At 35.8% G+C, this 72089-nt stretch overlaps 1 long non-coding RNA gene across 3 annotated transcripts; it reads left to right on the top strand.

The window, feature by feature from the left end:
• Positions 1-15232: 15232 nt before the first annotated feature.
• Positions 15233-65684, top strand: LOC129033813 (uncharacterized). Of its 3 annotated transcripts, XR_008501675.1 has the most exons (6): positions 15243-15306; positions 17847-17993; positions 28303-28392; positions 57909-58147; positions 59071-59183; positions 65442-65684. It is a non-coding gene; the product is annotated as an uncharacterized LOC129033813 (long non-coding RNA). The 3 variants fall into 3 exon arrangements; XR_008501676.1 differs by lacking the exon at positions 28303-28392; XR_008501677.1 differs by lacking the exons at positions 28303-28392; positions 59071-59183 and having other exon boundaries at positions 15233-15306; positions 65442-65677.
• Positions 65685-72089: the final 6405 nt, after the last annotated feature.

The raw sequence follows: 72089 nt of genomic DNA, 5'->3' as shown, positions 1-72089 counted from the left end.
GAGGAAACTCATTTTTTTCCTTTGATCTCTAACATTATTATTTTACAAACTCAACAACATAAAAATAAATAGGAAGTTTTTTAATAGCAGCATCTAAATACAAGTTAATGATGTTTTTATTTAAAATCAATGTCAGTAACTGCTTAATTAAATTTGACATCTCTTTTTAAAGAGAACTGTTTGTTTGTTTACTTATTTAATGATTTACTTTGCTTTCAGAAATTGAGAAACACAAGGGCTTCAAACAATTTATTAACCTCATGAATTCAGCAAACTTAGGTACTAAAAGATAGTTGTAGAGTCTGGAAAGCTAAAGTCAAAATACTGGGGATAAATCCATGTTCCACCTTAATCTCTTGTCCTTCGTATAAATCACTTCCTTTTGTTATGCCTCAGGTTTCTCTTCTTTATAATGGGAATAATAACATTTACCTAAGAAAATTGCTGTGAGTATTGATAAATAATAATGTTTTGAAAAAACAAATTCTTTAGAAATACAGTAATTAACCTCTTTAGTAATAATTGTGTAAATGCTTATCTTGTTTTTTCCTGCAAATTATCTTGAATGGTATTATTTGGCGATAGCTCAGATCCTCAAGACTTAACAACTTTTCTAAGAGAAAATTCCACCACTACATTTAAAGATGTCACTCCCCTCATCTGTATTTTTTGAACTTTCGCATGCAGATTAAAAAGAAAAATAGGTAGGCCAGACGTGGTGGCTCATACCTGTAATCCCAGCACTTTGGGAGGCCGAGGTGGGCAGATCACAAGGTCAAGAGATAGAGACCATCCTGACCAACATGGTGAAACCACCTCTCTACTAAAAATACAAAAATTAGCTGGGCATGGTGGCATGCACCTGTAGTCCCAACTACTCGGGAGGCTGAGTCAGGAGAATCACTTGAACCCGGGAGGCGGAGCTTGCAGTGAGCTGAGATTGCGCCACTATGCACCAGCCTGATGACAGAGTGAGACTCCATCTCAAAAAAAAAAAAAATCAAAATATATAACTTATCATCTCTTTTCATTTAAATAAAGCCAAGGTCTAAACCTGTTATTTTTGTCTTCCAATCAGAAAAATCTACTTTAATGACTAAATTACAAACTAAGTTGAACAGTTTCATCTCTTCTTTATCAAAGACAAACCTGCACAATAAATTTATGTTCATTATTTCTTTGCTATTTGCTTTCTTCAAAAATTATGCTTTAAAAAATGTTAACACGCATAAATATAACTAACACTCTATTACATAAAATCTAAGATTTAAAATACTCTGGAGAATCCTCTTTATTTAATTCCCTCCTTCACACTAATGTCATATTCCATGTCAGCCAGGATGACTAGCCTGTCAATGTGCTTTATGCATTTGAGCTTCTGAATCAACCCACCTGTCATTTCTTATACCCAAGTGCCCTCCCCTCCTTTCTTAGCCTAATCATATCCATCAGCTAAAGGCACATCTGCTCCATAAAGCTCTCTAAGCACAATGCCATCTGACTCCAGACAAAAAATAGTGCCATTGCCACCATCTTTCCCAAGACAATGTATTTAAATTTTACACTTTGTATTTCACTCCAATATGAATCAGTTATTTTACATACTGACATGCATGCATAATCGATCAAATCACAACTATATTCTTTCAAGAAAACTATGAGTAAAATCACTGATTTGTTATTTTACTAAATCATCTTTTGCTTTGCTCCCTTTGAGTCTATAATTTCATCTGTGAAAAAGACACTTAGTAAATATTTACCTTTTCTTCCATTAACCCTCCCCACCTTTCATGAGTGAAAAGACAGAGTTTTCTTCCTCAGCCATTACAATAATTTAAAAAATATTGTTTTCCTTACATTTGCATAATTATGTTTAGATTTTACAAATGGCTGCTATGTGTATGTCTTCATCTCATGCCCATAAACTATGCTTTGGTGAGGATATTAGACCTCTTTTTAGAGATGAGGAAATTTAGGCTTAATTGGTCTCTGTGACCTGACTAAAATAACACAACTGCTAAGTGGTGGAACCAGGCATTTGGCCTAATATGTTTGGGAGATAGAATAGATTAATGGTTCGGAGAACGTTCTAAAATTAAGATGCCTGCGATAGAATCCTGGCTCTCTCACTGGCTGTATCACCTTGAACCGGCTGATTGGCTTTTTGTCTTCATCTGTAAAGAAATGATTCTAAAAGTACCCATCTCCTAGGATTGTTGTTTAGATTCAATCCATTAATATGTGTATGGCCCTTAAAGCTGGCCCTTACTAAGTACTCAGTAAAAGCCAGCTGCTAATAATAAGAGAAAGGGAAAAATTAGTGAAACTGAAGGAATAAGTCTTTCACACTAATTTGGTTGAACAAGCCTCATTCAACACAATAATATATTCAGAAGATGACAAGGAAGAAAACACAAAATAGGGGAAATCAACCAGGCAACCAGAAAAGCAATTTTATAGGAGTAGGTTAATTAACAGTATCTACATAATGCTCACCTACATGAACTGGGCACTAAAATTTATACTATGAATTGGGGCACAAGAGGTGCCAATAGAGCACCCTACTATCTACTCCAAGATAGCATAATTGCCCTGCTGAAATGGAGAAAGGCATGTAATGATCTGATGGCTTCTCTAAGCCTAAAATGGGAAAGTCCAGTTCAATTGTCTTTTAAATGCATTTCCTGAAATGTCCTCAAGCTCAGCTGAGACCTACTAAGTTCAACAGTTTTTGTCTCTTTCCATAGAAAAAAAACTGTAACCAACATGACCTGTAAAATTTATTGATAATTGGTCTTTCTATGCCATTAAACAGCCAAAGGCATGATTCTTTTAAAGGACACAGACAGAGAAGAAGAGTCTCAGATAATTCATAATATGGCAAAATTTTGGCTGTGCACTTAAATAAGAAATGCTTATTGTTTGTATAAAAATAATGTTCTTTAATCTGGAATCATTCACAATATCTAAAAAATTATGTGATAGACTCAGTGCATATCATCATGAATTGAACTCATAAAATAAATACGAAGGATTGACTTACAATAAAAATCTTTCTCAAATTATTGAGAAAATATTTCTCCTTAGCCAACAAAATTTCTATACTGGCTTTATTTTCAAAAGCTCCTGTCATTTAAAAATAAAACTTAAAATTCTTTTGGTGTATTTAAATGCAATAGTTTTAAGTCACTATGTTTTAAGTAGATAATTCTGAATTTCTATTGTGGGGAGGACTGTCATCATCATACAGGGATAATGAATTTATTGAATTTATCTGTATTTAGCAAGGTGTCTATCAATGGTAAGAATTAACAATCAAGCGATTAGGTATAAGCTGTAAGAACTATTATTCATTCATTTATTTTATTATACTTTCAAAATCCTATGCTTGTATCATTTTAGATAACCAGAAAATATATTTAGACTTTCTTAGTCAAGCTCACTGGTCACCTTATAAAGTTTTTGTACTTTTTTTTTGGCTTTTCATAATACTTCGCAGGAAAGAAAAGATGGACAAGCTTTCATCTTCTGAGAAATATTTGTCAAATTTATGTTAGTATATAATTCCAAAAAAAGTGTCTATTCACTAGAATTTGGCATTTCTTTTTATCTACAGTAAAAAACGAATAAATGACCATTATTTCATTTTTGCTTTGATTCCCACCATGTTCAACACAAAATTGAATATTCAAATATAATCGTCATTTCATTCAAGCTGTTGGAAGAATTATCTCTCTTTTTTCTCCTCCATTTAATTTTACAAGCACAAAGGCCTGTGTGTCCTTGTATTAAATAAGGGTTTGTTTCTAAAAGCAGTTGATTTATAAGTTACCTAAAATCATTTGTACAGTTGGCATGGTGAAAATTAAAATAAACAAATAAGTAAAGAGCAGTAAGGATAAATATAGTTCTGAGATCATACAGATTATAAACACCAAGAAAACAACAAAAATACACACATTTGTGACAAAAATAATTGGGAAAACTGTGAGAGATATTTAGAGATTACAAATATAAATGAACTAATGACTTAACTTTCCTAAAATTGCAAATATAAGTGAACTAATGACCTTTCTTACTCCCTTTCTCCTCCCTCCTTCTCGCTCTTCTTTCTTTCTCATTCTTTCTTTCTTTTTCTTTCTTCTTTCTTTCTTCTTTACTTTCCTTTCTTTTTCTCTTTCTTTCTTTCATTTTCTGTCTTCTTTCTTTTTTTCTCCTTCCTGTCCTTCCTTCCTTCTCTCCCTCCTTCCCTCCTTTCTCTTTCTCTTTTTCTTTCTCTCTCTTTCTTTCCTTCCTTCCTTCCTTTCTTCCTTTCTCTCTTCTTTCTTTCTCTTTCTTTTTCTGTCTTCTTTTTTTCTTCTCTTTCCCATCCTTCCTTCCTTCTTTCCTGTCTCCCTCCTTCCTTTCTTTCTTTTTCTGTCTTTCTCTTTCCTTCCTCTTTCTTTCTTTTTTCTTCTTTCTTTCTTTCTCTCTCTTTATCCCTCCCTCTCTTTCTTTCTTTTTTTTCTGTCTTCTTTCTTTTTCTTCTCCTTCCCTTCCTTCCCTCCCTTCCTTCTTTCTTACTTTACTTTTCTTTCTGTCTTTCTTTCTTTCTCTCCTTCCTTCCTTTCACTTTCTTTCTCTTTTTCTTCTCCTTCCCATCCTTCCCATCCTTCCTTCCTTCCCTCTGTCCCTCTCTCCTTTCTTTCTTTCTCTCTTTCTTTTTCTTTCTTTTTTGTCCTTCTCTCTCCTTCCTTTCTTTCTCTTTCTCTTTCTTTCTTTTTCTGTCTTCTTTTTCTTCTCCTTCCCTTCCTTCCTTCCCTCCCTCCCTCCCTCCCTCTTTTCTTTTCTTCTTTCTTTCTCTCCCTCTCTCTTTCCTTCCTACCTTCCTTCCTTCTTTCTTTCCTTCCCTCCCTCCCTCCCTCTCTCTCCCTTTGTTTCTCTCTCTCTCTCTCTCTCTTTTCTTTCTTTCTCTATTGCTTTCACTATATGGCCCAGTCTGGAGAGCAGTGGCATGATCACAGCTCATTGCAGCCTCAACCTCCCAAGGTTAAGCGACCATCTCAGCTCAGCCTCCCGAGTAGCTGGGACTACAGGCGTGTGCTATCATGCTCTGCTATTTTTAAAAAAATTTTTATAGAGGCCAGGTGTGGTGGCTCACGCCTGTAATCCCAGCACTTTGGGAGGCAGAGACGGGTGGATCATGAGGTGGAGATGGAGACCATCCTGGCCAATACGGGGAAACCCCGTCTCTACTAAAAATACAAAAATTAGCCAAGCGTGGTGGCATGTGCTTGTAGTCCCAGCTACTCAGGAGGCTGAGGCAGGAGAATGGCATGAACCTGGGAGGCAGTGAGCCGAGATCACACCACTGCACTCCAGCCTGGGCAACAGAGGGAGACTCCATCTAAAAAAAAAAAAAAAAAAAATTGTAGAAATGGAGTCTCACTATGTTGCCTACAGTAGTCTTAAACTCCTAGCCTTAAGTAATACTCCACCTCTACCTCACCAAGTACTGGGATTACAGGCCTGAGCCACTGCATCTGCCCTAACTTTTCTGAAATAGTAGTCATTGCCATGGAAATTTAGAAAAATAGTTGTAATGAGATTATTGTTTTTTTGCTTTATCCAAACATATATTTGAAGATTTTCAACATTTTCTGAGTGATTTTTTCTCTCCCGTCCTATACCCAATACTCACCATAAACAAAGAGTCAGTGACTAGCTGAAACAAGGTCTTTGTCTCAAAGATGGCACTCAGAAAAGTGAAAGGCCAAACTTTTTACTAGATGGATCCATTAATATATGATGCCTTATGATGGCCCATGTTATCATAGCTTTAAAACCAGTATCAATTAATTTAAAGAATCCAAAATAAATGCTGCTGTATTTTAGGGAGCCAAAGAATAGCTATAGCTAACTTTTACAACTTTATTCTTCCTACTCATAGATTAAAGTCACATTGTATTCAGCTTCAGAATAATAAATTACACGAATGAAAAGATGTGATTTATAGTATCATATTTTTAATATATATGTAGTATACCTTTATCAATCATCTAAATAAACCATATTATTAAAGAACTGTTTGAATGCAAACAAAGCATTTTGCTGTTCTGGTTTTTTATACCACAAAAAGTTTGTAAAATACCTCAACCATAAATACAGGCATAATATAGTACAACAGAGAGACTTTAAATATTGATTGTTTGATATTTGGAGGTATTTGCTTCATAATAATTGAATAATAACATACTAAAAACTCAGAAACAAAGGAAAGAGAACTCTAATGAATTTAAGAATAAATTGTACCAATCAGTGAAGCTCTTTGTAAGCTCTGCAGTTTTTTGTTTTGTTTTGTTTTGTTTTGTTTTTGAGATGGAGTCTCACTCTGTCGCCAGGCTGGAGTGCAGTGGCATGGTCTCAGCTCACTGCAACCTCCACCTCCCAGGTTCGAGCAATTCTCCTGCCTCAGCCTCTGGATTAGCTGGGACTACAGGCACGTGCCACAACGCGCAGCTAATTTTTTGTAATTTTGGTAGAGGCAGGGTTTCCCCATGTTGGCCAGGATGCTCTCAATCTCTTAACCTCGTGATCTGCCCGCCTCGGCCTCCCAAATTGCTGGGATTACAGGCTTGAGCCACTGCATCCGGCCAGCTCTGCAGTTTTTAATACGCTATGTCATTTAGCACAAGGAAGAGTAGACTATGACTTGTGGGCCAAATATGACTTACCTTGTGATATTGTAAATAAAGTTTTATTAGAACATAGATGTGCCAGTTTGTTGATGTTACTATCCATGGCTGCTTTCTCACTACAGTAGCAGAACTGGATAGCTGTGACAGACACAGAAGGCCCTCAGAGCCTAAACTATTTAATACCTTTCCCTTTACAGAAAATGTTTCTGACTCCTGATTTAGAGGATGTTGGGAATGGAGGCTTTATTTCTTGCAATGACAACTGCTTTGGGAATTTTTTTTTCTTGCCGGGCGCGGTGGTTCACACCTGTAATCCCAGCACTTTGGGAGGCCGAGGCGGGCAGATCTCGAGGTCAGAAGATCGAGACCATCCTGGCTTACACGGTGATACCCTGTCTCTACTAAAAACACAAACACAAAATCAGCCGAGCGTGATGGCAGGCGCCGGTAGTCCCAGCTACTCAGGAGGCTGAGGCAGGAGAATGGCGTGAACCCAGGAGGCGGAGCTTGCAGTGAGCCGAGATCGCGCCACTGCACTCCATCCTGGGCGACAGAATGAGACTCCGTCAGGAAAAAAAAAAAAAAAAATCCTTAAATGTCAATAATAGAGGAATTCAGTCATTGCCCTTCTATTTAGCAAACATCTTTTAAATGAGAAGACAAACTATTTCAGCTCCAGATAATAGGATGGTTTCTTGCCAGTTTTTATCATATACCTGGCACTACACAAGTAAGGTTATGTGGATTAATTCTCACAGCAATGCTTACAGACGGATAGTATTTTGTAGAATTATTGTATTGATGGCTCCAAATAATGGGCTCTTATCAGTCCTCTCCATGCTGTAACTTTGCAGTCTCCATTCACTTTGACTTTGGGCTAGTCTTATGAATTGCTTTGGCAAAGTAACATTGTGCCTATTCTGAGCCTAGGTCTCATGCTTTTTGAGACCTGCCACTGTCAGGAGGACAAACCCAGGCTAGTCTGAGAGACCATGTGCATCAGAACTGAATAACTCAACCAAAGCTATTCTATAACTGCTGGTTCTCAACTAATCTACCAGATGAGTATATTTGTCTGAATAAGCCAATTTGAGGTTAGTCAAGTCCAGCCTAAAACATCAGACCAACCCAGAGCACCCACAGAGGTGAAAAATAGTAAGTGATGATTGTTTTACACTGTCACACTTTTGGGTGGTTTGTTAAACACCAAAAGCTAACTAATACAATATTGTTTTATATTTCATTTTACAGGTAACTAAACTGAGGCAGCATTAGGTTAACTAATTTCATTGAGAATGCATAGCTAGTAAGTCGATTAGTAACTAATCACAATAATATCATAAATTAATATAAATATCATAAATTAATATAAATAAAATAAATTAATATAAATAAAATAATATAATAGAAGTGTATAAGAATAAACTTATTGTAACTAATAATACAAGATTAGTAACTAGAAATCAAACCATTACATTTAGGGTAAGAAGAACTACAACTTGAAGAGACCAGGTGTAAGGACTCCCTCTCCCCATTTCTTGCTTGTGAAATGTAGTTGGAGGAGAATAGAGAGCACCCTAGTACTGCCTCATTTGTGAGGTTCAGTAGTGCAGGGACTGGACAAATAATAGCATTGCCTGACTGAGAGGCTGACTGATAAAGCAATATGTTCAATCCTTGCCATGGTAATAAAACTCCTGAAATGGTCCATAAAGCTCAGTAGACAAGGAAGAAAAAAGTAAATGAGCTACATGGAGATGCAACAGACATCCAAGAGAGGAGCTGGAGCTCAGTAAATCAGAAGTGGACACTTGGTGCTAAGAAACTTGCACTGACCACAGTTTTCTAAACAGAAATTCCCTAGCAAATTTCACAATGTTTCAAGCAGAAGCACATACATTAATACACATGTGAAATAATAAGCTGGACACAGAGATTACAGAAAGATTTCCTTACTATTTTCTTTACAATGGCCAGGTCATATTTTCATTTCTTATACGAAATAATTGCTTTTGGAAGGGTAGGGGTTACAGTGGTAGAGAATATGAAGCTAGATCCAAACTGCAAGAAATGGTGAGTGGTAGGGGCAGGAAACAACTGAGGCCTGCCTCACAAAACTCCATGACAATTTTCCCAATCATAAACAAAACTATAGAGACATCTGTGGTCTACCTCCCAAGGAGAATCAAATAATTAATTTTGCACAGCATAATTAATTTCTTTGTGTGAATTTAACAGTTACAATCTAGATTTTGTTTCTTATGAAACACTGTCTTAGGAAAAAGTAATTTCTTTAATACCAAAAAACAAAATAAAACAAAACAAAAAACTGAAGGCACTTCAAATGACCATTGACTAACTATTCAATTAATAAAAAGTGTGATACTCATTTAATAGAGTAATAGTGTTCAACATTGAAAATAGAATTTACTGTGTCAATTAAAAGGATGTTATAAATTATATTAACGAAAAAAGTAAATAGCCAAATAATTGCATTATTCCATTTGCAAAAATGTTGACAAACACAAAACTAAGCACTATCTTGTTTAGGGATACACACATGCATAGTAAAACTACCAGAAAAAGTAATGGGGTGATAAACACAAAATTGAAAGTAGTAGCTACCTCTGAATGAGGAATAAAGGATTTGTTACTTAGCATGGGCACGTGGTGGCTTTCAAAAACATTGATGATGAGTTTCTATTGACAGGTAAGTAAAGCTATGCTCATTTTTTAATATTGCGTATACTTTATATAAGTTACATATAGTGTAGAATTGACACTTGTTAACTATAAGATAGTATCCTTTCAACAAGTTGATTAGTGCGTTTGTTTCCATAACAAATTTAAATTTTTTTTTCACAGTGCTTTCATATAAAATGGTGTCATTTACCTTCTTGTGTAAGTGTCAATAAAATTTGGTCTTCATCTATTTTGAGAAATTACCTATAAAAGCAATCTTTGGTCCACAATTACTAAACTGAAGGTATGTTAGTATGAAGTGTTCAGTGTCCCTTTTGTTGTATGTCAAGCACAACATAATAACTTAATTCTTTTTGAGATTGATTTTGAAAATAAAAGTGAATAAATGTAATTGCAACCTCCATCTTGCCAGTTATTATTCTTCTTCTAGAATAGAAAATTTCGGAAATTCACAGAGCACAGATTCTTTTGATCTATCTAAAACTCGTGCCCAAAGGGAAAATTTGATCCTAGTCAATGGGGAAGATATGCCAATAAAGCAGCTGTCAACAGGAGTTGTGGTCTCAGGAGAGGAGCACAGGTTTTATTTAGCTCTAGGAGATACACACCTTGAAATAAATCTATACTACATTCTTAAAAATTATTGTCCAGGACCATAGAGCAAATGAATGAGAAGCATTAGGTTAAGATTTTAGCATTCTTTGTACACTTATCACTACGTTACAGAATATGCTTTGCCTCCAACTCCCAAAATAGATGCCACCAAGAGAAGCTGATGTCCAATAGAATCTAATGTTCAGTGATAAAGTAGACTCGGAGTATGCATAACCGCATGCATTAAACTTGTGCTTATTGATTGATGCCTACTTCATGCTAAGCACTCTTCTAGGAGCAGAGGAACCGAAGTCCTGTCACTCAAGGAGCTTACATTCAATCATCTAACAAAACCCAAAGGCTTAACCAACAGCAGTACATCAAGCTTATCAGAGAAAAGAGAGATGTTTATGGGGTACTTAAATCTCGTAAGAAACCAATTATAATGTATCCAGTTTTGTACCATCTAAAAATTTTCCTAAAGATTACATAGGGGTGCTTATAAAAATGCACTTATAAAAATATTCAACTAAAAGGAGCAAAGAACATGTAACAGTTCTATAGCCAATTCAGTATGCATTAAAAAAAGAAAAAAAGGAAAACATTTCCAGTAAGCTAGACTTCATATCCTAATAAACCTAAGATAAGGGTCTCTTTGTCACCTTCAGAAAGAGTGCAAAGCTCTGTCTCCCCAGTAGTGAGTACTCCTGCTTTAAGAGGCACTGGGAGGTGACAGAAATAATTACATGAATAATGAAATTTGTGCTGGCTTCCAAGCTGCTGAGAACACGGGATGTTGAGTAAATTTTTATAGCTCCATGACAGATTTTTTTCCCCTTCTCTTTTCCTGTGCTTTTTTGGTTGTTACTATTTGTCTCTCGAAAGCATAGGAAAAAGAACACATGCACACACTCACACACATAGAGAAACTGTGCAAAAGTGCTGGCTTATTGGGAGACTAGAGTACAGATCTTGTTAGGCGCTGTAAGTTGAATCAGACTTCTTGACAAATCCAATATAAAAGCATCTTGACCTACAATGCAGTTTCTTTGTAATTTGTGATTGCTTTCTGGAATAGCTTAGAGAAGAAGAGGAAATCTGTCTGATTAAAAAAACTCAGTTGGGACAGGCTGAGGACCAAAACACAAGGGCCAAGATTCTGGGAGCTCCAAGCAGTCCACACTATCTGAAAACTCCCTCCAATTTTGATTTTGTAATCAGAAGGTGAAAACCAGAAAAAGGTATTTTTTAGGGCAGAAGAGTAGTTTATGATGTTTCTCTTTTGATGGATTACCTGCTATCTGGTACAGCGACTGAGAGAGACCACAAGGTTACAGGGAACATAAACTGAAGCAGAACACCAGCATTTCCAGAATTCTACACAGGTTCTGCAGCTTTGATACATGACTGCCCTGCCCAAGGCCATCAATTCTCTGTGCGGCACCATGCCGAGTGGAATATGCAATTTGTATGATTATAGTTATTGTGATTGCATCAAGCTGAACCACATTTTCAGCTCTGTGAACCAGAGGGAGGAGAGGCACCAGAGGGACTTGGATTCAGACTAACAAAGAAATGGGAAGGGCAGAGGGGAGAGATGTGGACATTTCTTTTACTCCCTTTTCTGCTTGTCACCTTTTGTTCAACCCTGGAATGCATGTCTCCGTTCTAATTAGACAGATTCTGATTCAATGGCAAGTAAGGCAAAAGTGTCTTCATTTTTATAAGCACCCCACGGTAATCTTTAGGAAAATTTTTAGATGGCACAAAACTGGATACATTATAATTGGTTCCTTATGAGATTTAAGTACCCCATAAACATCTCTCTTTTCTCTGATAAGCTTGATGTACTGCTATTGGTTAAGCCTTTGGGTTTTGTTAGATGATTGAATGTAAGCTCCTTGAGTGACAGGACTTTGGTTCCTCTGCCCCTAGAAGAGTGCTTAGCATGAAGTAGGCATCAATCAATAAATACAAGTTTAATGCATGAGGTTATGCATACTCCGAGTCTACTTTATCACTGAACATTAGATTCTATTGGACATCAGCTTCTCTTGGTGGCATCTATTTTGGGAGTTGGAGGCAAAGCATACTCTGTAATGTAGTGATAAGTGTATAAAGAATGCCAATACCTTAACCTAATGCTTCTCATTCATTTGCTCTATGGTCCTGGACAATAATTTTTAAGAATGTAGTATAGATTTATTTCAAGGTGTGTATCTCCTAGAGCTAAATAAAACCTGTGCTCCTCTCCTGAGACCACAACTCCTGTTGACAGCTGCTTTATTGGCATATCTTCCCCATTGACTAGGGTCAAATTTTCTCTTTGGGCATGAGCTCTAGATAGATCAAAAGAATCTGTGCTCTGTGAATTTCTGAGATTTCCTGTTCTATAAGAAGAATAACAACTGGTAAGATGGAGGTTGCAATTACATTTTGGAAAACAAATAAAAGTCTCTGAATTGATAAAAATCAAAGAACATTCCAAATAGTTCAACTTTTGACTAGTGCTGATTCAGTTTAAGCACTCTATCCTCAGTATGCGAATATTCTTTCCTGAGCCACTGACTCTAGCATGTCTTAACTTTTAAATTTTTATATATAATATTTAGGCAGCCACATTGAGGACTATATAGGGAGTATATAAATGTATCTATGTATCTGTATTTATACCTATCTTTCTATCTGTCCGTATATACATATAAACACACACATGTACAGACACCATAATGAAGATGTCAACAAACTCTGTGACTTTGAGACTATGTCAGTTGAAAACATTTATTATAAAAAATCTCCAAAAACTCAAATGAAACAAACCTCTGAAAGCATAATAACATTAGGTAACTTGATAATATACCATTTGAATTTATTTTTCTGGACCATTGAACAGAAGCTAGTTCATTTCAAAGATTAAATTTTCTTAATTAGATAGATGAAGTCAAAGGTCAAAATGTAGTTAGAGTATTGACATTATTAATATGCTAGATATTTGTACTATGAGCTTAAAGAAACATTCTCTACTTGGGAGGCGAAGGTAGGGAGACCCCTGAGGCTGAGAATTCAAGACCAGCCTGGGCAATATAGCCACACCCTCCTTCTGAAAAAAAGTTTTTTTTTCAATTAGCCAGGCATGGTGCCACATGCCTGTAGTTCCAACAGAAAGATCACTTGAACCCTGGAGTTTGAGTCTGCAGTGAGCTATGATCATGCCATAGTATTCCAGCCTGGGAAACAGTATGAGACTGCCTCTAAACTTTTTTTTTAATTTCCTTTAATTTTTAAAGAAACATCCAAATGATCACAGCATAGTCAATTACATCAAAATTGAAAGCTGTGTCCCCAGTGCCTAGAAGTGGTATAATGTAAATTTTAATTTGTTTCTTTTGTTAATATATCAAATTGCAAGTGATTCATAGATAACATTTTGAAAGAAGAGAGTAGGGTCTTGAACTTTCTTAAAAAGTGAATTTTAATTGACTCTATCATAGAGGCATCTTGGAGGGTAAATACTGTTTTGCCCCAGTTATAATTGTATTTGAATGAAATGCTGGAGAAAGCGTAGTGACATTATTCTTTCATTGGTTTTGTTTTTGCTTTTCGATATTTTGTTTATTTTACTAAATACGAGTTCCTAGAAAAGTACAAAAGTCGGTAATGGTTCTAATATTAGGAGACTTCAGTCTGCTCTTAGTTGAGATTATCTGAGACATATGTGCTTCTCTGTGCATGATCAAGACTAAGGAGTTATTTAATCCCCACCAAGTGTCAGACACTGCTCTAGGTTCTGGGACATAGCAACAAGCAAAGGGAAATTCCAGATGTCATGGAACTCACATTGTAATTGGAAATGATAGACAATAAATGGTTATGTAGTATTTCCAATGATGCCAAATGCTGTGGGAAAAAAAAAGCTAGGAAAAAATGGTTAAGGGATGGAGAGTGATGCAAAGGGTGCCATTTTATAAAGATTAGGCAGGAGCAACACTCAAATAAGGGACATTCCAACAAAGACTTGATTAAAGAGTGTGAGCAAGTAAATGTCTCCAGGAAGAGCTTCACAAGTAGAAGCTATGTAGGTGCAGAGGCAGTGAATGGAATCATACTTGGTTTCACCACCAAAGAGTCAGGGCTGATGGAGTGAACTTTGAGAAGGAAAGAATGGTGAGGTATAAAGTCTAACAAGTTAGCCAGAGGTCATATAATATGGGTTCCACACGACCATAGTATTCTGAGTGAGATGAAAAGTTGTTCGAGGTTTTTGAGCTTAAATGACATAGTCTGTTTCATTTCAACAGAATCGTCCTGGCTACTATGTGAACAAAAACTGTAGCAGGTAAGGAACAGAAGCCAAGAAGCCAGTATGGAGCCAAAGAGCAGGCCAAGTGAGGGATGATGACTCACTCACTGGCTAGCTGAGTAGTTCTTAGGTATGTAGAAATCTTCATTTCTTCTGAATGTTTTGACTTAGAAGCTTCCATCTGTGACATAAATGGATGATGACTCACTCACTGGCTAGCTCAGTAGTTCTTGGGTATGTAGAAATCTTCATTTCTTTTGAATGTTTTGACTTGCAAGCTTCCATCTGTGACATAAATGAAAGTCTCATTTGATTACTATCCAAAGCAACTATGAGCAAAGCTACCATCTCTGGCTTGAAGTTATCTCCAACTTATTGTCTATGATGAAGAACAGCATTACCAGAATGACAAAAAGCAAATTTTCGATTTTATTTTCATCTTTTAGCCTTATTGAATAGATGTTTATAGAGAAAGGGTATTAGCATTTAAATGATTTATATTAATGTCTATTATACCTACTTAAGTCCGTGATTGAATCTTATTCTTATCATGTAGAGAAAAGAGAGTAAAGATCTTAGATGATGGTCTTGGAATTGTTGAATCTTTTCTCTGCAGGAGGCAGTGTTTCTTGTATGTGAGGGTCAAGTGTGTCCTGGAAACAAATGCAAAAAGAAGACTTAACCTTCAAGAAAATTTATATCTAATTTTGTATCTCTCAGAGCAGCATTAAAAAAAATGAAAACAAAGAGTGGAAAAGGGGAGATTAGATAGCAGAATAGATTGTTGCATCCTGGATTTTCATTCTTTTCTTTTATCTCTGCAGCCTTGAGGATTTATTGGCACCCATTTCATTTGTCTTTCTCTGGGTTTAACATTGAGGTGATGAGACGGAATATTACCTTTGTGCTTCGGAACATCTATGAGTGACATGTAATAGTTGCCTGGGAAACTAGAGATGAAATTCTACAGGTCTTTGAAATGCTTTACATTTGAGAATGAAGCTCAGTTGAAGTTTGAACAGCATACTGACAGTGAGCGTTGATCCCACATGTTATCTGTTAAGATATTTGAGCTTCAGATAACAGAAAAACCCCCACTCAAAGTGGCTTAACTAATAAAAAAAATTATTATCCAATATAACTGGAAGTCCAGAGGCAGAGTGGGCTCCTGGTGTGTTGTAATGAGAGGCCCAATGTAATGAAGGACTCAGGTCCTTTCAATCTTTCTCCTCTGCTTTCCTCAGAATTAGCTGCCTCCTAAGCCTGGTTGTCCAGTGGTTTCAGGATGGCTGTCAGTGACTGTCACGGTGGCATTAATTCCTATTTGCTGCTGGCATAAAAGGAAAGCGGAAATTTTTCCTTCAAACATAGAAAATATTTCTTCTCTTCAATCTGATTGGGAAAACGTAATTCACATGTCCACCTCCAGACTAGGGAATGTCATTTGCTGACTGGCTTAAAATTAATCAAAATTCTTCTTGAGAGCTAGATATACTGTGAATCTCTGGATTAATGGGCCTCTCTCAGGAGGAAGAAAGAGGAAAATGGGCGTTAGGTGTCATCTATATCATACAATGGAGAGGCATGGGTTAACGGCAAACTGTATGCTGGAAAAAATGTTCAAAAAAAAATGAAATCTTCCTCCAAGTTTCATTATGCTATTCCTTGCCATCAAATCGTGGACCTGTGCTTTCCCCATTAAGGATAAAAATGGGAAAGAAAGGGAAGAAATTCTGGTGATTCCAACTTTTGTATTTTTTTTCACAGTATTTTGAGGCTCTCCATTAAGGCACTTAGAAATAGTAATTTTAAAACAAAAGTGATTCTATTGCCTTTGCTGAGCATCCAGAAGTTAAGATCAATGAATACTTGTGATGTTGTAACAATAATTTTTTCAATGCAGTTTCCTGTATTCTAAATTTCTTATTTAAAGGACTTAAAATGAATTATTTCCAGCATCTATATTAACTATACCTATAGATATAAATATTATAAGCAATTAAACAGGTCTTTTGAGACTTTTTAATTTCTTTCCAAAACTATAAAAAATTTTCTTTGTTAAAGATAATTTTAGCAGATGAAGGTCTGACACAGCAACAGTAGATCTATCTAATAAGCTCTTGCTCTGTTGCCATCTATATATGAAAAATGTATTCATTTTCTATTAATGCACCATAAATTACCACAGAATTGGTGGCTTAAAACAATGTTAATTTATTGTCTTACAGTTTCTTTATCTGAGCATGATATAATTGGGTTTTCTGTTCAGGGTTCCACAGGGTTGCAATCAAGACTGCAGCCAAGTGTCAGTCACACTGTCATTCTGCTCTGAGGCTGTGTCTTCCTCCAAGCTCATTAATGTTATTGGCAGAATTCAGTTTCTTGTAGTTGTGGGAAAATCCCCATTTTTTTTACTAAATGCTGACCAGAGACCACGCTTGGCTCCTAGAGGTCACCCTGAGCTCCTCAGTTGTGTTTGTTTACTTCCAGGACAGCAGCAGCCACTCTTTCTGATTTTGAATCTCTGACATTTTATGTCTTTGACCTCTTGACTCAGATCTAAGTGCTCCTATGATTAGATCAGGCTCATTGGATAATCTTCTTACCTTAAAGTCAATTGAATTGGGATCATAATTTGATGTGAAAAATCCATTCATAGTAGTATCTAGAATTTAATAACTGGGTAAAATGTGTGTATATCAGGAGGTTCCAACATATGAGAGCTGAGCTGACAATGAAGACATGCCATCTTTCAGGAAAGAGATTCAAATACCCTTAGCTCAGCTCTCATAATTTGGAAGCTAAATAACTCAAAAGGACCATATGTGTCTCTTCCTGCCTGCTCCCACTTTCTTCCCTTTGTCCTCTCCTCTCTTCTGTTGTCCTCTCCTCTCCTCTCCTCTCCTTTCTATCTCACTGAACATAAATCACTTAATTTCCTCCCCTACAGAAAAAACAAAATACGAACAAATAGCTGGAAGACAGGATGAGGTGGAAGAGTAAAATAATTAAAAAAAAAAAAAGTAATTCTAAAGAAAATGAGGAAGAATGAAATTGAGGAGTAGGTGCAGGAGGAAACACAAACAAACAATCAAACAAACAGAAGCATGCAGCCAGGAGAGAGAAGAGAATTTGAGATAAAATTAGAAAAAGAGAAAGCATCATGTGAAAAGCAAGGTAGAGAGGGCAAAGTTGAAAATAACAAAATGATGGCATTTGTGGCCATGGATTTGTAGTTGCTTTGAACAAAACACTCTGCTTCTTTTTCCTAAATACTTTCCCATTGTGAGAAAGGCCGATGGCAGCGCATATTTGTGTATATATCTTGATCTTGTTAACAGTATTTCTCAACACTCATGTTGTTATGGTCGAGCTTCTGCTTTGAAAAGCCAGGCAAAGCAGATAATATTACACTTAATAAAAACATATGAAAGCCAAAAACATAACCACAAACAAAAGAAATTAAAAATAACCCAAGGAAGTCTTACAGTCTCTTAGCAACAAATTATTTGGACCAGGAAGTAGGAACGTATGTAGCTCAGTGTGGTTTTTTCCTCTGTTTTCTTTTTCAGTATACCAACACGAATGAAAATAACTTAACAGCAATTTTATAAATTCACATCCCCCAGAGCACCACAGAGTAAAGAAATACTGCATATGGGTAACAACTGGTTCTTAGTTACTAAATCTGAAAGATCAAATAAAGTTAATCACATAAGGTAAGTTAAACTCAGATGTTTGGTAATACATATATACATAGAGAGAGAGAGAGAGAGAGAGAGATGTGTGTGTTTGTATAAAATACACGAGTATATATGTGTGTAAAATGCAGTCAGTCCAGATGTATTCCAAATAACTATCTTTTAAGCCTGCCATCTGCATCTTTTTTTTTTTTTTTAGACGGAGTCTCACTCTGTCGCCAGGCTGGAGTGTAGTGGCACGATCTTGGCTCACTGCAACCTCCGCCTCCTGAGTTCAAGTAATTCTCCTGCCTTAACCTCCCGAGTAGCTGGGACTACAGGTGCATGCCACCATGCCCCGCTAATTTTTGTATTTTTATTAGAAATGGAGTTTCACCATGTTGGCCAGGACAGTCTCAATCTCTTGATCATCTGCATCTCTTTTAAGATAAATTATGAACTATTGCAGATATATTATTTTCATTTTAAGAAGAAGGAGTAGATATATCCCAAATATAAGAGTGCATTTTGGCTTCTGAATTTTTGATATTCCTGAGCCTTTTAGGTTATTTGCTCCATAAACGGAAGGTCTGAGCAGAGATTGAGAGTTCCTTGAAACCAGGTGTCAGTAACAGACAAGACGAGAATATATGCCTGGCTGCTCTTAATGTCCTTTTATAAGGGAACATGCTCCTAATGTCTTTTATAAATTAATATAAAGAATAACCTTTATTTTCAACAAAACACTGTCAACCATGAGGTGCTTCTATTGACTCATTTTCATTGTCTTGTGGGAGTTTCTGAGAACACTGCAAGGAAACAAAAAGAATTGAGATGAAACATCTCTCTTCCTCTGCCAAAAAGCTTTAGGATATGGCAGAGGGATGATTCAGAATCCAACTTTCTTATTAATCTGATGCCCATTCTAATCAGAGGAATACTTGTTTGGACATTTATAAGACATCTCGCATAAGAATGAGCGGGAGTGTCTCTGAGAGTAGCGGCAGACATTTATTTGCGGGAGTGTTGATAACAGCTGCCAAATACAATGGTGATGTCAACATTAGTCTAACATGAAAGGCAGCCCCCATTATTGACCTCCCCAGGCTGTGCATCTACTTTTCCCTCTAGATTCTAGATCTGACTCCTTGCACACAAATTACCAGGCATGATTTTTCTCATCAAGTCTTTTTTTTTTTTTTTTTTTCAAAAATGCGGTGCTCCATTCAGCATGTCATTCAGCCTTAAGTGTTTGTAATAAAATTACCAGAAAGCAGAGACGCTTTGCAGCCACACATGTGACTTTTGAAATAAAATCAAAAAAGCCACCAATTTGTCAGATAGGGGAAAATGTGTCATATCATTTTGCAAATTATGACTACAAATATACTGAAGACAGTCTTGTCAAGCTGATGTGTTCCCTCTGTTACTTGAACTTTATCTTGGTTGAGGCTCAACTCTAATGAAGACAGGCATGGATGATACTGGTTTGAAAAGGTCACAGTTATACCAAAGTCTATATAAATAAGTTTGTCCTATTATGTCTCTACCACACAGCTGCTCTTGAGTTTTTCTGGGGGAATATACTAGGAGACCATAATCAAGGTACCAGTTTATTGACGGCTGTTCTTAATAAATACAACTCTTCAAGAAAATAAAGTAATTTAATGCACAATAATGTTGAATGTGTAAGTAGGATCAAAATTAGCTATTTCTAAATTGTTTAAAAACCAGAATTTCATTTCAGAGTAAGAATTATGATAAAGATAAAATAACAGTAATGCCATCACTATGGATCCTTAATCTACAGTTTGTGAATGTAAATTACTTGATCATGTTTCCAGACTAATTTTTGTAAAGAAAGGTTTTATGGGTGACATCTTCATTTGTTACCATATCTTCATTTGACAAGGCAAGCTGGTAAATTCATAGGTATGCATTAAACTGATTCTTTCATTACATCTGGAATGCAAGAGTAAATAAATAATTTATTAAATTAATTGAGTTCTTTTATTCAGATGTTTCCAAGGCGATTATCATGATACCTAAGTAATCAGACTCAATCTAAATAAATTAATTCAATAAAATATTGAATTGTGCCTTAATGGAATAATTTTATGAATACCATCAAGAATCAGTAGAAAATCTTCCAGAAATTTTAAAGAGCATCAGCAGGAGAAATGTGATCAATACAGGATGACTGACTAGAATTTAGCAAGTAAAGGAAATTATTTTACTGGTTAGTTGAGGAGTGGTGATATTGCTCCCTAGTTTACTGAGAAATTTAAGGCTTTACAAATAAAAATACTCATGTTCCATCTTTTTTATTTCCAAAATCGCTCCACAGCTTTTATCTCTCTTTTCCATTTTACTATTTCTCAGAAAGAAATATTCTTTTTATGGAGGAATTATATTTATTGAAAAAAAACAGTGTATAAGTGGACCTGCACAGTTCAAACCCGGGCCATTCAAGGGTCAACCATAATTCTCTCATTTAAAGTGCATTATTCAATGCTTTTTAGTATATTCACAAAATTGTGCAACCACCACCACAGTCAATTTTAGCACATTTTCACCTCCTTGCAAAATATTCTGTACCCATTTAGCAGTCATTCTCCATTCCCCCCTCTCGCAACCCCTGGCAGCCACTAATCTACTTCCTGTATCTATGGATTTATCTATTCTGTACAAGAAATATTTTAACCACTGTCAATCCTTCTGCTTATGCTCCAATCCTATGTATTGTTCTGTATTCTCTAGGGCTTTGATTTATCAAGTAAGTTCTTTAAATTCCTCCAGCCTTACACATGTACTCAGATGTCATGTTCATAGATGAATAATTTTCCATAGTATTTCTCTTTCCCTTCTTCCCTGATTATAGCTAACGTTATCTCTGCTATGTTGCCTTACTTAATGTGACAATTTTCTGATAGGATTTCTTCATTCTCTATCTTTTATAAAAACTAGTAATAACCTCTACTTACTTACCACTGCTTAACCTCTAAATCCGATGGGAAATGGTGACTTCTTCTGCCAAGGAAACGTTATGCATTACATGGTCTCTAATCCCATTGAACAAAAATTCTTAGCCCTACATTTATTTACCATTATCATCAAAGTCACCAATACGTCAGAAACCACAACTTCTATACTATATTTTACCAACTTTATAGATATGTACTCATTTAATTGTCAACAATTCTATGAAATAAGTATTTTATTTCCCACTGGTAAATGATGGAATGGCAACTCAAAGTTAGTTGCTCAAGGCCATCCTAACAGCCAAAAAAATGCAGCTTTCACAGTGGGGAGTGTAATGCATGATGTCTCCAGCTACTAGACTCTAAAATCCATCACCGTGTGTGCACCAAGGTCACAATTTCCATGGCTGCTCTTTGCCAATGACAGAGTGCAGCTGGGATACTAATGCAGGATCATCCTGGGAGACACAAGACTCCTCTGATGAAAGACTTTGGCTCAAGGGCACCCTGTCAAGTTTGTTGAAACTTACTGGAGCTACATGGCAGTCTAAAACCTTCTTTCCCTCCTTCTCTTTCTCCTTCACAGGGGTTAGACTTACATTACGGTCTGACAACTTTCTCAGTCTTCTCTGGCTCCCTCTCACTTTTTCTCATAGGCGTTTTCCCCAATCAATCTCTTGCACTTCCAATTACATCTTGTTATGTGCTTCTCAGAGGACTCAGACTAACACAGTCACACCACTATTTAAGAGGCTGGGCTAAAAGTTGTACTGTAGACTATTTATTTCCAAAGCTGGTATACTCGACTGCTAATGAGAATATGGTCATCATCCACATTCCCAAGCTTTTCATCCAGCTTTACTCTACCTCACTCTATCCAAACTAGGCCACTCTCCATTTCCACTCCACTGCCTTCCATTTTTTAGTGACTTCTAATCTCCCTGTCAACATTTGAGTCACTCATGAAGGCTGATATAAAATACTGCCTATCTTTTGAGCTATTTTTTTAAACCATTTGACCCAACTTGAACTCTTACTTAACTGAATCTCTATTGGTGCTTCTTAGTTAAAGAAAGATTTTACAATATTGTGTTAAGTGTTGTCAACATATGTAAGTTAGTTACATTCTTATTTCTGCTATTGACTTCCTGTGTGACCTTAATAATGGGACATTTTCGTGGTTCACTGTGTTCAATCTCAGGGTTAGCAGATATAAATAGAACAATTTCCAAGTTAGAGAAATAATCTTCATAGTGCAGAGGTCTTATGAGACTTGAAATTATATAAATAGTTGTGTACTTTAGCATTTGTATCAAGATAATGGCTTTTATTCATCAGAATTTCTATAGCATCAATGAAATAACTTGCCAGATATTACTGTGAATTATAAGATTCCTAAGAATGTTTCTTTCTTTTCAGTGATATTTCTCTCTCTCCCCTCACCCTTCTCTTTCCCTATCTCTCTTTCTTCCTCACTCCCTCACTTCCTTTCTTCCTTCTCTTTCTCTATTTATATCTCTTTCTTGGAAAAAGAAGAAGTAATATAAAATGATTTGTTTCTGTATTTAGTTAATAAGGGTATGAAGGATATAAGATTTCCTTGAAAGATAGTTAAAAATATAAGTTGATTCATCGAAAAGTTATTTAGAGTCTAGCATTAAGAATCTATAGCTGCTAACATCACACAAAAGAGAAATGATTAGACTTTACGTGTCTCTTGAAAAAGTATTCTGTCTTTGAAGTAATCTTGTCAAAAATAAATAAATAAAATGAAAGAGAAACTTGATTTCGAGGAAGCCCTTAGATCCAAATGCTAATTTTATGGAAATACAGATGACTGATGAGCATGTCAAATAACACTACAGGGATGCAATCAGCAGCTAGGTTTTTTTTTCTCCCCCAACATTTAAATCGCAAGTGAGAAAACAAATTTAAAGGGGATCCTCACAGAATAAAAAAGACTTAAACATCTTATCAACCAATTGCAATGTAACCTTATTTGATATTGATTCAAATAAGCGTGAGAAAGATAAAATATATGAGATAATTGGGAATTTTAATATTAAGTAAATATTCAGTGACATTAAGGAGCTATTGTACATTTTTAAATAATCACTGTCATTGAGGTTATGTTTTGATATTTTAAAAGATATATTGTTTAGAGCTACATACTAATATATTTTTTGGTCATGGACTCTGGGTACATGATAGTTTATTGTGCTATTTTATTTCTGTGAATGTCCATAATAAACTGCCTGGAGCAATTAATATAAGATAAAGAGAAAGGCAGTGGCTGAGAGGATAAGCCACAGAGACTAACCTCCTCTTATGCTGACTCCCTCAGACAGAATGTTTGATTCTGAAATGTGCCCTATCAGTTCCTCCTATAGCAGTGATGACATCTCAGGTCTCAGAGAATAGTCATAAGCTCTAAAGCACAAGTGCCTGATTGATCAGACGTAATGTATTACTAACTAAAAGTAAGGATTAAGATAGGCAAGAGATGTAGGCTACAGATATTTTTATGCTCATTGTTTCAATACAACCTATTTCTAGATGGAAAATCAAAATTACTGTCAGAAAGTATTTTCATAAACAAAGAGCCAAAATAAAGATACTGGATGATTTTCTGAAATACTCTTATCAACAGTACGTGCCCACCTTAAAGACAGGGATAAACCTGCTGAGCAGATGAGGACACCTCCAAGGAGCCCATTCTGTTAAATAAGGCCAGGATTGTATTGAACAATATTTGCTGCTTGTCTCTTGTGTTCCAGGCTCAAGGCAGACTATTTTTGTTATAAAATTGTCATGTTTTCAGATTCACAGGGCATAGCTTGCTCATCAGTGCATCTGCAACAGCATAATTCCTAACACATAATAGGTCTTTAATAAATATTTGTTGAACAAATGAACAAATAAACAAATTCATATTGATTTTACTTGATATTACATTAATTACATTTTAACTTAGTATCTTTCTGAGGAATTTTGGAATTTTAAATAGTGGGCCATTAACTAAATGCAGTAGTTAATTTCATTAGTTTTATATTAATAATCATTAGCTTTCATGTCAAGGGGTGTAATTTCTGATGATATCTCCACACTCTCGGCTTGTATCCCATAAGGAGCATACAGCGTCACATAGTATAGAGGAAAGAGTTTGGATTTAAATTCCAGCTCTAGATAATCTTTACCATGGTGACCTATTTGCTGTTCCCCAAGAGTGACAAGCTCTCTTTGTCTTCCAGGTCTTTCCTCATTCTGTTTCTTCTGGCCTAAATGTTCTTTTTATTTTTGTTTGTTTGGCTGACCCTTACTTTTTCTTGAAGACTCAGCTCAGAGTATGCTTCCTCCAGGAACCCTTCCTTAAGCATCCTTGGACTCGGTGACATAATGTTCCTCCCCTATACCAAAAGACACTCCCTGCCTAAGCATGCTACCCTACAACTTACTGAGCTACAGCACACTTATTCATTTGTGTCCCCACTAGCCCTGGTTGCTACTCTTACTCCATCTCATTCCAGAACACACACACACACACACACACACACACTCTCTCTCTCACACACATTCCATAAAATATCTGAGAGTAGGGACTATGTCTCTATTCTTTGTATCCTCAGTGCCTAAAATAGTGGTTGGCACACAATGAACTCTCAGTAAATATTCACAGTTGCAGACGAGGCTTGAAATTAAGTAATCAAATGAAGTCGTCATGAAACTTAGTTACCTATTTAAGTGGAAACATTTTCTCTCTTGTGAGATCAAACAAACATATACAATTGACCCTTAAAAAATGTGGGGATTGGGGCACTGACCCCCTGTGCATTCAAAAATTTGTATATAACTTTTAACTGCCCCCACACTTAACTAGTAATAGCCTTTTATTGACCTGAAGCTTTACCAATAACATGAACAGTTAACGCGTATTTTGTATATTATATCTATTATATACTGTATTATAATAATAAAGTAAGCTAGAGAAAAGAAAATGTTAAGAAAATCATGAGGAAGAGAAAATACATTTACAATGCTGTACTGTATTTATCCATGGTGTAATTTTACACCATCTGTATACAAGACGAATTGCCAGTTTGATATGGTGGGCAACCACAGCTGCAGACCTCAATATAGCGTACATACCAAGGAATCCAACTTTTTCTTGTAATGTCATGACTTTTCTCTGCTTCTTGGGAGTGCTTTCAGCATCACCAGTGGCATTTCATACTGGTCCCATGGTGTTAATCGAGGTTTATGGTATTGCACTAAACACAATGAAAAATAGGAGAGAACAGAGAGGGATCATGTTTTACCACACTACGCAATTTATGGGAGAGATGAAGCGCTCAGGTGGAGATGACTAGTGTCACGTGGTGTTTTAAGTGGATACTCACAACACTTCAACTCACAGCAATAACAACAAGAGGTGACTACAAAATTATTACAGTAGTACACTATGGACTACAGTTAATTTTATGCAGTTATGATCTAATCTGCATCTTTATGTTTGTTTACATTTCTGCCAACTGTGAATGGTACCATGTCCAGTCTGTGTTTGTGTGCACAGATTTTGAGAAATTTTAACTTTTTACAAGAGATTTGTGTATATTTTATGATAGTAAATTATAAAATAGATTAGTATCTACATATGTCTTATTCATTCATGACACACCTTTTTCTAGTTTTTTCTGATATTTCTAGGCTAATTCACCTAAGAATTTCTTCAAATTGTCACAAATCACCAAAATTTTTTCCAATATATTTACTGAACAAAATCCTCATACACTGAACCTATGCAGTCCAAACCCATGTTGTTCAAGGGTCAACTGTATTTCAAAACACTATTACTCCTATTGGTAATAAAAGGAGCGTCACCTTCACAACTAGTTTGACATCACAATGGCCTGGTATGATTTAAGGAGCATCAAGAGAATCCAGGCCTTCTGCCTGGAACTAATGTCCTGGCTGTGACACAATGCTTGAAATAAGTATAATTATTCACTCCTATAGTTTAGGTAATAAATGTTGCTGTTACAAAAATTTAGCTTATAGAAGAAACCTATTAGATAATTTCCCAGGAAGCATGACATTTAAGGAATGAACAGAGGTCAGATAAATCTGGAGACAGAAGATGAATACCAGATACACAGAGAATGGTACCTTAGTAGTTAAAGAGTATCGTCAGGACACAGAGTTAATGAGGAATTCCTGAAATGTTGAAGGTGCCGAAAATCAGCTCACTGATCTCGCCTAGTACCAGTACCGAATAGAACACACTTGCCTATGCTGCTGTCTAGAGATGCATAACAGGTCATTGGCAAATTTCCCCAAATTCAATCACGTACCAGTTTCCTGATTTTACTGTATCTGAGTATCACCTTGACTATTGTTTAATATTTATATTTAAATTTATTCACTTTTAAAAATCAAATGTCTATTATAATCTTAGTCTCAAAAATCATATCTGCAAAATCATGATCTAAATATGCTATATTTTTGAATACACATTAAGATTAAAAAATAACTAGTAAAATAGTTAAATTTATCCCAAGTTGGGAAACACTTGTTTAGAACTTAAGAAATTATTCTCCAAAATTAGATCGATTGAGTTTTAATTACTGAATATAAAATTTACTTGCAGTATATCCTTGGACAAATTATTTAAACTATCTCTGCTTCAATTATTTGTCAGAAAAACAGGGCCAATAATAGTGCCTATATTTTAGAGTTCTGAGAATTAAATACAAGAATACCTATAAAGAATTTAGCACCCTGTGTCTCGAGAATATAGCAGATATTCAGTAAAGGTTAACACTTACGTGTATCTTAATCATCAATAATGATATCTCTCAAATGTTATATAGCCTTTTTCTCAGGGAACTTCAAATATATTGTTTTCATTGACATTACTTAATTTATACTTGAGACCTTGTAGTACTAGATGGTGTTATCTCCATTTTATTCAGCTGTAGTTTACTGATACATAAACCAGCTAACCTATGGATTCCCACTATATCCTTATTAGAATGCTTCTCTGTTTAGGTTTTTATATGTAATTAATGTTGATTTGCATCATTGTATAACCAAACATTTAAGGAATTGTTGTATAAATGGGTTAAACTATCCAAAGGAATAAAATAAATCATTAGATATACATTTAAAAAAGTTATTTTACAGAAAACCTGATCTTCATGGAGGCTATTAAACATAGATACATCAAAACAGATACATATGCATTTATACATAGAAATGTGAGCTTTGGGAAAAAAAGGGTCTTGGGAAGAGAGTTCTCTTTCTGTGAATGTTCCTACAAGTACAAAGGAAGATGATAGTTTAGATAAGCAATATGGACAAGACTTGTATAGCACTAAGAAAGAGGTGTTACGCCAAATTACAGGGGAAATCAAGGATGCTGGGGACAGAAGGGGATTAAAAAATTACTCTAGCTTTTTTTAAAAAAGATTTCTTTTTGAAATTTTACATCTTTAGTTTTATTTGTATGAGTTTCCGTTATTACTATTAGAAAAAAAAATTTAAGGCATGATCTGAGGTTAGAGTTGAATGAATGAGAGCTACTATTCTAAAGCTTAAAACTCTCCTAAGTCATAAAATTTTAATATCAGTGGCCCCAAATTTTAAATTTTCATTATTTATTTAGTCTAGTCTACTGAGCCTAGTTGCAACAGTAACATCTCTGGCCCTGTTGCTTGTACCTCACAGCTTCACTTAGCCTTCCAGTTCTGATACATGTGGTTTGTGCTACTTTTCACCTCCATATAAAATGAGCTAGCCTGTCATTTTAACTGTTTATCCCTCAGGGTGCTTTTGTTACCCAGTAAATACTATATAAAGATGAGGTTGAAGATTTTCAAACATCTATCTATAGAAATAGCATAGGTTGGCTATTTGGATAAATGTGAAAGCTGAATTTTTATATTCTCTTTGAGTTTCTCTTAAGATGAAAAGGAAAATCGAGTTAAGCAGTTTTTCCACTCAGCCCTTGTCATTTCTCATCTTTCTCTTACCTCTTACATTTTACCTGTTTTGACTTTAATTTCTTCCCCCCTCACCTTGTTCTTTTTTGGATGTCCTGTGTTTGCATATGTTCCACACTGAATTCTTTACTATGATAGAAAATAAATCCTTTTAAAATTACCAGTTCTTCCAATAAAATTTTTTTACATTTCTTTCTATGTAAACATCATGCAGTTTGTGGGGAAAATCTAATACAGGGAACTGGGTGGAGTAAGTCTACTGAATAAGAACAAATAAAACATTAGGGTTCTTTAGTTTAGAAATACAAAGTTTAAACAATGACTTTCATTGTTTTCATTGATACTGATTGAGTGCCTTGTATATTTCAGATCCTCTATAGACTGTTGATGTATAGCCATGAGAAAAAAAAAAGAAAAATTTTTGCTGTCAATGAGCTTGCATTTAAGCATCTGTAAAAGGTATGATAATATTTCTAGTCAGTTAGGTTTCAAGGGCTTGAAGCATATGTAACTGGGGAGGTGATTGTTTAAGGAAAAAAGGATACAAAATCATAAATGCAAAGTTGGATCTATAATTGAATGATTATTTAGAATTAGAAAAATCTCACAAAATTGCAAATGTGAAGAGATATGCTTGGTGGTGGACACACAGGCACCATCACACATTGTGATAAAGGGGAACATCTGAAATGTTTCTACAGCATTTGAGAGAGCCTTGGAAATGACTGAAGTGAACCACCAGGTCCAAAGCGGGTTCAGATAGTGGATATAGTGCAACCTTGGACACCTAGGACAGCAACAATGGGTGCAAACATATGACGATGGGAACCAAGTGGGACGTTACCCTCAGAAGAGGCTGTTGTGGATTTAAGATGATTCTGAATCCATATTCCTCTTGATGTCAGGATCATATGTAAACAATTCCAGAAAGCTTATCCTAGGAAAGTGCCAGCTTAATAGAATAGTTGCTTAAATGATATTAAGTGATAAACTTGATATGACAGGGTTTACCTAAATTGGAAAGATTGATGTAACTCTGAAAGTGTCAGCTCTAGAGAAATAAAACATAGCTCTGTTCACCTACTTTGTGTAACGTTGTCACCCAGGAGGCAGGATTATAGCAAATCAAATGAAGTTGAAATTTCACAGCCTCTCACTTGCTCAGGCTCCTTCCAGTGTTCTAAGAGGAGCTTTAACAATGCTCACATGCTTTTTAAAAAAATTTGCAAAAGTAAGATATTTAGCCACCAGTGATTCAGAAAACTGCCTCCGTCCACTCTGACTTTCATTACACTACATTTCTCCTCTTGTCAGATAATTCAACTAGGGGACAATTCAGTTAAGTGGAAATTGCATTGTATACATATTTAGCTGGGGTTTAATGAGATACATATATGTGGTTCACAGTCTCTTCCATGAAGAGTTAAGTTGTTGCTAGCCTCCAATGATGCCAAACTCAATTTCAGTGCTTTCATTTGAAGCACCTGAAAGCATTAATTTTAAGATATGTTTCTCTTCCATGAATTAAAAATATTTATGGGGTAACCCAATGGAATTTTTTTCCTTCTGGGTATTAAACTGCTTTCCCCAGGAGGCAATGGATGACACTGGAGCAATTAGTGGGATGTCTTAGGACCATTAAAAATGTGTCAAGAGAGGGGCAGAGCAAAACGGCCAAATAGAAGTCTCCACTGATCATGCCCCTGCAGAAACACCAAATTTAACAACTATTTACACAAAAAGCACTGTTATAAGAACCAAAAATCAGGTGAACGTTCATAGTACCTGGTTTTAACTATCATTGAAAACGACATGGAAGAGGGTAGGAAAGATAGTCTTGAATTGCTGATGCCACTGCTCCCCTATCCCCTGGCAGCCGCCGTGTGGCACAGAGAGAAAGTCTGTGTGGTTAAGAGCGGGAGAGCGCAGCGATTGTGACCTTGCATTGAACTAAATGCTGCCCTGTCACAACAGAAAGCAAAACTGGGCTGAACTCAGCTGATGTCTGCCCACAGAGGGGGCATTAAGACCAGCCCTATCCAGAAGGACATTTCCCACCACAGCAGTAGGAATTTGAGTTCTAGCAAGCCTTTCCGCTGCAGGGTAAATGGCTGTGGGGCACTAAATAAACTTGAAAGGCAGTCTAGGCCACAAGGACTGCAACTCCTAGGCAAATCCTAGAGCCAAGCTGGACTCAGAGCCAGTGGACTTGGGGAGCATGTGACCTACTGAGACACTAGCTGGGGTGGCTAACAGGGAGCTTGCGACACCCCTCCCACAAACACAGGTAGCACAGCTAGCACTTCCAAAAGAGATCCCTTCCTTTCATATGAGGAAAGGAGGGGAAAGAGTAAAGAGAACTTTGTCTTGCATCTTGGATACCAGCTCAGCCACAGTAGGATAGGGCACTAGGCAGAGACATGAGACCCCCATTCCATGATCTAGCTCTGGATGACATTTCTAGACATACTCTGGGCCAGAAAGAAACCTGTTGCCTTTAAGGGAAGGACCCAGTCATGGCAGGATTCATTACCTGCTGACAAAAGTGCCTTTGAGTCTTGCATAAAGGGCAATAATAGTCAGGCGTATGGCATGGGACTTGAGTGAGACTCTGAGATGTACTGGCTTCCGGTGAGATCCAGCACATTCCCAGCTGTGGGAGCTAGCATGAGAGACTCCTCATTCAGCTTGAGAGAAAAAAGTAAAGACTTTGTCTTGCACTTTAGATACCAGCTCAGATGCAGAGGGGAGGGGAGCTGGGGAGAGGTGTGGGTAAAACACCAAGGAAGATCTTGGGGTTATGGAATCCTTGGTTCTTAAACAGAATTTCTTGACCTGCCCTGGACCAGAGGAGAGCCCACTATCCTGCCCACTTTCATCGCTGTTATTCAACATAGTACTGTAAGTTCTCGCTAGAGCAATCAGGCAAGAGAAGTAAATAGAGGGCATTCGAATTGGAAACAAAGAAGTCAAAATATCCTTATTTGGACATAATATAATCTTGTATTTTGAAAAGCCTAAAGATTCCACCAAAAGCTATTAGAACTGATACAAAAATTCAGGAAACTTGCAGGATATAAAATCAACATAGAAAAATCAATAGCCAATAATGAACAGCATGAAGAAGAAATCAAGAAATGCCATTTACAATAGCTACAAATAAAATAAAATACCTAGGAATTACCATAACCAAGGAAGTAAAAGATCTCTACAATTAAAGCTATAAAAAACACTGATGCAAGAAACTGAAGAAGACAAATGGAAAGATATTCCATGTTTGTGAACTGGAAAACTCAATGTTGTTAAAATATCCATTCTACCCAAAGCAATCTACAAATTTAATGCAATCCCTATCAAAATATCCATGACCTTCTTCACAGACATATAAAAACTATTATACAATTTATATGGAACCACAAAAGACTCAGAATAGCCAAAGATATCCTAAGCAAAAGCACAAAACTGGAGCAGTCGCATCAAATGACTTCAAATTATACTCCGGAGCTATCGAAACAAAAACAGCGTGGTACTGGCATAAAAACAGACACAAAGACCAAGAGAACAGAATACAGAACCCAGAAATAAATCCATACATCCACAGTGAACTCATTTTTCACAAGGGTGCCAAGAACATACATTTGGGAAAGAGTAGTTTCTTCAATAGATGGTGCTAGGATAGCTGAATATTCATACGCAGAAGAATAAAACTGGATCTCTACCTCTCACCATACACAAAAGTTAACTCAAGATGGATTAAAGACTTAAATATAATATCTTAAACTATGAAACTGCTAAAAGAAAACATTGGGGAAACTCTCCAGGTCATTGGTCTTGACAAAGATTTCTTAATTGACACCCCATAAGCATAGGCAACCAAAGCAAAAATGGACAAATGGGATCACATCAAGTTAAAAAGCTTCTTGCATAGAAAACGAAACAATCAAAAAAGAGACAACCCACAGAATGGGAGAAAACATTTGCAAACTATTTATCTGACAAAGAATTAATAACCAGAATATATAAAAGCTCAAACCACTCTGTAGAAAAATTATGTAATAATCTGATTCTAAAATGATCTAAATCAGACATTTCTCAAAAGAAGACATACAAGTGGCAAACAGGTATATGAAAAGGTGCTCAACATCATTGATCATCAAAGAAATGCAAATAAAAACCGCAATGAGATATAATCTCACTCTAGTTAAAATGGCTTTTATTCGAAAGCTAGTCAACAACAAATGCTGGTGAGGATGTGGAGAAAAAGAGAAGCCTCATACACTGTTGGTGGAAATGTAAATTAGTACAGCCACTATGGAGAACAGTTTCAAGGTTCCTCAAAAAACTATATGATCCAGCAATCCCATTCCTAGGTATACACCCAAAAGAACAGAAAGCAGTATATCAAAGAGATATCCACACTCCCATGTTTATTGCAACATTATTCATAAAAGCCAAGATTTGGAAGCAACCTAAGTGTCTATCAACAGATAAATGGGTAAAGAAAATATAGTACATATACACAATGGAGTACTATTCAGTCATAAAAAAGAATGAGATCCTGTTATTTCCAACAACATGGATGGAACTGGAGCCCATTCTATTAAGTAAAATAAGCTAGGTAGAGAAAGATAAACTTCACATGTTCTCACTTATTTGTGAGAGCTAAAAGTTAAAACAATTGAACTCATGGAGATAGAGAGTAGAAGGATGGTTACCAGATGCTGGAAAGGGTAGTGGAAGGGTGCAATGGTGGGTAAGTGGGGATGGTTAATGGATACAAAACTATAGTTAGAAAGACTAAATAAGACTTAGCATTTACCAGTATAACAGGGTGACTATAGTCAAAAATAATTTAATTGTACATTTGAACATAACTGAAAGAGAATGATTGAATTGTTTTTCACACAAAGGATCAATGCTTGAGGTGATAAATACTTGATACCTTATTTACCCTGATGTGATTATTACACATTACATGCCTGTATTACATAACCCATAAATATATATGCCTACTATGTACTTACAAAAATTAAAAGTAAACAAATTAAAAAGTGTGTGTATGAAAGTGTCTCTATTTAAGTGTTCCAATTATTATCCTGCTATGACTAAAAGTGACAAAGATGAGTAACTTTATCAAAGATCAATATATTGAACATTGCAACAGAAAATACCTTTAAAAATATTGGAACAAAGAGAAACAGTTGTGATACATTTAAAAAGCATAAGTTGAAATACTACTTTAAATAGGTAACTCTGAAAAGTCTTTTTTTAATAGAAATTAAAGTAGTTTTGTTCTGATTATAAAAGTACTTCATATTAATTTTTTAAATACTATATGACATATTAAAAAAAACTAATCATGATACTACCACCCAAAGACAATGCTAACATTTAAACTATTATCCAAAACTTGAAGAATTTCTTGCTTATTCCCAGAGCTAATATTGGCAGAAAATAAAAATAAATGAACATTTTTTCACAAGAGTTTGCAAATTAAAACAATGAATCTATAAATGGAAGATGGAATATATTTCACCATATGTATTAGTCCATTCTCATGTGCCAATGAAAAAATACCCAAGACTGTGTAATTTATAAAGAGAAGACATTTCATTGACTCCCAGTTCTGCATGGCTGGGGAGGCCTCAGGAAACTTACATCCATGGCAGAAAACACCTCTTCGCAGGATGGTAGGAGAGAGAATTAATGCCGAGCGAAGGGGAAAGGCCCTTATAAAACCATCAGATCTCCTGAGAACTCACTCACTATCACAAGAACAGCACGGGGGAAAATGCCCCCATGATTCAATTATCTTCTCCTGGTCCCACCCTTGACACATGGGGATTATTACAATTCAAGATGAGATTTAGGTGGGGACGCAGAGCCAAGCCATAGCACCATAGGAATAACAATGTTGACTTCCTGTTACACATTCCTTAGACTTCTGTGGACAGTGTCGTCTTGAGTTGACCCATGGACAGCATAAAACAGTTAAGCAGCAAACCTCCCCTGAGTATGATCAAAGAGATTGATTAAAGCTATCAGAGAGATGAATTGTGCATGGAAATGGGGATTTTTTTTCACTACTTTAGGTGTAAGTTGCCCTAAACTCCAGAATAGTCTATAAAACTCTTCTACTGTGTCAGGAAAAGATAAAATAAGAGAGAGAAATTGGGGCAGTACAATGAAACAGGAAAGGAAAAATTCTAGAAAATCTCTGTCCACTATCTTAGGCACTTTGGAAAATATATTTTGTAGAACAAATATTTTCGTGTTTCAGCATTACACAAATCTCTAGAGAAATAGCAAATTAGTAAAGATAATAAATTGAGTTGTAGCGGTAGAGTTGATGACAACTCTGAACTTAAAGTCTGACTTTTGAATAGTTGCGAAAAGCATTATTGAAAAAATCTTTTTCATACATTTGTATAAAAGCTTAGAAGCACAAATTTACCTGTTCCACAGTGTACTCCAACATAACACATGGGATTAGCAAACCAAGTCTTGCCATAATAACAGTGAAAAAGTCTCACCAAAGCAGTGCAGTTATAGATCCTTCAGCTTTAACCAGTTATGGATGTTAATACTTCCTTCTGTAAAATTAAAATCAGTACCACACACTATGAGACATTTATAGGACAAGCAAGGTATAATAAATTTAATAGTATGATAAATGCATAATATTATAGACAAAGTAAACATGAGAGAAAGTCAGGGAGGAACAAGTAGGTGTGACCTGAGGCTTTTGTGGAAAACATATGAGTGAGTGTTACTTGAACAGGACCTGTGGGTTGGACAATGTTAATAACTAGGAAGAGTTTAAGAGGACTTTTCAAAACTGAAACAGCAAAAATTAAATTGTACCAATGAGCACATTGCTTAGAGTGGATGGTGAGAAAAACAGACCTTGGGCAAACAAAAGATACAAGATGACAGATGGGGGGAAAAGTGTGTAGAAGGTAAGTCAAATCATTTTGCATATTATAAAAAGTATTAGTATTGGGAGTAATAATTTTGCATATTATAAAAATATGCAAATAATTTTGCATATTATAAAAAGTATTAGTATTGGGAGTAATGGGGTCAGAGTATATTCTTAGACCTGATTCTAACCTCTGGTTGATTTGAGACAAATCTCTTGTCCGCATCTCATTTCCTTTCTCTGTAAAATGAGGTTATACATGGCTATTCTAGTTTAAAACATGCTTTAAATAAAAAATAACTAAAATATATTAAATGCTTACTCTGTGAGCAGAGCCCTGCTTTGTAAGCATCCATTTGATACTTGCAACTTTATGACATAGATTATGTCATTATTCCCATTTTAGAGATACAAAATTGATGATCAAAAACATTATTCAAACATTTTATAACTAGCTGACTGGGAAAAATGTGATGAGAGGAGAACATTTTAAGGTAAATGAGTCAGGCAACCATGAATAGAAAATAGTGCCTAGTGAGGGGGATTTCGAGTGGAAGCAAATCACTTAAGAACGCAGTCTGAAAATCAACATATCTATTGATGAGGGTGCCCCCAATTTTTCTCTGCATAGTGGGAACATAAAAGAATGAAGCAGCCTAAGAGACATTTCAATGAGTTTTATTAAAAACGGTTATATAGGAATATTTAAAATAAGAATTTGGTTTTGGAGACCAGTAAGGCACAGTTGAATTTTACAGCTAACTCCAACATTTACTATCTGGATCCTGAACAAGATGCCTTGAACCTTAGTTCACCTATAAAATAAGAGTCATGATACCTACAATACCAGGTAGTTTGAAGAGTGAAATTAAAGACTATACAGAATGCCAATATTGTCCCTGGCATATCTTAGTTGATAGCTGTTACCATCATGCTGATGGTGGGTTTGGAATTTTCATCAAAGCACCTTATAAGCTGAGGTAAGAATGATATCTTTTATTATGTATAGTATTAAAAATAAATCTTAACTGAGCATATACTATAAGGAGTCCATTACTAACTATTAGAAAATGCGAAGTAGTATGTGATGCTGACCCCTTATATTACTATTTTACAGTCCACCAGGAACACTAAGAAAAGTGTATAAAGAGAAAACAAAAATTCAAATCAGCATATGATAAATGCAATAAGAGAAGTATGGGTACAATGAGAGCAGAGAAATGAAAGACCTAATTTTTGGTTATGAGCTGAGGAGCATAAAAGCCATGATCTGGCTTTTGGAAAATGGGTAGAATTTCAAAATACAGAGATGAGATCTTACCAGGCATAGGGACTGGAGGGAACAAGGGAACATTAATGAGGCAATGACAATACTCTCGTTGAAGTGGCAAGTACATACAGCAAGAATAATAAAAGTAAAGTTATACATAGTTTGCCAATGGTTTTGAATGATTGGCTGGGAATGAATTTTATCCTTCAAGAAGCAGGGAAAGAGGCACCTTTAAGAAACAAAACAAAACAGAATGACATAAAAAGTTGGTGACATAGGAAGATTAATATAGAGTAAAAATAAATTGGAAGTGTGGCACTGGGGCAGGCTAGTGCAATAACTGATGAAGTCAAGATAAAAAATATAACTTCTTTAGCCATAAGCTTTCATACAAAGATCCTTTATTTGGGGAAAATTTATCCCTCATAATGTGTTCCCTTTAAATACTGATCTATTTTTCTCCTTTAAGACCCAGAGTGCAGGAAGTATAACTGATATCAAAATTCCAAGGAAGGGATGAACAAAGTAGGAAGAAAACCCCAAGAATCAGGTGGGAAGATAGGCGCATATTGATTTGTGTGAACAGTATTTAAGAATTGTTTTGGGGCCGGGCGCAGTGGCTCATGCCTGTAATCCCAACACTTTGGGAGGCTGAGGCGGGCGGATCACCAGAGGTCACGAAGTTCGAAACCAGCCTGGCCAACATGGTGAAACCTCATCTCTACTAAAAATAAGTACAAAATTAGCCGGGCATGGTGGTGGGCGCCTGTAATCCCAGCTACTCAGGAGGCTGAGGCAGGAGAATTGCCTGAACCCAGGAGGTGGAGGTTGTGGTAAGCCAAGATTGCGCCACTGCACTCCAGCCTGGGCAACAAGAGCGAGACTCCGTATGAAAAAAAAAAAAAGAAAGAAAGAAAAAAAAGAATTGTTTTTGGAAGCTGTTAAGCCCAGGAATGTCCTGTATTGGTCTAAAACCACATTATCATAATTAGAGGAGAGAAAGAAGGAAAATAGGGGCATTATAACATAGCTGTTCTCAGAAATCCTGGGCTCAAGTTACATCTTACATTAGTTCTGTAATACTAGGCACACTGCATAACCTCTGTATGCCTCAATGTTCTTATCTATGAAATGGCTACTTCATAAGGATATTGTGTTGACCAAATGACAACATGCCTGAATCAACTAAAAAAAACTACCACACAGTAAATAGTGAATGATACTTAGCTTCTGTTGTCCTCTGTATCAATTACTTTTAGGTAGAATCCATTGCAATATTTCAAATATGTGTTAATGAACACTTAGACCAGAATACTTAGCAGTGGAACTAAGAAAGTAGAGAAATAAAAGAATATTTTTGTAAAAAAAAAAACAAAAATGATGAGGGGATTAACAAGATATTGTGGAATAAATGAAAGAAAAAAATAGCCTTTGATCTCATAGAACTACGAAGACTGTAATGCTAGTTCTGAAATCTACCAATCCTAAAATCATGTATTAATATAATAAAAACCTGTGATTGGGATAAGTATTTGGGACTTGAGCCAAAGATAGGGAGTCACCATAGAAAGTCACTGTGGGATGCAAAAGGGCCAGTTTATTGTGGAAAAACAAATAGAGATAACTCCAGAGGGTAGAAGAGATACTTGAGCAACACACAGTGTAGAGAATACACTAAGAAAAAGCAAAAGAAGATGGAGCCAGAATATGCAATAGAAACCAAAAATATGCTGTTTCAAAAATCAAGTAGAAAAATAAGATCTCCACGTTGAGGGGTTTAACACTGTTCATTGCTCCAAGTTCAGCAAAAATGGGAATTGAAATAAAAACAAATAATGTGAATTGGAAATTACAAGCTAAGGATGTCCCTTAAATATACAATATTGTTAGAGGCATGTGAAAGGAAGTTAATATAGAGTAATATGTGCCAATGGACAACAGGGAAATGAATTTCCAGTCATCTTTGCAAAAGCAAAGTGGGTAGAATCTAGATTTGATAGTGATTCTTAAGACACCTTGTATAATATTCTGGCAAAAAATAATGAAAAATAATTAGGCCAGTATGTTGTTGATTGGATAACATGAATTGGTAGTGGTCAAGAGCCACATGATTCTCCATTTTGCATGCTTGGCTGATACGGTTTGGCTGTGTCCCCACCCAAATCTCATCCTGAATTCATACATGTTGTGGAAGGGACCCAGTGGGAGGTAATAGAATCATGGGGGCAAGTCTTTCCCATGCTGTCCTTGGGATAGTGGATAGTCTCACAAGATCTGATGGTTTTAAAATGAGGAGTTCCCCTGCACAAGCTCTCTCTCTATGCCTGCTGCCATTCATGTAAGACATGACTTGCTCTTTCTTGCCTTCTGCCATGATTGTGAGGCTTCCCTAGCTACGTGGAGCTGTAAGTCCATTAAATGCTTTTTCCTGTATAAATTACCAAGTCTTGAGTGTGTCTTTATCAGCAGCGTGAAAACGGACTAATGCGCTGGCCAATAAAAGAGAGCCAGTTCAAGGTTCAGAGTGGTGCCCTCTGAGTTCAAAAGAATGAGATTCTTAGAGGAATAGCAAATATGGCATAGAAATAGCTGCTCACAGAGGAAGGTTAGCACCCAAATAATTTCTCTAACTGGTCCTAACTTCCTTTTTTCAAAATAGAACCAAGCAGTGTCTTGGCAGCACACATTATAATGGTGGATACCTAATATTTTATAAGCAACTTGGTTGTTTCTTAAGTTGGCTTTAAGCCTGAAAATAATATGCATTTGGATTCTAAAGAGGGGCCAATAACAGAAGAACTATAACAATTAAATCGAGGTGTAACCCTCTGCTAACCCTTTTAGCTGTCTCAGCCTGACAGTCTGAATTTGGCAGGGGACCTGCTTGGTCTGCTCCACCCTCCTGGCAAGTCAGCCATCTGGCCAGTTGCACCTGTCCCCAACAGCCCTACCAGTCCCATGAGCCCTGTGTTGGTTTAAATGAAGTAGGAGCTAATGGGACTTGAATTACATCTGGAATGGAATGGAAATGTGTGAAAAGGAGGGCTAAGCAAAGCCAATTAGCTAACCCAGAATGGATAAACTAAGCAGAGTAATTGGAAAGAATGGCAGAACAAGGTTAAACAAAATAGCAACCAAGATGATGAATGTACTTTGAAAAAAGAGGCAGACAAGTTTATGGTCTTGGGGGAAAAAACAGAACTCCATCTGCCTATTCAAGAGGCTCCAGCTTCTCATTCATATTAAAGATAATTGTGAACTATGCTCTAGCACATTGCTGAAACAAATTGCTTCAGGGAACAGGCTTCCACTCTCCTAACCTCCTCTTGATGACTTGAGGTACATAATGAGCGCTGTGCTGCTGTCAAAGGAGCAGAATCTATGCCTAGAAGAAGTTAAAGTGAAAGAAGAGAAAAGCTTCCAAAATAGCGTATCATTCCTCCCTGCCGAAGCAATGACGACTTTTAAAGTAGAAATTGCTGAAGTAGTCTAGATGTAAATTTTATTTCACTTTGCACATTATTTTGCACTGTCACAACCTCTTAGCCATTACTGTGGTTTCAGCCATTACTTACTGCCCCACTTCCTATTTGTGCAAATTCACACCAGCAAAATATATAGCATGATTAAAATTGATTTTGTTTTCTACACTGAAATACTAAGGACTATGGACCATAGTTATATATACAGCATGCACACTGTTATGATAGTTTGTGAAGTTTCACAACCTTGTAATGGCTCTGACTGTAAAATAATTATTAATAATAAGTAATTAATCTCAGATGCCAAAAATACTAAGACTGAGACCTTTTGGAATCATTTGGTCCAAGAGTTAATCAGTAAACAAATAACATATTGAAATTATTCTACATGTGTATGCATATGTGTACATTCAATTATCTGTTTATCTATTTTTCGTCAGGACTAACAAGTCAACAAAAAAATCTACATGTCTTAAGTGTAGATTGTTTTTGTTAATCAGGATGTCCCTGAGCTACACATTTTAGAAAAAAATAAGAAGCAACTATATTCTATGATCTCATGGTTATACAAAAAGTTCACGTGCCCCTACATTTACTAAGTTTTGGTTCTTCATGCAAGTCCAGAGAGAGACAGAGTAAATACATTCTTTTAAAGAGCTTAGTTGCGGCAAAATCTAAAAATTTTCTGCATTTTCAAACGGATTTTCTTTCTCCAAATGTTTTAACTCCTATAACCATTTTAACTCATATTATAACTCATATAATCATTTGGGCACTTAGCAAAAGTAATAATTTTGGTAAAAGGGAAAAGTTTTCAAATCTGAAAGAATGATTATCAGTGGATATGTGTTCTGTTTGTGTGTGAGTGTGTGTGTGTATGTGTGTGTGTTTAATTCCAGATAATGTAGATACTGTCACGAATTTGGTGATTATATTTCCATCTTCACATTATATTTCTGTACTTCAAGTCTTCAACTTGAAAGGTTTTATTTGAACATCATGGCAACATATAATAAAACAGGGAAATTAACATAAAGTCACACAGTGGTTTCCTTGGGAGCAGTTTGAGATATACAGGTTTTGTTTTGTTTTTGTCCTTCATATGAACTCCTGAGATATCTTTAGTCCATCAGAAAGAAAAAGAAAACTATTTAAATTTGTGAGAACTACTATCAGAAAGAAAAGCAAATGATTTGACTGCAGAAATATTTCATCTAGAGATTATCATTTCTTTATCTTATCTGGTCCCTCACACACACAAACATGTGCATAAAATTTCTATATTGACATTACTTTTCCTCTTTTAAATTGGCCTGATGTATTTCTTTTATCAGTGACTTATAAAAGAAAGCTTTGATTTAGAAATGATTGTAGCCACTTAAAAATTCATTTATTTATTGTAAAGTTCTCAAATAATCTTCCTTTATCTGGGATATTCTGCATAAGTAAATAAAACGAGACCAACAGGGCTAAATGCCAAGAGAAACCAGTCATTAGACAAGCCCAGAGGAGTTGCCAAACCTTCTACACTATTAGACAGAAGTGAAGAGAAAGGCTGAAATGGTAATGCAAACACTGAATTTCATGCTTTTTTCAAGACTGAAAGATTTTATTGTCATTAGGGAGAATTTAGGATAAACTACATAATAAAATACTTGTTTGGAAGTCAAAAGGCTTAAATTCAGGTCTGAGAGAACTTAAGGTGGATTTGTAGGTTAATCAGTGTACTTAATCTAATCTATATGAATTTTCTTTGTAAACTCACTCATTTTCTACATTTTACCTCTCTGTATTTGTGGACTAAAAACTCTCTCCTTTTAGCTATTATAAGACATGAATTCAATGATATTAATGAAAGAATTTGTGGAATTTGAACTTCATAAAGAAATGTTATGATTATAGTCATCTTCACATTTTAAGAAGTTCTTGCAGATACTAATAGGGCCTCACAATAGAAGCAAAAAAAGAATTTGAAAATTGTGACAAAGTACTGGTTGATTTTAAAGCAAATTAAGGAGTTGTTTTTGACAAAAGCTATGCATCTATCAGAAGAATACATTACTTCAAGCATGGGATTGACTTGAAGATAGTGTATTAAATTTAAATATTAATCGAAGTGGTGCCAATCCTTCTTTTGACTATAGGGAATTCAGGGTGAAGTGAATAAGAAAGGTGATTATACTGAATAGTGTTGCATAGAAAACATCATGGCTTCCATATCTCTTGATAATTGGATATCTCTTTCCTTCTCATTCTCCAAGGAGATAGAGATTTTGAACATGACTCTTCCTCTGTCATTCTACCAATAAAAATAATAATAATAACACAATACAGTAGAGCCACTAGCAGATGTGGATGAATCACAAAGGTTAACAGAGAGCGGTAACATTATGGAAACACGGCCAACGATTTTCAAAGTATTCTAGGTGATAACGAAACCTATGGTTTGAAAAACTTCAATCATACTAAAAACTTAGTAACAGGGACCTAAAAGTTAAGAAGCTGCCATCCTAACATAAATGATGGGGGACAAGGCAATATTCTGAAAGAACTGTTTTCTTACATATACTTATTTTGGGTTATTGTCAGTTGTTTAGACCAGAGGAACTGAAGACTGAGATTAAAATCCTGTGTACTAACTGTCACTTCATGTTAAATGGGTGCTTCTCAATCTCCCTCAACAAAACTGCATTATCTCTGAAAGATCTTACTTTAAAAGCCTCCTTTTTCTGTTACTAAACATATCTCATCTAGGAAAAACAATGTAACTAGTTTCAAAGATGTAGTTTCCAATGTAGTAAAAACCAAGTAAAGAGTACTCCTTTCCAAATTTTATTTTAAAGTTATTTTCATTAGATATGGAATATTACAAAACAGTAAAGAAAGACTGCTCTAAACTGAAGATACAAAACATCACAGTCAAGACTATTATAATGGAACATATTTTAGAAGCCAAAGCTTCAAAGCCATTGGACGGCGCTAGTTTTCACCTTTGGCATACCTTGGCAAACACAAAGATGCCAAGTCCAGAAATACGACTCTTCTCACCCAAATTTGCCACTAGGCACTTCCTTAGTAATGCTTTTTAGCCAGAGATTTTACTGATGCCGTAGGATGAAAAGTATGAATACCAATAAGCCCATCATTGATGATACCATCAAGTCATATTGCTTTCAACTACTGGGGACAATTTCTTCATTAAATCCCAATTCTTCTTCTGGACTAAGTCTTTTTCATAACTAATGAACCAGTAAATAAAGCCTCATATTGTTTAGAAAGCTATGCTTGTCATGGAGCCTACATTTGTCAGACCATACCCCCAGAGAGTCCCATTGATCAGGCCTTGTCAGCTTGCATTACTCAGGCTCAATAATACCGCCTCACAGGCTTCAGCTCTGCATCCCGCCTGGAGCTCCCTGATAGACTGTTCCTTCTTGCACAGATTCCTAAGGGGCCCTTTGAGAAATGCTTTATTGAGGACTCTGGTGAAGAAAACAGCACCTTAATGAAAGACATGTACGAGAGCATAATTAACTACTATCCAGCACATTGCTGTTGCCATCAGTAATTTTAATCGTTCGTCACTTATGAGGATGAGAAGGAAGTTTTTTTGACTGAAAACATAGGTGGTAGGAGAAACTATTGAAGTAAAATTAAAGGATGGAGTGTGTTTCAAAAGCAGTTTTAATAGAAAGGTGTTTCTATCTTCTTTACTTAAACAAGCCCCAATCCTTGAACTCTCAGTTGGTTTAGTTAGATTAAGGAAAACAGCCTCAGGAGAACAGATACCAAAGATGGAAAAAAGGCCAGAGATTGTCAGAAAAACCATTTAGCACAAGAAGTAAATATTTGTTTTAATTGTGACAAATGTTGTTAGTAGAGGATCAAGATGTGGTAGATTTAAGCTCTTTGTCATTGCAAAAATCCTAAACACAGAACTAAAGTGGAGGATCACTGAAGTCATGGGAATGCATCCTGGAATTAAAACTGACAGAAATGAAAAGCAGAGATTGATGACAAATAAGCTCTCTTACAAGGTTCTCCCTGTTCTTTTCCAAATTTCCTAATTCTGGCTTCTTTGAGAGAATTAAAATAAATGAAAAGATGAAAAGAGTGCTTATTTATACCTGCTTTAAAATGCAAAGCCCACGTACATACACACTCCCCATTCAGCCTTATTCTACTATTATATGCAGCTGCTGCTCTGCTTCTAATTGCCTTTGCAGAGCAACAAAAGAAGTAAATGACTTTGTTTTAGTGAAGTTGCAAATCAGATTCCTCCCAGCTATGGTGGCATCTGTGGGCTTAGGACCCCTTTAGAATGACAGTGTCCAATTACTGACAAACATTGGTCTTCTCCCAAGGGAAAACAGAAGTCAGGGGATCTGTGAGGCAGCACATGGCCAACAATTTGGGGGTTTGATTACCTTTTGACATCACAATATTTATTTAGTGCTAATAGTGGTAAAATATGTTCCTACTCAGATGGAATTATAAATGTACAGGTTTTAAAAAGCCAGTGCAAATGCCAGATGATAGGGATGTGTCCAGTTAAGTTCCTTAAACAAATTTATAGTTATTTGGAAAGCCCTATTGTCAAGATGTTCTTTGATATTTATGGAAGAATCACACATTTTACCCCGATTTTCAGGATCTTATCTTTTCCCCACTAAATACACAGCTCACTGCATATTTATACCAGTCCACAACTGCATATCAAAAATTCTGAAATCCAAGAGCTTCAAAATCTTAAAATTTATTTTAATGCATTTTGATGGTAAAATCTGACTAACTTGAACTTAATTAAGCATTGAAACATCACCTTAACTTATAAAAGATATGCATATTCTTCATTTATCTACATTTATCTACATTCTACATTTATCTGCTTAGTATTAATATTTATATTTTGTATTCCAGTATCTTTAATTTAATTATATTTAATTAATAATAATTTAATATAATTAAATCTTTAATTTAATTATAGGGCACTATCCTAGGCTTAGAAGGTGTATTATGTAATATAGACTATATGCCCTGTATTGCCTTTGTCAGATTGGAAGACTACTTAATGCCGAAGTATCTGTCTCCAAGGAATTTGATTGTGAAACTGTACTCTTATTCTACCACCTGATCCTGATTTTTCTTATAATTATGTTGTTTAGCTTGGAAGTTTCAAGATAGCAACTTATCTTGTTTTTTTTTCTGTAAAAAACAGACCACTTCTGCTTCATTATTTCTTTTCCATTCTTTCTTGAGCCTCCCCAACCTAGAGAAGCCTCAGGCTAACCCTGAAAGTATTAAATAAAGACAATTCTAAAATCTTAACTATAAACAATCTAAAATAAGTAAGTTATAATAAGCTTAATTTTACTTAAAATGTACTTTTCATGCATATTTATCTCTAAAAAGTTATTTTAGATTGAATCATTTGACTCACAATAATATTTGAAAAATATGTAACACTTGAATTATCATTAAAATAATAAAGCAGATAGTTACATGTTATATCCCCTCCATATGTACCAAAAGTTTCTGTCCAGATTTAACAGATAAGAAATAGCTTGGAAGTTATGAGGAGATACTAATTGAGAGTAAATAAGGTTTAGGAAACTTAAAGTTTGACACTTCTAAAATTATAAAGAATATTCTTTTATATGAAACTTTCCATTGTGGTATTTAGGAGTGTTGAATCATAGATTCGTAGTATTAGTAGCCTTTTTTTAAATCTGCTTTTCATGAGAAGTAGCCTCTGGACAATATCCTGACAAGTGATCATCCATTATCTCCATCATGGGATAAACCGTGTCCCAAAATTCGTATGTTGAAGTCCTAATGCCTCTCCCCATTTTGGAGTTCAGGCACAACTGACTAGCATTACCGTTAAAATAGAGATCCTAAGACTGACAGAACAGACTCTGTAGCAATGAGATACGAACTCCAAAGTGATGCTGGTACAACATCAAATGACAGATAACAGACCCTAAAAGGAAATCAAAATATTTTACCCCAAGATATATTTCTTTGACATATTGTGAAATAGCAGGGCAAAGCTGTCTCTTGTAGGGACATTTTTCATTCTGTAGAGAATCTCCTTCCCTTACTAGGTCTTTCCTAAAGTATAACACCTTCCCTAGCAGACATTCGCATCTATTCTCTATGAAGCCTGCTACCAGGAGGCTTCATCTACATGACAAGAACCTTGGCTTGCATAGTCCCCACCACCACCCTTACTGTAACTCAAGCTGATTTCACCTTTTCAGGCAAAGTTTAATGTTTTCAACAAATTGCCAGTCAGGAAACCTTGAAATCCACTTGGAAGCACACCCCTTCCCCTGCTCCACCCTTTGCCTTTTTGGGCCAAACCGATATATGGCTTACATGTATTAATTTACGTCTTTGCCTGTAACTTATGTCTCCCTAAAATGTATATAATCAAGCTGTAACCCAACCACCTCGAGCACCTGTTCTTAGGACCGCCTGAGGTTCATAGGTCATCATCTTTCTTTTAGCCCTTTCTCACACTGCTATGAAGAAATACCCGAGACTGGGTAATTTATAAAGAAAAGAGGTTTAATTGACTCACAGTTCCTCATGGCTTGGGAGGCTTCAGGAAACTTAAAATCATGACAGAAACACCTCTTCACAGGGTGGCAGGAGAGAGAAATGAATACAAACAGAGAAATATCCTCTTATGAAACCATCTTGTGAGAACTCACTCACTATCATGGGAACAGCATGGGGCAACAGCCCCCATGATCTAATCAGCTCCCATGAGGTCCCACCTCCAACACGTAGGGATTACAATTCAGATTACAATTCAAGATGAGATTTGGCTGGGGACACAGAGCCAGACCATATTAATTTTTAACCTTTGCAAAATAAACTAAATTGGTCGAGATCTGTCTCAGATACTCTTTGGTATATACTTCACAGCCATACTTAGATTATTATTAAATTGAATAACTGGGGACTATAGCCTAGCCAAGTTTGCACCTAAAGTTGACCATCATGACCATGTAATATAACAGAATCATGGGGTAATATTAAGACACAAAGCTCAGAAGGGCCATCTATGAATGCCTACCATACCACTGAAATTCCTAAAACCACAGAGGAAATAAACCAGTTTACAGAAACCCTGTCATACATCAGAACACTTTAGATTTCCTAGAGTACAAAGAATCCTACTAAGGATTAGCTCACATTAAAAAATTATATAATAAAGGAGGAAACTATCCACTATGAGGGAGAGTTTGTGAAAGCAACAGAGAGGGAGACTAGCACCAAGAATTGGAAATAATAATTTATAAACTAAATGATAATATTAATACCCAAGTGGTAAATGATTAAGAAGATTTAAAAAATAGAAATCACAATGAAAACACTAAGGGTGTAAAAGAAGGGTAGGTAGGTTAAAGTTAGGAACAAAGTCAACATTAAGAAATACAGCCCCTGAAATTATAAGTGATTACACAGACAGTAAGTACATTTTAGAGACTGTTAGATGGTAAATTCCATTAAGACAATAAACCAGGAAAAGATGACCTTGAAAACAAATCATATAAAATGTAACTCAAAAGTTAAGTTAGAGGTGACCTGAAAAGAAGTTTTGAGTCAAAATGATAGATTCAGTAAGTAACATATGTCTAATACACTTCCATAATAAAGAGAAAGAGTGAGAGGCAATATTCAACACAATAAAGGTCCAGATTTTTTTGAATTTAAGAAATATAGACCATCAATCACATAGAAATCTTTAAAATAATTCAAAAAAAATTACAGGATACTGCAATGGTCTGAATAGTTGCATCTCTCCAAAATTTATACATTGAAACATAATCCCTAATATGATAGTATTAGAAGCTGAAGTCTTTAAAAGGTGATTAAAGTCACGGGGGCTTTGCTTTCATGAATGAGATTAGTACCTTCGCAAAAGAGACTCCAGAGAGCTGTCTAGCCCCTTCATCCTGTGAAGATGCAGCAAGAAGGAACCACCTATGAGGAATGTGCCCTTGCCAAACACTATGTCTGCCAGCAGCTTGATCCTGGACTTCCCAGCCTCTGGAACAGTGAGAAATAAATTTCTGTTGTTTATAAGCTACCCAGTCTATGGTGATTTGTTACAGCAGCCTGAGAAGACTGAGACAGCTATATACAAAAATAATAATTTGGCTAAAAGTAAAAGTTTTCAGAGAAGGATAAAATAATATCTGGTGCCAAGGTAAACTTTGAACTCCACGCATTTCTGTGGACTCAATCAAGAAAGAAGTTAAATGATGGTTTAATCAAAGACTCTGAGAGTTTACTATTTAAGAAATGGACTTTATTAACAAGGAACCTGTCATAAAAACACAGTAGGATGCAAGAAGAAACGAGCAAAGAAACTGATGAAATGTTTATAAATTTAAACAAGCACTGACTGGCACTCGTACTACTTATACTGCCACTGACGCTATTAATAATACTAATAATAACCAATTGGGAAGAGGTAATGATTAATAACAAGCTGAAACTAAAATCTTAAAAAATAAATATTAGGAAATATGGGAAGATAGAGCACTACACAGAATTTCAAATTAATTGTATCAACAGGAATACATCATATCAAGTTGAATGAAAAAATGTTGCAGTAATGTGAAGTAATGTTGAATAAGGAAAGCAAGATGCAGAAGAATATGCCTGGTATTATACCATGCCTTTTTATTTTAAAATACAAAAACTATACAAAATATTGCTTCGAATGTGTACATACACAATACAATTATTTTTAATGGTTGGGAAGGTACATGCCAACCTTAGGGCACTCGGTTTGTTTGAAAAGGGTGCGAAAGAAATGAAAACAGGGAAGGGGTACAAAAGTATCTTCAGTTGTTAGCAGTAGTATTTTATGTCCTAAAAAATTAAAATAACTAAAATGTTTAAAACAAACATTGCAAAATACAATTTTTAAATATTGTTCTGTTATGCTATATTGTATAATATCCGGTGTATTTGAAAGAATTATTTCTTAAAAATAAAGAAAAATACATTGAGCATCAATAAATAAGATGAATTGGAAGTGCTCCAAGAAGTAAAATCAGAAGACAGTTACAATTCTATTGCAGTAATCCATGCAAGATGATCTATGACGTGTCCCCAAAAAGGGAAAACAAATGAGACTTTTCAAATGTAGAATTAGTATGACTTGATAATTTTGTATGAGTGGCAGACAAGAAGGTCAAATAAAGAATGACTCTGAGTTTGTAATCCTGGGAAATTAAGTGAATGTTAGTGCTTTCAACTTACTGAGAAACAAAAAGCTGTAAAGTCTTGATGGAATTGTCCAAAAAGTATCTAGAAATATGAATCTGGGGTGTAGACAGTTTGGAGTCAAATGAATGAATGGATGGATGGATAAATGAATGGATGGATGGACTGATAAATACTTGTATACCTATTCATCCATTCTCCCTTTATTCTTTCCAGTCTTCTTTCTTTAGTTTCTAATAAATCAATTGGCATAACTTGTTGCCTTTAAAATTTTATTTGCTTCATTTTATATTACTTTAAATTATTTAATGTGTTTTATTTTTCTTTTGAATTTAATTCTTTTCCTTACACACTCTGCATGCATTTCTTCCTGAAGCTTTTAAAACATAAACAAGGAATCATGAAAGGAGCTATAGATGATTATAAAGAGCAGAAATATGGACCTTATCATCAGAAAAGAAACCTATGCCCACAAATAACTGAACATTTCATAATTTCACTCAATCAACTTTCCTTCAAGCTAGAATTTTCATTTGAAGTTATTACTTTTCCCTCTCTGCTGTCTCCAATTATAGCAAACTTTCACCAGTTGGTAATTCAAAGAAATTTTCTCTAACAAGGAAAGTTTGCTTACCATATGAGCGTTTTTTAGATTATAGTCTGCTGATAGAAATTGATATAAACTGTTGGAGAGTAGATTGCCTTTGAAATAGTTAATTTGAAAATTCATTCGAAATAATTTTGAAATGCTCACACTATAGCTTTAAAGATCTTTAAAAATCAAACTCTACTTTTCTTTGCATGTAATTTTATTAATTTGCCTCCTCTTTAGAATGGCATTTCTCTAATCTTTGACTATTTGATGTCCTTGAACCCAAGTCTTTGAGTACTTTTAATTCCTCTTTGATGTCTTTTCCAATTCCTCAGGAAGAACTCCACCAAAGTTTTCCACATGCTGAATAGCGAACAGTAAATAACCACACGCTTTTGGAAATGAACTTGATACTTGTCGTCACTAACTGTCTCTATTAGTTCTTAGAGTAGGAATTGTTATTAGTAAAATTCCTCTGTAGCAACAGTGGGATGCTTAAAAGATGCTAGTTACAGAACTACAAACTTTCTGAGCTAGAAATATAGTTAAGATTTTTACTTTATAACAATACAGTTTTTTTCAAATAAAGAAAGAAGTCGATAGAATCAAATATATTTTTTTCTGAAAGGAACTGATGAAGAGATGTTAATGGAGAAATGACCAATAATAATATATTAGGATAAAAAGTCATTCTACCTAGAACTTAGGCAAAGCTGCTGAACACAAACATGTGAATTGTTTCTCATTGCAATCTTTCATTCATTCAAAGCAATGACGGAGTACTAACCTCATGTTAGGACCTAATACTTTGATGGCAGAAAACTCGTTCCAGCAAAGTTGCAGCAGATGGCAAAATATGTCGAGTAGACCCATCTTTTCTGCTTCCTCAAGTTTCATTTATTCAAACACTGTCTTGCAAGATTATAGTCAAATTACACTTGTGAAAAATTATCTCATTCTTTTCATTGAATAATTTATTATTATTAGAAATTCCTCACCATCAGTCAGCCAGAAGCAATTGCCCCTCCCCATTGTGTTGGGGGGGGGAAGGTGTCCCAGAAATGTAGGGACCATTGCTGTTTCAGTCTACTTTACACTGACTTCCAGGATGTGTCCCAATAGCTCCTCTATACCAACCTCTGTTGCTTCTTTTATTTAGGCTACCAAGGAGTTTCAAGGAGGATGATTGAGAACGGTAGTGGAGACCTTGAACATTTAAGTCAAAGGCAGCATTCCTAGTCTAGTGTCACAGTGTCATACTTCTCTTCAGGGCCCAGTAGTAGCATTAAAGGTTTAGGCCTTCCCTTCTTCCAGCATTAGCTTTCAAGTCTCACTATATTACCACCACAACCACATTCCACTGTCAAATCTCAAGTGGATTCTTCTTTTATATAAGTATTCAAATACGTTAGATATGCCTCAGAATATCATAATTTATAACTAAATATTCCCATAGCTATTTAATTAATGTCTTTCTGTTCATAAACTATAAGCTCCATGAGTTGAGAGAGCATGTCTGTTTTCTCACCACTATATTTTCAGAGCTATCAAATAGCTGGAAGAAAACATATTCTATTTAGAATCTGTAGAATAAACTATGATGATTGAAATATTGCAGGCTATTCAGTAGATGGAAAGCTTAACAAAGATGTACTATCATATTTATCTTTCAGCCTCTTACTGTCTCTAGCCTAGCATCTTGCATAAAATAGGCACTCGATATATTTTAAATTGAAACAAAGAGAAAAAAAGCCATGATTAAGCCAGCTACTTGAGAATTTTTTCAGGATTTCCTCTGTGTGACAGGGTTATGGTCACCAGAAGCTCTGGAATCACATCATGGTTTAAAGGCAAAGAAAAAGCTTTCCTTATTGTTCACATAAAATGCCAGATAATCGCTCCAATTTGTGTAACTTGGGCCATATGACTTTCCCTGAACCAAATTCTGTGGTCAGGAGGATGAAGTGTTGGGATTGGTTGGTTAAATCCCCACTATGATTGGTAACACAAAGAAAATCAAACGGAGTGAGAAATAGTTGATTCCTATGGAAGCTGGGTTGTTGTTACCCAAAGAAAATGGAATGTGAAATATTCACCATCACTGCCATCATCAACAACAACCAGCATTCACTGCAGTCTGTATGGGTATACAGTAAGTTGAAAAGCTGAGAGCATGGTGAGAAGGTGAAACATTTCCATTAACTATTTGTAATCTGAAAGGCTATACTTAATTAGCAAGCAAATTACTTCTAAATTTACTAAGGAGACAAAGTTTTTTATGCAAAATTAGTCTCAGGCAAACTTCACTATTAATGTTTAAAACAAAAACTAAACATAACTGCTGTTCAGGCTGAAGGTTGTGACTCTTTTATTATGAGTAGTGATAAGAAACTTGCTTCTGCTTTGACTTCAAAACTTTTTTTTTTTTCACTTTAGAGTCTTAAGAAATATTGAGTTTTCCTAAAAACATTCCCTAAAAACTTAAACAAAACTATTGTGGATTTTAAAAGCCACTTTAAACAAAAGTGCTGACTTTTTTCTTTTCTAAATAGAAACCTTATGTTATGCATGGTGATGAATGTAGGTTTACAGTAATTCCTTTTAGTAGGACTACTCAGGGAATCAGATAAAATAAAAAACCAAAAGGTTACTCTTTTGCAAAAACTAAATAGAAGACCAAGCATCAAATTTGGAATTATGTTTGAAATGATTTTTAAATGGATTGAATATTGGTTTAATTAAGGTTCTCCCTCTGTGAACATGAAATTCCTCATATTTTTCCTATTCGCTTCACCTCTTCACCTAAAGAAAATTTAGCTTTTTAATCCTAAGAAATCGAGATTTGCTAATCTTTCCAACTGCCATTGCACTTCTCACTGCACATAAAAGCTTTTGCTGCAAAGTGAAATATACTTTCTTCTCTGTTTTAATTCATTCAATTCCCTTCTCAAAATTTTATTTATTTGTGGCTGGGTGCAGTGGCTCATGCCTGTAATCCCAGCACTTTGGGAGGCTGAGGTGGGTGGATCACGAGGTCAGGAGTTCAAGACCAGCCTGGCCAGCATGGTGAAATCTCATCTCCACTAAAAATACAAAAATTAGCTGGGCATGGTGGTGCGTACCTGTAGTCCCAGCTACTCAGGAGGCTGAGGTAGGAGAATCACTTGAACCCGGGAGGTGGAGGTTGCAGTGAGCCGAGATCTCACCACTGCACTCCAGCCTAGGCAACAGAGTGAGACTCCATCTCAAAAAAAAAAAAAAAAAGAAAAGAAAAAAAGAAAAAAAAACAAAAAAACTTTATTTATTTGTTTACCTAACTTATCCATAGCTCCTTTAGATGGCTGTTACGTTGCACTTTTTCAATTTTTAGTTTTAGAACTGCCATTCTACCCAATATTTATCCCCAATTTGCCTGTAACCCTGGCCACTCTGGACATTCCATTATGCCTCAGTTTCCGGAGAGCTGTGTCTCCAGGTGACCTGAATATGTTCCTTTTCTCTTCTGCTGATTACTGACAACTGACAACCTCCCCCAGAAAAAACTCGGTGTCTGTCTTCCTCTTTTCATTTCCGTTCAAATTCCACGTGGCATCAAATTCACATCTAGTCACTTTTAGCTCCGTGTCTTCTTTCTACACACTAATTAATTCTCTTCTTGACCCAGAGTTAACATTGTTCAAAGAATGTCACCAAGCGGTTAGGCTATGGTGTCAAATTCTGATATAAAAAGAAATGTATTTATAGAATATTTTTATTCTAACACTTTTGTCATTTCTACTGGATTTCTGAAGCAAACAACTAGAGAATGATTTTTTGACTACAGCCCTGGTTATACTGATGCACTACTAATTAGTTGAGTGATTTTGGACATGTTCTCTCTGTTTCATTATAAAATGAAGGTAGTAAATCAACTAATCTATAAGTTCTCTTGAAGTCCCAAAAGTCAAGGTATTAGGGTAATTAACGCTAAGTATCATAGCAAATAACCTCAAGATTTTAATAGCTTTACACAATAAAAGTTTATTTCTTACTCACATCACAGCACAGTGCAAGTCAGGTAGCTTTCCTGGTTGAATCTATTCTAAGCAAAAACCTGGGAATCCAGGATCCAGGATTATTTACCGGATTTGTTGGTAAAGTTAGTTCATGTTTCTTCTGCCTGAATGTGTAATATTTCATAGCTCGTCATCATCTCTACCAGTCAGTGAGAGGTGATATTTTCAGTGGTTTTAATTAAGACATTAAGACAATAACATAGCAATTATTGCCTGAAATAAGATTTGGGTCTTATATCTGTACAGACAAAAATTTTCAATGCATAACCAGTAAGCATTGTTAAAAGCACCTAATAGTGAACCATTGCAAGTTCATATTTCCAAGATAATTATATCTAAAAGCCAAGACTCTCCATATTAAATTGTATGAGGTTCATCCAATAACTCAACGCTCTGTGCTGTTTCCTCATTTATTAAATATTCAGGTTATTTCTTTGGTCTTTTTATCTAAAATCGTTGCTTTATATTATTTAGGAAGGGATCCTCATATTTTATAAGTATCTCCCCAATTATAGCAAAAGATGTTTTCCTCCTAAAAATAAATATATACATGTATAACAGGTTGAACAGTGTCCTCCCAAAACTTATGTCCATCCAGAATCTCAGAATGTGACCTTATTTGGTAATAGGGTCTTTACAGATGTAATTAAATCAAGATGAGGTCATATTAGATTAGGATGGAACTTAAATCCAGTGAATGGTATTCTTATAAGAGGAGAGGACACACAGATAAACAGAGGAGTCCTTGTGAAGATGAAGGCAGAGATTGGAGTGATGCAGCTGCAAGCTAATGAACCCCAATAATTGTCAGGAGCCACCAAAAGCTAAGAATAGGGAGGGAAAATTTTAATCTGGGTATTCAGAGAGACCATGGCACTGCCGATACCCTGACTTCAAATTTCTAGTCTCCAGAACAATGAGAGAATAAATTTCTGTGTAAGTCACCAGTTTGTGGCACTTTTTATGGAAGTCTTAGAAAATGAATACAATCACTTTTAATCATGTTTTAACTGTTATAATTACTTGTTCAACTTGACCATCCTCACTAGAACTGTAAGTTCTCCAAGTAACACCTTGTTCTGTAATGTATCCTTGGTACATGACCCAGAATCTGGCAAACAGGAGACAATTACTACTCATTGAATTAAACAAATGAATAAATAATTCATACTATTCTGGTCCCATTATGCTGTGGATAACTAAAGTTTTTCAATAAAACAAGGAAAAGGCCTATTAAGATTCTCAATCAGCAGTTGTCAGATATCACCCTTACTAAGTTTTGCAGTCTTCTTTATACATAAGATAGGAATAAGAGTATTTTGACGATCACAGTTTTTTAAAATACGGATGCTTGTATTGCTCTTTTAGTGTACTCCTCTCTTGCTATGTCTGCAGCGGGTTAAGTGCATGTGGAAATTCTACAGGAGACATATGAAAAGGCATCTTGGAAGTGAGATTTTAGGAACAACATGGACAGTGGCAGCAAGAAGCAACACATGCCCAGGTTTATTCTGAGTTTTTCAAAGTCTTGCTTTGTCTCTGATGGCGAAGCTTAGTCCATTGCACCGTTTGTTTCAACCCAGTACAAACTGCCATGTAATTCTGAAGAAGAAATTAGCCAGTTTGAAGGTTCTATAACTGCATCATTACTACTACAGCTACAGAAAACACTCTTAAATAAAGTCCTGCTGCTATATAGTATGAGACTAGTAAAGAGTGAGGTTCATGCCCAGGCTGAAGTGCAGGTGCGATCTTGGCTCACTGCAACCTCTGCCTCCCAGGTTCAGACAATTCTCGTGCCTCAGCCTCCCGAGTAGCTGGAATTACAGGCGGGTGCCACCATGCCCAGCTAATTTTTTTGTATTTTAAGTACAGACAGGGTTTTGCCATGTTGCCCAGGCTAGTCTCGAGCTCCTCAGCTCAGGCAATCTGCCTGCCTTGGGCTCCCAAAATACTAGGATTACAGGCATGTAGCCTCCTCAAGTAAGAGACCTTTATCAGATAGGTAGTTAAAAAAAATAGCAATTCCAAGCATAAATTAGTAGTCTACATCACACTTTCTTGTATGTAGCAAAGATTTGTAGAAACAATTATAATTAATTATAATTTAACACATTGTGTTTTTTGTATTGCTATTATACAAAATCTTGAATAATACTTGAATGCAATTTTTAGTCTTCTCTCAAAAAAACACATGAAAAAATGCTCACCATCACTGGCCATCAGAGAAATGCAAATCAAAACCACAATGAGATACCATCTCACACCAGTTAGAATGGCAATCATTAAAAAGTCCGGAAACAACAGGTGCTGGAGAGGATGTGGAGAAATAGGAACACTTTTACACTGTTGGTGGGACTGTAAACTAGTTCAACCCTTGTGGAAGTCAGTGTGGCGATTCCTCAGGGATCTAGAACTAGAAATTCCATTCGACCCAGCCATCCCATTACTGGGTATATACCCAAAGGACTATAAATCATGCTGCTATAAAGACACATGCACACGTATGTTTATTGCGGCATTATTCACAATAGCAAAGACTTGGAACCAACCCAAATGTCCAACAATGATAGACTGGATTAAGAAAATGTGGCACATATACACCATGGAATACTATGCAGCCATAAAAAATGATGAGTTCACGTCCTTTGTAGGGACATGGATGAAATTGGAAATCATCATTCTCAGTAAACTATCACAAGAACAAAAAACCAAACACCGCATATTCTCACTCATAGGTGGGAATTGAACAATGAGAACACATGGACACAGGAAGGGGAACATCACACTCTGGGGACTGTTGTGGGGTGGGGGGAGGGGGGAGGGATAGCATTGGGAGATATACCTAATGCTAGATGACGAGTTGGTGGGTGCAGCGCACCAGCATGGCACATGTATACATATGTAACTTACCTGCACATTGCGCACATGTACCATAAAACCTAAAGTATAATAATAATAATAATAAAAGAAAAAAAAAAAAAAAAAAAAAAAAGATTTCTCAAAAGGCCAATTAACTGTTAGCATTCTGTGACCTTGAGAGCTAAGAGTTTATCTCATCTCAGAATGTGAAATATATTTTCTACGTGTTACTAATGCTGTGCAGTGATCTTGGTTGTGCCTTTTCTTTCATTACATGAAAATTTACAATCACAATAGGAAGGGTAAATTGAATTCACATCATAATCATCAACAAATGAAGAATATGATAGAATTAGTCTCACAAGGGGTGAAAAACTTAACTTTCAAAAATTTAATGTATGCTGATCAAGGCAGTTTTTCTAATTCTAATAACCAAAGACATAGAAAGAAACTCCTCCTCCCATAAAGGAAGACTGTACCTGTTTTATAAAACATGGAGTTGAACTCAGGACAACTACAGTATTCAAAGATACTTGTTAACTTTAAAAAGGCACTGAAAATAAATCCACTTTAAGTTATGACCAAAATTATATAGTAAATAGTTAAAAGGAGGATGGGGCAGTGCCTAAACGAAATATTATTGTACAAAGAAGTTAAAAACTATGAGGTTCAATTTTATTTCATAAACTATTCCATAAAATTTTGCTTGTAACATAAAATGTGTAGTATTTCTTAGAGTGGAAACTGTACTGTAAGATATTGATTTTTCCCTTCCTGAAAAAGGAAATGTGGGAGGGGGGTTAGTTTTTCTTAATTCCTTTCTATTCATGCTGCAAGATTCATACAGTACATTTATATTATTATTATTTTTTTAAATTCCTGTTTTATTAAGATTGTTACTGAAACACCAGGGGTTTTGCTCACCACACAGAAAGCCAATCACTGAGACAATGAATATTTCCAGGGAAGGAGGCTTTATGTGGATGCTACAGTGAAGGAGAATGGAAGATTAATCTCAAATCCATCTCTTCAAGTGACTAAACTTAAGGGTTTATAGAGCATGGAAGAAATGTAACTACATGTGGAAAAACAGAAATTAGGGAGGTGTACAAAAGAGGAGTTAGTCAATGGGTAGCAGGTGGTCTGTTAGGCAATCGTGATGAATGGGGGGGTCTTGCGTCTTATTGGCCAGATGCAGTGATCTGGTAAGTTTCAGTTCCTTGATACTGTCAGGAAACCTGATGGTTGGTTTCCTGAGAAAGGAACTTAGATAAGACAAATGTAATTCTTTCAAGCTCTAAGACAAGGAAGGTAAATTTCTAGTTCCATTCAATGAAAATCATAAATACAAGTTCTATGGGGAAATCGGGCCAATTTCAAGGTGAACTGTCAAATAAAAATTGTATATAATTAAAGTGTACAACATGGTGAATGCACAGCCAGTGAAGGAAATAGCAATAATACGTGATGGTTAATTTCAGGTGTCCACAGTGCCCAGATGTGTGGTCAAACATTATCCTGGATGTTTCTGTGTTTTTAGGTGAGATTAATATTTACTCAGTGAACTTTGAGTAAAGCATTGGTTGCTTCGTTATGTGGATGAGTCTCATCCAATCAGTTGAAGGTGACTGAATGGAACCATAGATCGACCTCACATAAGTGAGAGGGAATTCTGCAACAGATCGTCTTTGCCTTTGAACTGCAGCATGGACTCCCCTCTGGGTCTCCTGCCTGCCAGCCCACCCTGCAGAGTTTGCATTTGCCAGCCTTCACAATCAGGTGAGCCAATTCTTTAAAACAAATCTATTTCTATAGACACACATTCTGTTGGTTCTGTTTATTTGCAGAACTCTGATTACTGCACAGTATAGATAAATAATTGAATAACTTAGGTAAAATATTATAGGTGCTATCATAGGAGTTTATTCAACAAACTGCTGAATATACTACATAAACAGAAAGAGAAAGAAAAGTCTTATGTTCCACTCAATAGATAACAAAAAAATGACTAAATTCAATAATTCAGAATAAAAATTCTGAGCAACTAAGAATAGAAGAACATGGTATCCACAAAAAAACCTACTGTTAAGACTACATTTAATGGTGAAATATTGAACTCATTAACACTGAGAATATTTTCTCTGACAACTCATTGTCCATATTGCTGTAGAGGTTCAATCCAATGCAATGAGGCAGAAAAATATATATAAGCCATAAATGTAGGAAAGTGTCAAAATTATATGTCTCTCAGAGAACATGATAATCTACATATATAAAAGAATCTACCAAGAAACTACATAAGTAATGAGTAGTATTTAAACATCACAGAATAAAATACCAAAATATAAAAATCAATAGTATTATTATAAGCTATTAATAAACTACAGATTTTAAAAAACGCATGTATTATAGTATCAAACAACATTCCTAGAAGTAAATTTAACTAATTATGTATAAGACCTTTACACTGAAAATTACAAAATCTTTCTGAGCCAATTTTTTTAGATAACCAAAATAAATGGAGAGAGGTATCATGTTCATAGAGAAGTAGCAAGTCTGGAGAATCAATATTATTATGATGTTAGTTTTTCCTTGATTTATTGAGGATAATGTGGGTAATGTAACTGGCTCAAAGTCACTTAGCTATAAGTAGTAGAAACTTTGTTCAATCCCAGAATTCTTCCTTTTTCGCTTTACACAAGGTAATTTATCCTGTGCATTAGCAAGAGGAAGTCTACAGCCATGGAAACCAAGTCAGGAAACTTCTCTCTTATTATTAGGTCCACTGCAAATCTAGTTGAGACTGCAAATCGAGGTAAATTAATCCCTTGTGTTTTAGTTAAGAAGAAAAAACTCTCAGCAAAAGTGAATCTAGATTGCATCTTCCTTGAGAAATGGAGAATAAATCCATATAGATATATTTACTTCAAGGAATCACCGGAAGGAGCTTCCTCTTTTGTTTTGTTCATTTTAGTACAGCAGTTGGCAAATGTCAGTGTGCATCCGCATCACCTGGAGGGCTGTGGTTAAACACCCATTGTTGGGCCCACCCTCAGAGTTCCTGATTCCAGAAATCTGGGTTAGGGACCTGAGGCTTTGCATATCTAACAATTTGCCTGGTGATGATAATGTTGCTGGTTCTACCACCACTCTTTGACACTGTCTTAAAATCGATAGAGCGAGAGCTCTTTAATTGTTCAAATGTAAACGCAGTAAGGCTTGGCTGATCTAATATTAATCTTTAACTAAAATCTCTATTCTCTTTGCTTAGCATGTCAGGTTTTATTCATTAATCAAAAAGTCCTACTGCAAACCAAATAGAATAGAGCTTGAGTTACACACAGCACAGTTTAAGTTATCCATCTGGTGGTTTACTAGCCTCAAGGCTAGCACATACAACATTTATGTATTTTGGTCTTTCAGATTATATAATCATTAATTCAGTGAATATGTGTTTTTCTTTTTGTTATCTTAATTTAATTAATTAATTAATTTGTTTTTTACAGATAGGGTTTTTGTCACTCAGGCTAGAGTGCAGTGGTGGGATCATGGCTCACTGTAGCCCTAACCTCCTGGGTTCAAGCCATACTCTGCTCTTACCCTCCAGAGTAGCTGGGTGACAGGCACTTGCTACCACGCCTGGCTATTTTTCCGAGAAGGGGTTGTGCTATGTGGCTCAGGTTGGTCTCAAACTCCTGGCCTCAAGCAACCTTCCTGTGTCAGCCTTCCAAAGTGCTGAGATTATCGATGTGAGCCACCACACCCTTTTTCTTATCTTTAAGAGAGCATTTTATATAAGATGTCACATTGTTGCATCATATCTGATCAAATTTAAGGAATAGAAGACAGAAACTTTATACAGATAATGTTGGTGTTTGTTTATTTTAGTATGTGATGAAGCTCACTTTAAGAGCTTACCCTGAGTAGCCGGGCGCGGTGGCTCATGCCTGTAATCTCAGCACTTTAGGAGGCTGAGGTGGGCGGATCACGAGGTCAGGAGACTGAGACCATCCTGGCTAACACGGTGAAACCCCGTCACTACTAAAAACACAAAAAATTAGCCGGTGTGGTGGCACCCGCCTGTAGTCCTGGCTACTCGGGGAGGCTGAGGCAGGAGAATGGCTTGAACCCAGGAGGCAGAGCTTGCAGTGAGCCGAAATGACACCACTGCACTCCAGCCTGGGCAACAGAGCAAAACTCTGCCAAAAAATAAACAAACAAACAAAAACAAAACAAAACAAAATAAAACACCTTACCCTGAGTTGCTAATTTAGAGAAAGTGCTGTGAGCAGGGAAAGCATTCATAGAAGAGAGTAAATGTTTGAATTTAAACTATTGGACATGTCATAAAACAGTCACCAGTAAATGTCTTTTAATATGTCATTACTTTTATGGCATTTTGCTTACTGCATAATTCGGCACTCACCATATCACACTTCACCATTTCATCTCTCCCCACAAGCAACCACAAAGTGTTCTCAGAAAATGCTGAATGGAAAAAATAATTAGTTCAGATAATTAATTGCAATAATAGTGAGAGCAGTGACAGTATATGTCTTTACTACAGGCCAGGTGCTTTGTTCAATGTACCTCATAAGCAGTATCCCATTTATTTCACAAAACTCCTATAAAGCACAGTTTCTCAACCTCAGCACTATTGACACTTTAGGCTGAATAATTCTTTGTTGTGGGAACTGTCCTATGCATTGTAGGATGTTTAGCAGGATCCCTAACTTCTAGCCACTAGATGTGAGTAGCCTCCTCCTGGTATTAACAACCACCATTGGTCCTGGTTGAGAACCACTAATATAAAGTGTATAGTACTTCATAGATGTGGTATTGGAAATTTGCTTTGTCCAGGCTTTTACAACTCATTATATCAGAGCAAGGATTCAAATGCAGGCCCTCAGATTTGTTCCTTCTTGGTATGTTTACTAATAATGGGAGCCATGAATTTCTGTAGCCCAGAATAGGACAAACAGAGACAAATGGACAAATCATTTGAGAAAATATAGGTTTGGACCTTGTTTTTTGTTTTTTCTGTTTTTGTTTTTTTAAAGCTATGGACCAAATTCTAGTTCCCACTAAGAGCAACTTTGAGTGCAAAATTAAGCTGTGATTAGTTCCTTATAAGTCAATCTTTTAAAATGAGTTTTGCCATATTTAAGCTTTAAATTGTAGGGTCTATGTTTTGTCTCAGTTTTTATTACACAAATCATAGGTCCTTGAGTATAACTTAGCATCTGTTCTATTGTTGTGAAAATGGAAACTTTTGGCTATGACTCAAAATAGCTACTGTACAAAGCAGGATTCTAATTGGCATGGCTGTCTGGGTACAATGTGTCTGGTCATCAACTAACTTGCACTAGATTTATGTTATGGATTTTTATTTGCTTTGTTGCTCTAAGTAGGAACTAGAATTTGATCCATAGCTTTAAAAAAAACAAAAACACAAAAATAAAATCCAAGGTCCAAACCTATATTTTCTCAAATGATTTATAAAACAAATAATATATGCATAAACTTCAAATGAAATTGGGACGTATTGTGTATTTTAGGTCACCCATAAGCCTATAGACAGATGATTAGATAAATAGATAGACAGACAGATAGAAATCTGCTGTGTAAATCGTGGAGCCTGCATCACTTCTAAGAGTCAATCAGAAGCTCATGTTCTGGTTCTGAATGACAAGAGTTGGTGATTGCATCAACTCCTTTGGGAAAAAGGACTATTTACTAATAAGGCAGTTGATAGTAGACAGACATGGGTAATATAGAGTCATTGACTCTAGAACAGGTTGAAGAGATATGAGGTTATAAACTATCTACATTAAGGTAATTATAGGTAGGAGAAAGGAAAGACCCATACTTTATATTTAGACTGTGATACAGAGGATAATAATATGCTGTTTTAACACAACACACACACAAAATCACATGTTTAACTTATTGCTGTAGATCCCATAAAATAGAACCCATAAACTTTGCTGGAATTGAGTAACTGCCATAAAATGTACCCATATATAATGTATCTTTTATATGCTTAAGAAAATATTTTCAAAGTCTTAGGACCTACATGAACAAAAGTATAAAATCTCATTGAAGGATATAAAACAAATTCCTCAACATATGGAAAGACAGATTAGGTTTCTAGATGGGAAATAATATAATAAAAATTATTAATGTTTTAAAATTAACATACTGATTTTATATTATTCATTTATAATATGAATCCCAACTATGAATTTTCAGAATTAAAAAAAATTATCTTAACTATTTGTATGCCAGTGTAATTTTATAGATTGCCTACATACATATGATAAACAGTAAAAGTGGACAAAACTATAGAAATATAAAATGCTGAGTATCTTATATAATTCTATAAAGTACTAATATCCAGTCATTCTTTTAACAGCATGACATAGATAAATCAATCCTTAGAAGAAAGACAGAATCTAGAAATCCATTCGATATTATAATAGCAGATTTTATACTTGACAAAGGTTGTCTTTCATTGCACAAAGAAAGGATGGATGATTAACAAATAGCCCTGGCACAGTCAGCTATTTATTCATGTTTTGCATTATGTACAAAAAAAAGGAGTTTCAGATGTATTAAAGTCTTATTTGTAAAAAGTAAAACTAACATTTTTTTTGCAGAAATCTAGGAGATTATATGCACATCTAGGGGCAAGTGTGACCTTCTTAACTAAGACTGAAAACCCAGAAACTATAAGAGATAAGGCATATAAATCTGTAGCAAAAGATAACACAGACAAAATCAAAAGACATAAAATAGGCTTTGAAAAAAATACATGCAATGGAGAATACAGACAGAAGATTGTTTCTGTAATACACATAGGACACTGAAAATTTGTCAAGATGAGAATAGAAGCTCAACAGAAAAAAAGGCTGAAGAAGCAATTCACAGAGACTAGATGCTCAAACTGACTGCTAGTCACATAAATGCACTTTAAAGTAACAAAGAGATAGCACATTACACCGCTGAGGCTGGCAACAGTTTAAAATGGTGATGGCTTGACTGGAAAGTATAAAATCTAAAGTATTATAGACATTTTGGAATGCAATGTCCATTAAAATTAAAATGCATCTATTCTGTGACACAGAAAACCTTCTTCTTGTTAGTCCAAGCATAAAATAAAGCACAACTAAGTAGGAAAAAAAGTACAGGATATGCATCTATCACAGTCTAATTCACTGTAGCCAAATAATGAATATAAAGCAAAAGGCCCTTCAATAGAGAAATGGTTAAAAATATGGTAAACTTATGTCACAAACTACTCTTCAGCCATTAAAAAATGAAGTAAAACTATATCAGTGAACAATTGATTTAGTGTGATTTTTATGATTTATTATTTAGTGAGAACAGAAAGATATAGAATAGTGAGTATTAGGCAATCTCTTTTGGATAAAGTACAATGTAACAAAGAAGGAAAGTTAGAAAAATGGAAACAAGGAGACATACGTTAAAGTAAAAAAATGTTTTTAAATACAATAAAAATGCATGTATGCTTCATTCACACTTATCAATTTATATAGTATATAAAATCTGGATTAAAGTCAAAATGCATTGAAATTGTTTGGGATTACTCTAATTTGAAACTTAGGTTTTTTAAGACTTTAAGCAGAGGCTGTTTTTTAACATTTCAAAAATATATGTATAATACATATTTTCTATAAAAAATAAAAATAAAAATTGCAGGTAAGAAAAAAAAATACCCCAGTCTTCCTGTTTGAGATTCTGTCAATTGGCTGTTTTCCTCCCATTCCCTAGAGCTCTGTTCACTGGCTTTCGTCTCCTTTCCTCAATACAGTTTAGTCACCACCTCTGAGGAACTGTGTCCCGTGTTGGCATTCCTTTGGCAGCTTCCACTTCTCTGTCCCCTTGAGCAAAGTACGTACCAGACATAGCCCAGCCTTAAACTAGAACACTTGAAAAAAACAACATCTGACCCTGGGGAATTCCAGAAATTCAAAAATTCAAAAACCTGGCCTTTAACAACATATCCTCAGTGAGTGCTCTACTCAATATGGCAAAAGACATGAAATCATACACGACATGTATCTTTCCCAAAAGAAGCTTAAGATTTTATGGAGAAGCTAAACCTCATGTGTATTAAAATGAAATAGTTGTATTTCTGTCCTTGAATCCATATAATAATTCTTGAATTAATTGTAGGTTGAAGAGTTCAGGAGAAAGTTCATTCAAAAGAGCCCATAAAGCCAGGTAGAGGGAAATCTGAAAATCTGAAAAGGAAGTGCACTGAGGACTGAGTGTCTCTCGTGTTTGTATCTTTTCTAGTGTTCAGGTCTGTCTCAATCCTATATAATTCAATAGGAAAGAAGGGCCAAGTCTGAGCTAGTAAAGTAATAAAAATTGATGTTTCTGTTTAAAAGCCACGAACTGATACACAACTTAGGCTTCAAGGCTAGAGGCATACTTTACCTTTAGCTAATTAAAAGGAGACTCCAGCTTACAGAGGAAGCCAATATACTGCCTCCAAATAGCCGGTTCTTGATCTGGATATGTTTCTAAAATAATCAACGCATTTAGGTCTTTCTCACAAAAAAAATATTTTCCCCACTACTTTAGGCAGGAGATAGGCATGGGGTGGGAGAAGGAGGATGAAACAGAAGCTGTAGTTCCTTCCAGATGCCCAGGTCAATCCATGGATGGTAGAGAGGCCTCATGAGGGCAGGGGCCTTGGAAACTCATCTGGGAAGTATAAGCCATACTTGCAAAAAGAGACGTTATTTGATGTGCAGCTGACAGGGTAAAAAAGCTTAAACGAACAAGCGTAAGTGCACAGACACTTGCAGTGCTCAGACAAACCTTGCAGTGCTCTGGGCTTCTGTCTTGGCCCCTGAGTAACATTAGTTAATTGTCACTGTCTATGACACTATAGTAACTTTGGAGTGGAGGAGATTGCTTCTAAAAGCATAGTCTACTGCTAAATTGTTTTTTAAGTCAAAGAGATATAAATAAGCTTGTTTGTTTTTTTCTTGTTTGCTTGCTTGTTTATTCTTTGTCTTTCTACTGTTATTCTTCCAAGGTTTTTCTCAGGGGAAGCCGAGCTCCAGACTATTCATTTGTCCTGAAGCAGCCACCTGAAACACAATCATTTTGTATTTCTACGATGTTTTGACCTTTTATCCAAGTCAGCCCTATAGAATGGGCCAAGAGGTTGCTGCCACTGAATAAGCCACTGTGATTTTTTAGCGTCAAGAATTTTGCTGTTAACTATGGCAGAAAAATAGACAGAGGGTAATAAAAATAACTAACATAGACAAATTGCAAAGAATCTTAGTATGTTCTTACAGTCATCATTCTTTTATTACAGTTCCTGACTTCCTCATGTAATGATAATTGAAAATCCCCTTGAACTTGGAGTCTTTGCTTAGTTCCTGAATCCGAAGTACAACAAACTCCTCTCATCTTCCTAATCCTCATCCCACCCCAACCACTAGGCTAAATGGATGTGTAGTTCCTTTCCTTCACATAGGCTCTGTTTCCTAGTAAGTAGGTTTAAGTCCAATCTCAGCACAACAGATATAGAAAGCATCGTTTCCTTTTCCTTCCAGGTCACCCCTCCACCACCCACAGTCAATTTGCCATAAATAAGATATTGGCATTTCTGTAGACTTCCAGTCAATGTTTCACCTGCCACCATACTTCTAAATAGAGTTTTGTGTTTATAGTTGATAATAAATATTTTTCTTTTAATAAATAAAGAAAGGTTAAATGCTATATAGGGTATACTCAAGAGGAAGTGACACAATATTATAGAATTGAAAACCTTGGAAGACCAGATCAATGAGCATGAAATAATTAAAAACAGTAAACTTATTCATTCCTTCATTTATTTATTCATCTAGTTTGAGACTATAAATTGTACAGTATATAATTACAGTTCTGAAAATATCTAAGAAAAAGTACTATAGGTATTGAAAAGAAACCAGTATGAGTAACAGCTCAGACAGTGAGACATAAGGCGTTTCATAGGCGCTGACAGGTTAGTACTAAATCAGGAGATATTTTGTTAATGATACATACCAAGCAGTCAACTAAAATGTGGACAGGTCAGAAAAGAATTAATCCTAAGAAATTTGGGGATTAGCATCTCAGATTTCTCTTTGAAGTAACCTCATTATAATTTACTAAGGTGCTCTGCTGGGTCCATAGCTTTATCGTAGGATTCTCACTTACGTACACAGACATAATGACTTATTTTGACTACATTGGACCTTACAGCCTGCATTTCTATAGCATAAGAAAATAAGTCCTGTAACAAAATAGGGGCATTTCCTCAATAATAGTCCCAGAATTGGGGTGAATGGGTTCCTTAATTTGGAGGTGATTTGATGGAGTATTAGTTATTTTTCTACATAAGAAAGATGCACTATGACAGGGTAGGCTCTGTTGTTTTAGTGAAGGCTGAGTAGAATTATTTGAACATAATATCCTTTTTTTTTTGAGATGGAGTCTTGCTCTGTCACCCAGGCTGGAGTGCAGTGGCACGATCTCGCCTCACTGAAACTTCTGCCTCCCGGGTTCAAGCAATTCTCCTGCTTCAACCTCCCGAGTAGCTGGGAGTACAGGTGCACGCCACCATGCCCAGCTAATTTTTTTTTTTTATTAGAGACGGGGTTTCACCATGTTGACCAGGCTGGTCTTGAACTCCTGACCCCATGATCTACCCACCTTGGCCTTCCAAAGTGTTGGGATTACAGGCATGAACCACAGCGCCCAGTGGAACCTAATGCTCTTAATAATGTTCACCAGAGATAGAAAGTAATGAGTGGAAGAATTAGCTAAAACCTGTCTATGGTGGTTTTAGATATGTCCACACACTCTTTGACTCTCTTCCCATTGAGAGGTGGGACCTACATGCACCCCATTTATACATCTGACAGGACGTGTTTCTGTTTATACTCAAAAAGTATGGCAGAATTTATGCCATGTAATTTTCACAGCTAGGTTAAAAAAAAGGATACACAGCTTCCATCTGTTTTTCTTGGAACATTCCCTGTTGGAACTCTGAGCTGTCATGTAGGAAATGCCACTACCCCAAAGCAGCTATGTTGTGAGCAATGGAAACCCAGGCCACACGAAGATGCCATGTGTAGGTACATTAAACAACAGCCTCCTACTAGGACTCCAGCCCATAACTGATTTCAACCACTGTGAAATTGTCTCCAGGCAATTCTAGCTCCCACCTAGTGAGTCATCTCCAGCCATGGAGTCCTCCTCGTTGATGCCACAGACAACACAGACCACAGGCGAGGCATTCTTGCTGTCCCAAAGATGACCAAATTCCTGACCCAAAGATGCTGTAAACAAACAAACAAAAAATGTTTGTTCTGAACCCTAAAATGTTGGAGTAGTCCGTTAAGCAGAAGTAATAACTAGAGCAATCCCTCTCTTCCTATCACCTTTTTTCTCCCCCATTGATGGCTAGTGAAGATAAAGACTTTGGTGGAAACATGACTTTTGGGAAATTATTCTGAGTGGAGGTGGTTAGAGGTAATGATCTTAGGAAGAAAATGAAGAGAAAGGTAGAAGTCCATGTTTTTGTCCTTTAGCACTATCTACTCTTGCCTTTTAGACTTCTGTTCACATTACTATCAGAGCAACTACTTTTCTCTGTATTCTCTCTTTCCTTCTGCTTGTTGTCTATGTCTCCCTGCTTGTCTCTTTCTTTCCCTGTCTGCTTCTGTCTTTCATATGCATCATCCACTTTGTAACCCTAGTACACCATTGCTGTGGTTCACTTTACATTTTCATTTTGTTAAGCTATTTCAGTGGAGTCTCTATGTCATAAAGTAACAAGTAACAGAGGTTTTTTTCTACTCAGTGAAAATCAAAAGCAAAGGAAATGTATCTACTTGACAGACCTGGAGCAGTTAATATCTATCTACTCATAAGGTGTCCACTGCTACAGAAGAAAAAGAAAAAAAAGTTCTTGCTTTCTGTCTAATTGTGGCATCCAGGATTGAATAGGAGTAAAGAGGGATTACTAAAAGCAAGGGGTGGGGAATAATTTTTATATAATAAGAAATAACCCTGTGAGCAGTAAAGAGTCCTTTTATTCCAAAAAAAAAAAAAAAAAGGAATCTAAAGTTTGTGCTTGCATTTTGAAAAAGCAAGTGGCAGTCGGGTGGCACAAGTAGATGGCAGGAGCATGCAGTGGCACTGACCCCAGAGGCAGGGACACCTTATCCATTAGGTACCCTGGACAGATTGCCCAGGATTCATAATGCTTTTAGGAGCCCATAAAATGTTTTACATTTCTTCAAAATCGGAAGGAAAAAAAGTGAACTTTTATAATAGATGAAAGAAAATATTAAAATATATTTTAATTACTCTCTTTATCTGTATACCAACTCTATCAAAAATAAAATCTTATTTTTTAATGAAGTAAGGGGTTCATGATACTTAGGGCCTGTAAAAGTCATAATGCAGCCTGCTGAGAGAGCCATGTGGGAAGGGACCTGGAGGAAATAGGATTGCCCACGCCCTGCTATTATAATGGTAGCTTCAGTGCCTACCTGAAGCAGCAGGTTTTGCATGTCTACACCTTAGGCCCTTTGAATGGAGTTTCTGCACAGAACTTATGATTCTTTATGCATCCAATTAGTACAATTTCATAGTATACATGCTTTATTACCATACGCCTTCATATCTATCTGAGCTAGAATAGAGTCAGGAGTTTGGAAGGAGGAAACATGCAAATATATGATTGTTCCTGAGTTTTGGTTATTCCTCGGCAACAGTGTGTGCCTGAGCATTTACCAGACTCATGGGGGAATGAGAAGCTCCCACTGCCGGTGGAAGGAATACTCTTCGGTGATCTTTGTTAAAGACAGTAGCTCTTAACTCATTCTTTCCATGTCTTCTTAAAGCAGGGACCTCATTTGGTCACATTTTAAAATAGGATATTCAAGGAGCAGTTTGAATACTTTATCAGTTCTTCTCGGGTGCTCATTACCAAGAGGAAACCAGTGAGAACTGCACAATTAAAAATAAACCTTTAAAATCAGTATAATTTGAAGATGATAAATGTGAAATTGGTCTTGCCTGTGGAAATATAAACTCAAACAGGGCAAACATAACAGTCTATCACATTATGCATTGTTGCTAAAAAAAAAAAATGCAACAACAACAACAAACAACCTTTCAAAAAAATCACCTAAGGGGCCTGTCCTCCCAAAGCTACTAGAAGAATAAGTTCTCAATGATAAGGCATAGTGGAGAATACAGAAGGAAGGCTGTTCAGAAGGTCCATCTTGTTCACCTGTACTTTCTCCAGGACTCAGCATAGTGCCTGGTGCATACTAGGTACTCAATAAATATTTGTTGAATAAAGAATGAAGCAATGCATAAATATAGGGCTCATTCTAGTATACTTATGTCTAATTCTGCCTTTTTCCTGGTTCTGCCCAGCTGCACACTAGCTTCCTAAAGAGGAGCACCTAAGAAGATCCCTGAGTCTCTTTTACTCATTCCTGCTTCCTCCCTCTAACGTTACCACCTTGTTACTGACTCTCCCTTTTCTTTTTCTTCTGATCACCACTTACCTCCTGCTCTGATGCTTCCAATGTCTTATTCTGATTGCTCTGTTTCGTGGTTTCAGTTCTCCCATCCTGACTTGATATGCTCATAGATCTAGTTGGAATTATCTATTTTTGACTGATGATTCTTGGTTCATTCTCTCTTGCTGTCTTGCTTCTTAGGCAACCTTCGATCCAACAGAACAATGGGATGCAATCAACTGCTGCCTCTCCCCGAACTTCATAATGAGCTCAGGGCTTAAATAGGTGTTTTCTACTAGGTTTCTTACCCTCCTCAATACACTAGCTAGAGAAGCTTCTTTCAGAAGGCTATAGTATGATTTATTTGACTCTCAGTTACTGACCCTTCACCTATAATCGCAATTCATATTCAAAGCAGACACACAATTCTGATACATACCTTAGTAATACTTTAAGTGTTTGCTTAAATATTTCTCTTTCCTATGTCATTTTAAAGTCCATTCCTAACCTTCCAAAGTGCACACGTGCACATACACACACACACACACACACAATCAAGTAAATGAATCTGAGGATTAAAAGATCTAATGAAATCCCAGTTATTTTTACTTACCTGTACACATTCTGGTTACTCATATTTTTCTCTACTCTTGAAAACTAAAATAAAACGCCAGAGTGAAATCGATGGGGTTTATTCTTGGGAGAGTTCTTGATTTAGTAAGATTCTTATCTTTTTTAGCTGATCACAAAGAAAAAGAGCCAAACTTACTGGTGGGTCTTTATAACATTGAATCAGACTGCCAGCTTAACATTTGAAAAAACCAAGATGACCTAAAAAAAAGAAAACCAGTACTAATGCCCAACTCCTCTGGACCAATCAAAAGAAAGTCATTTAGGGCAGGGTCAAGCAGTGGATTTATAAACACATCCATGATGACTCTAATGATGTGTAACTAGAATTAAGATCTATTTATTTAGAATATGCAGTTGCTCTATTATTTTCTTCTCTTTACTCAGGGAAAGACGGATTTAAGTTATTTTTATGTAATATTGAAAGAATAAAACAAAAGTATGCAAAGCAAGAAAATACTTCAGTAAGACCAAGTGAATGAGGCAAGAGATTTTTGTTTTAAAACTCTATAGACTGTCATCAAAAATCAACAGGTCTAGGTTAGAACACACTTTCAGATCCATAAAATTTGCAGCAAACGGCCACAGCTGGAAAATAAACAGAGGGTTTCTTTTGGCAACAACCTATTCCAAACTCTCAACTGCATTCTACACGTGCTGTTTTCTGAAGATAATTCTGTTTTTATTATTTGCTTGTTAATGTTAATTACTTTTGTACTTTAGAATTACAGTACCTTTTGGGATGCAATGAATACATTACTGTCTTAGAGTATCAACATTTCTTCCAACTTCTCCTTCATTATTACAAAGCTGAAAAGGGCTGTAAAACAGACTCTGCTAAATGACTTATTTTTTATTCATCAAAATGTTCTTTTTGATGAACATGAAAAAATTAATCAAAAAATTTAGTAAAGTCATGGGGGATTCCAAACCCTATATATAGAATTCCAAGTCCTTATAAATAGGCCAGTGACATTTTCTGAGTATCCACAGATGCTGAGCACTATAATAGGAACTTAAAGTATATAGTTGAGATTAGACCTGACTCATGTGCTGAGAATTTTATAATCTTTAAAAGAGATGAGATAGGTGAGTATTCAATTAATATGAATACATACAAAGAATTATTCTGACAGGGAGTGATAAGGAGAGGATTGCACATATCAAAGAATGAGCCATAGTTAATTGAGGGAAATTTCCCTTGAGAAGCTTTCTGAAATGGACTCTGAACTTCAATTTAAAGAGAGGGCTATGGTTTGGAGAACAGGAATGTTGAGACTATTCCTTGTATATGTGGTGAATTAAATGAAAACTTTAAGAAGTGAATAAAATGGAGTGAAATGGCAAAAAAAAAAAGAAAAGTTCTTAGCTGTTTCAGATGACTGTGAAAAGAAACCCGATTACATCTTGCTCAGCAATTTTTCTTTAAAATAAAAAATTTGCTGACAGTGTTCTGCATTAAATGCTTACATGAACATGGATGGATGGGAAAACATGTCTTTCCAAAGATAAAAATGCCTTTTTCCCCTATTTTAAAA

Source organism: Pongo pygmaeus, chromosome 2 (assembly GCF_028885625.2).
Source record: "Pongo pygmaeus isolate AG05252 chromosome 2, NHGRI_mPonPyg2-v2.0_pri, whole genome shotgun sequence".
NCBI classification, from domain to species: domain Eukaryota; kingdom Metazoa; phylum Chordata; class Mammalia; order Primates; family Hominidae; genus Pongo; species Pongo pygmaeus.
This window is presented reverse-complemented; position numbering and strand designations above follow the sequence as displayed.